The sequence below is a fragment of the Sabethes cyaneus genome, chromosome 1 (genome assembly GCF_943734655.1).
Source record: "Sabethes cyaneus chromosome 1, idSabCyanKW18_F2, whole genome shotgun sequence".
Taxonomy (NCBI): Eukaryota; Metazoa; Arthropoda; class Insecta; order Diptera; family Culicidae; genus Sabethes; species Sabethes cyaneus.
In genome coordinates, this window is record NC_071353.1 from 32,265,025 (window position 1) to 32,336,447 (window position 71,423).

At 39.7% G+C, this 71,423-nt stretch overlaps 5 protein-coding genes across 6 annotated transcripts; 3 read left to right on the top strand and 2 right to left on the bottom strand.

The window, feature by feature from the left end:
* Positions 1–4,999: 4,999 nt before the first annotated feature.
* Positions 5,000–8,884, bottom strand: LOC128744288 (oocyte zinc finger protein XlCOF6). The gene is made up of 8 exons (XM_053841154.1): positions 8,771–8,884; positions 7,586–7,849; positions 6,932–7,530; positions 6,734–6,866; positions 6,615–6,672; positions 6,292–6,555; positions 6,069–6,228; positions 5,000–6,010 (listed from the first exon to the last, which is right to left on the bottom strand). The coding sequence occupies exons 2-8, from the start codon at positions 7,832–7,834 to the stop codon at positions 5,242–5,244; spliced, it is 2,232 nt and encodes a 743-aa protein (XP_053697129.1). The 5' UTR covers positions 7,835–7,849; positions 8,771–8,884; the 3' UTR covers positions 5,000–5,241.
* A 7,770-nt stretch (positions 8,885–16,654) lies between these two features.
* LOC128745382 (uncharacterized) lies at positions 16,655–17,964 on the top strand. The gene is made up of 2 exons (XM_053842443.1): positions 16,655–16,899; positions 17,635–17,964. The coding sequence occupies exons 1-2, from the start codon at positions 16,768–16,770 to the stop codon at positions 17,839–17,841; spliced, it is 339 nt and encodes a 112-aa protein (XP_053698418.1). The 5' UTR covers positions 16,655–16,767; the 3' UTR covers positions 17,842–17,964.
* Positions 17,965–18,345: 381 nt separating this feature from the next.
* On the top strand, positions 18,346–20,772 carry LOC128732615 (TRAF3-interacting protein 1). The gene is made up of 5 exons (XM_053825899.1): positions 18,346–18,477; positions 18,619–18,736; positions 18,977–20,307; positions 20,363–20,565; positions 20,622–20,772. The coding sequence occupies exons 1-5, from the start codon at positions 18,346–18,348 to the stop codon at positions 20,770–20,772; spliced, it is 1,935 nt and encodes a 644-aa protein (XP_053681874.1).
* A 1,733-nt stretch (positions 20,773–22,505) lies between these two features.
* On the bottom strand, positions 22,506–38,638 carry LOC128745452 (lysM and putative peptidoglycan-binding domain-containing protein 1). 2 transcript variants are annotated; one of them, XM_053842530.1, is made up of 3 exons: positions 38,558–38,638; positions 26,460–26,687; positions 22,506–26,359 (listed from the first exon to the last, which is right to left on the bottom strand). In XM_053842530.1, exons 1-3 carry the CDS (start codon positions 38,603–38,605, stop codon positions 25,691–25,693), a joined length of 945 nt encoding a protein of 314 aa, XP_053698505.1. In that variant the 5' UTR covers positions 38,606–38,638; the 3' UTR covers positions 22,506–25,690. The 2 variants fall into 2 exon arrangements, with proteins under 2 accessions (XP_053698505.1, XP_053698513.1); XM_053842538.1 differs by lacking the exon at positions 38,558–38,638 and adding an exon at positions 26,940–27,083 and having other exon boundaries at positions 26,460–26,869.
* Positions 38,639–54,478: 15,840 nt separating this feature from the next.
* On the top strand, positions 54,479–55,251 carry LOC128745194 (transcription initiation factor IIA subunit 2). Its single transcript, XM_053842214.1, has 3 exons — positions 54,479–54,713; positions 54,782–55,016; positions 55,081–55,251. The coding sequence occupies exons 1-3, from the start codon at positions 54,642–54,644 to the stop codon at positions 55,119–55,121; spliced, it is 348 nt and encodes a 115-aa protein (XP_053698189.1). The 5' UTR covers positions 54,479–54,641; the 3' UTR covers positions 55,122–55,251.
* Positions 55,252–71,423: the final 16,172 nt, after the last annotated feature.

The window sequence follows — 71,423 nt, forward strand, 5'->3', positions numbered from 1 at the left end:
AGATAATAATAAATACTAGTTTAAAATTGTAAAAAATTGTAATAAGTAGCCAGTTTCATCCATGTTACCGAGAGTTATGAATGAAGCGAAATACTGACTTATTTTACCTCACCACCATCTTTCGGTTAGTAGTATTTATGTTTAAACGTACTATTCGTACTATACTATGAAATACACCATCTACAGGGATGAGACATTGTCGCGGTTATGCACGATTTAGCAACACTCCCTACAGCCGGCTGTCTGGAGTTTAAATTGCTATAAATACTTTTACCTAATATATAACTCTCTGCTTAGACTTAGTAATAGTGTGAGCACTCATTCAAATTTTTCATTGGAACAAATATATTCTCAAAACTATAATAAATGAAAAAATTAAATACGATCGAATGAATAATGAATAGACGAAAAACATACCTAAAATTCAACATTTTATAAAAAAACAAAAAAGCAACGATCGCATCACTTATCAAGGTGAATCCTGATCCAACAAACCCAACCTTACTAGCAAAACTCCTTCCTGTAATCTTTGTAGGGATGCAGAGGTTAACACGGTCCCTAGAACAGCAAAGATTACACTAACATTCCTTCCCCGTTCCCACCTGATTGCAAGGACGTGGCCGGCGCAGTTATTGATCATTACTATGTCGAATCACTGAATTTTGCACAAAGAGAATGATCGGTAAATCCCAACCACATTCATTTGATTCATTGTGCAATTTCACTGGTTCTGGTCAATCACTGAGTGCAACCATTGATATGTGCAATCAGTCTAAGCTAAGCTAAGCTAAGCTAACTGTATCGCACGGTTTGTCCGAAGGTACTTATCATTTATCTTTTTTTTCGTGTTGGGTATTTTTATCACTGCGACCATTTGTTTGATCTATTGTGATATATCCCCCGTTTTATTATAGCTATGTTGTCAAGATGACGTACCACTATCAGAAGTGATCGTCATTGTTTGACTAATAGCATTTGTCCAGCCCGGTCATGCGCTTCGGATGAAGTGCACTACTGCGCTGGGAGTTGCTCTCTAAATATCAGAGGGTTCTAACAGCCCTCTTTCAAAGAACCTTAATCTTTTATTGAGAATTGCCGGACATCGGCATAACAAGTGTTCTGAGTCTTCTTTTTCTATGCCACAGAAGCGGCATATATCATCTTGAAGTTTTCTTATTAGCTTCAGATGATATTGGCTCGGACAATGTCCTGTTATAAGACCAGTATAAATTCTAAGATCTTTCTTCGAAAGCTCCAGGATTTTGCGAGTCGTTGAAACGTGTTTGGAGAGATAAACCGTTTCGACTGCCTAGCAATGAAAGTGTTATTCCAATTTGATTCCACTTTCGTACATTCCCATGCTTTTAGCTCCATTCTTAAAGCAGAAGGAGATAAACCACAGAAGGGCTCAGGTCTTACAAATTGATGAGGTCATCCGAATCTTGCAAGCGCATCAGCTCTTTCGTTTTCATCGATTCCACAGTGACCTGGGACCCAATACAGGTTGACTTGGTTACGACAAGACAATTTTTGGAGTGATTGAATACATTCCCAGACAAGTTTTGATGTGCATGTTGCCGACTTTAGAGCGTTTAGAGCTGCTTGGCTGTCTGAAATGAAAGCACACAGTCGTACATTCTATAATTGCTTGTATTTCAGCTTGGAATACAGTTGGCCCTCTGTCCATAGAAATTGACACGTCTATTCCTGGACCAGTCACTCCTGCTCCAACTTGATTGACCATTTTTGAACCGTCTGTATAGAAAACTGTCGAGCCTGGACAAAGACCACGAGTCAGAAATTTGCGAATTCGAGATTAACAAACGGACCTTTTCAGGTCCAGTCGGTAGCGCGGCCTTAGAACGGCAATCTATCTATATCTAACACACTTCGAATAATCAAGGAAATCCGACTCGAAACATTCGGTATGGACAAGGGTGACAAAATAAGGACATGGAATGGAAACTTGGTACCTGCTGGAATTGCGGATCGCAAAATTGCGTGAGTGACGACAGGGTGCTGCTTGATCAGTTAGAACCTTGAAAGTTCGGCACCGTGGTACTGTAAGAGATCTGTCGCAAAAGCGAGAGGGCGTAGAGGATCCGCCCAATTTTAACAGAGCTGTGGGTAGAATGCAGGATCGCGTAATTAACTGGAAAGCGATGAACGAAAGGATGTGTATGTTGAGGATAAAAGGCCGTTCCTTCAACTACGCTCTCATAAACGTGCATTTTTCCACACGAAGGTAGAGCCGGCGACGAAAAGGAAACGTTCTATGCGCAATTGGAGGCGACGTACGACAGCTGCTCGCCACGAGACATCATGATCGTCATCGGAGATATGAACGCTCAGGTCGGCAGGGAAGCAATTTATAGAGCGCTGATCGGGCCCTATAGCCTGCACATCGACACGAACGATAACGGCCTGCGATGCAATAATATTGCAGCTTCCCGAGGCTTGGTGATCAGAAGCACTTTCTTTTCCCACAAGGATATTCACAAAGCCACCTTGGGATCACCTGACCAACGAATCTTGAACCAAATCGACCATGACACACTCCAGCGTTACGGAACACAATTAGCACCCATTTTTACTGTAAGAAATGCTTCCTGTTTCACCAGCTTTTTGGCAAATACCTTGTAAAATAGTTGATTAACGAAGACATAGCGCTACAAGGTGTTATGAACCGAGCGGATATCAACACGCGGGGCACGATATTCAACAAATCTAGTCAATTCGTCTGCTTTGCCGATGACATGGATATTATCGGCAGAACATCTGTGGCGGTGGCTGAACAGTACACCAGACTAAAGCGCGAAGCAGAAAAGATTGGGTTAAAGGTAAATACGTCTAAAACAAAGTACATGCTGGCCAGCGGAACCGAGGCCGAACGACACCGCTTGGGCAGTAGTATATTGATCGACGGCGATGAGTTTGAGGTAGTCGATGAATTTGTCTACCTTGGCTCACTGGTAACGGCGGACAATGATACCAGCCGTGAGATTCGGAGGCGTATTATCAGCGGAAGTCGTGCTTACTATGGGCTCCACAAGCAATTGCGGTCGAGCAGACTAAGTCCCCGTACAAAGTGCACCCTGTACAAGACGCTTATTAGACCGGTTGTTCTCTACGGGCATGAAACATGGACAATGCTCGAGGAGGACCTGCGAGTGCTCGGAGTTTTCGAACGACGAGTGCTAAGAACGATCTTCGGCGGCGTACAGGAGAACGGAGTATGGAGGCGGAGGATGAACCATGAACTCGCACAGCTCTATGGCGAACCCAGTATCCAGAAGGTGGCTAAAGCTGGACGGATGCGATGGGCAGGGCATGTTGCAAGAATGCCGGACAACTACCCTGCAAAGATGGTGTTCGCCTCAAATCCGGTAGGAACAAGACGACCAGGAGCGCAGCGAGCAAGATGGTTAGACCAGGTGGAGCGAGATCAGGTGGAGAGTACTCGGTGTCCGAGGAATTGGAGAGCGGTAGCCCTCAACCGAGTTACATGGAGAAATTTTGTTCAACAGGCTTTGTCTTAGGATGGCAAGCCACCTAAGTAAGTAAGTAACGAAGACATGATCTTCCGCTTGAATACCAGGGATTTGATGAAATTGCAACTGATTTATATAGTAGGGATGGTGTCCCGTAATGCTGGAATGTGTCATATTCTTATCAATTGCTGGTTTTTCTCGAACATCATCAACGCACGCTCCCTACGTGGTGCGAATATCGACTCGACCTGGTAGCAGTATATGTGCGCTCAAAACTATCGACGGTTTATATTTCGCGACAAAGCCGCCCTTCTCGGTTAAACATTCGGCAATTAACCAATCCGCGAGTTGTTGAGAACTATGTGCACGTACTGGATGAAGATCTACCTTCCTCTGTAGAGCTAGATGCTTTGACCCTTGAAGACGGATGGAGTAGGATACACTCGGTCGTAAATGAGGCTACAACCGCGGTGCTAGGTGAAGAGACCTCGAGCGCACGAAATGATTGGTTTGACGGGGAATGTCAACAAGCGATGGAGAGAAAAAAAACAGCTTGTAAAAGCTGCCTAAGCATTGCGACGAGGGAGAATTTGGCCAAGTATCGACGAGCACGGAATGAGTTGACCACGATCCTGAGAAGGAAAAGGCGCCAGAAGAAGAACAGAGATCGTGAAGAGCTAGAACAACTATACCGGGCTAATGACACGCACATGTTTTACGAGAAGGTGAACCAAACTCGTAAGTGCTACACATCGAAACCTGACATGTGTAGGGGCAAGGCAGCGCGAGGTGGTCGACAGGTGGAAGTGGTTCTTCGATGAGCATCTCAACGGCGATGTAACAGGGATGCAATGGAAGTTAACCTAGGAGTACCTACAAATGATGACAGCGTGCCGGTTCTCAATCTTTCGGGGATCGACTCCCGACAGAACTCCACAAAAATGACCAAGAACCGATAGCAACGGCACTTCACTGGATAATTTCAAGGATTTGTGGGGAGGGGAAGCTACCGCAGGAAAGGATTGAAGGTGCGATTTGTCCCCTCTACAAAAAAGGCGATCGGCTAGATTACTCTAACTACCGTGGCATTACGAATAGCATGAGAATTCGTAGGGCAGTAACGGGCGGGCTTTATGGGAGTCCATGTTAGTCCGGGTCAAATTTTTTACTCTCAGACAAATCCTCCAGAAATGTCGGGAGTCAACGTGCCCACGCATCATATTTTTGTGGATTTAAGGGAAGCATACGATACAGTCGAGCGCGAACAGCTATGGCAGATAATGCACGAAAACAGCTTTCCGATCAAACTGACGCGGCTGATCAAAGCTACCCTGGAGCGAGTTATGTGCTACGTCCGGCATGCTGTTATCGTTTGCACGTATATAGGTTAAACCTATGTTAAAAATAAACCGTGTAAAAAAGACTTGATTGCATTCTTTTTTGGAAAGGAAGTGCTATTAAAACTTAGTATTTCTTATATTATTTATTATTGATATCAACTAGTTAATAGTACAAATGTTTACTCCTCTTGTGAATTAAAATCACATCAATTTAACCTTTTAAGGTTTTATCAAACTTACTTCCACCAATGTCCAATATAGATAATCAATTTTCAGTAAAACTTCTGATTCGTATAACGTTACGTTTGATAACAAATTGTGTAGGCCACTCCTGGGAGGCGTTTTTCCATTAATTGCACTTGCGAAAACCGTAACAAGTTTACCATTGCTACGGATCTACTTCGTTTAGATTACTTATTTTTAAGAACATCCATAATTACTTCATCGACCGTATGATTGTTGAGCAAGGTTTTTATGTTATCATCGTCCATGGTTAACGAAAACAAAATTTTCGTATTCTCGCGCAGCCGTGTCGTGCAGTCCCCACTATCGGTATCGCTGGCCGGCTTGGAACCACATTGTATGATAACTTTAACGAGAACTTCGTCAACCGGTGCCGTTGGCCAGCCGAATTCCGCTAGCGTGTCCTCATCAATCAGCAGGCAGAGAAGCTCGGCGACTTTATCCTTCAGTACCGTATCACTGAGGAAGATTGGCATACAATTGTCTTGCTCTTCGATCTTGATTTTTTTGGACGGGATGGGATTTGACGCTCGAAGGCGTTTCTTCGGCGCATGGACTACTTTTTTCTGGGATGTAACTGGATCGGTTTCTTGTTTCTTCGAAGCTGCTGTTTCAGGTTGCTGTGGAGACTTCGATGCTGTAATGGTCGTGCATTTCACTTCAGTCTTGGTTTTTGGTTTTTGCTTAACCGAAATTGCTTCAAGTTTTTCATTTGGAGGATCCATTTCGACCACTTCCAGAATTTCCACTCGTGTACCATTGTCCTGCATCTCCGTCGCGGTTGATTGCGGCGTAATCTGCACGATTTGAATGTTGTCAACTGGAGTAATTTGGTAGACTTCTCCACCGATTTCCAGTACCTCTTCTCCCCTCTGCAGAGGAGGTGGCGGAGCCTTTTCGGTTGCAGTTTTTTCAATCTTTACAGGATTTTTACCTCTGCAATATTCAAAGCGTTCATAGACAATCTGATGCAGAATATAGAAAGAATACTTACGTATGCTTCGACCTGATGTGTCGGACCAAACAATCGTGCCGTAAAAATTGATGGCCGCATATATTACAATCAACTGGGTCTTCAATTTCATGGATTCTGTCATGAAGTTTCACAGCGTGTTTAGTCATGAATTTTTTCCCACACTTATCACAAGCGTGTTCTGCAGGATATAAGAGTCACGTTTATATCATTTAGCTAGATTTATTACCTCTGAGCGACTTACTTTTAACCTTATTGTGAGTAACCGAGTGTCGCTTGAGATCGTCGTAACGTAAAAATCCTTTGTTGCAAACGTCGCAAGTAATGCGTTCCTCACTATTGTGCACAAAACGAATGTGTTCTTCAAGCCTCGCTTTTCGACCGAAGGCTGCATCGCACTGAATGCACGCGAATCCATTTTCTCCGGTGTGGTTAAACATGTGCGCACGCAATTGCGTAGCCTGGATGAATCGTTTGTCACACATTGTACAATGATGTGGCCTTTCTCCTGTTATGAAAAAAAAAACAATTTTAAAAATCTAGTGGTATGGAATCGCATTTCCTTACCTGTATGCGTTTTGCGATGTCTGTTCAGGGTTTCCCGAGCAGAAAATGTACCCGAACACTGTAACATAGAAAAGCGAATAAAGGATGTGGCCTACTGAAAACTTAACACAACAGCTTGCCTGATCACAGCGATATGGACGCTCGCCGGTATGACATCTTCGATGCTTTCTCAACGCCCCAGTGGATGGAAATGATTTGTTGCATAGATCGCATGGAAACGGCTTTTCGCCGGTGTGTGTGCGAATGTGAATGCTGCAGTGCAGATTATAAACTTAGTTATTTGTACGAACAACCAGCTAGCAGTAAATAAAACTTACTTTAACAACGATGACCCATAGAATGATTTTGGACAGTACGGACATTGGTAGTCACGTCTACGTGAACTTTGACCCATATGGAAGCGCAGGTGTTCCCGCAAATTATCGAGGCGTGTAAACTCTTTGCCGCACACTTCACAGGGCAACGTTTGCTTCGGGATATCTCCACAGCTCGAATGATTCAAATGACGATCGAGATGGTATTTACGGGTGAAATCTTTGCCACACTTGAGGCACGAAAAAGGTTTTCCTTCGCTATGCGTTTCCATGTGACCCTCCAGAACGGCTGCCGACGAACATCGTGCATTACATTGGGCACAGGCAAAGGCGTCGCTTTCCGCATGCACGGAAGCAAGATGTTTTTCCATATACTCAAAAGCTTTGAACGATTTAGGGCAAAATTTGCACTGCATGTGGCCCACATGGGCCGTAGATTTGTCCTCACCGCAACAGTAGCATGGGTTCTCAGGAGTTGGATTGCAGTATTTGAAAAACTCCTCGCCGGGCTGGGCAACCATTGCAGCAGCTTTCTCCTTTTGTAGTACATCTTTAAATACCTCTTCTTTACAAAAGCAAACTAGTTTGTGCTTTGCTAAACTCTGCAAATATTTATCTAATTAATTATTGAGTTTAAACTTTTGAAATGATCATTACCTTGGCCGTTGGAAATTTCGTGTTGCATATTAAACAAGTTCGAGCCGCTTTCATTTCGATGATCAACCGTCCATCGTGGGTTTGGACCAAATCGGGCTCAACATTATCTCCAGTGGCGGCAAAATTGTCAGTATCCTGCGTGGTTTCATCCACCGGAACCAGCTCCAAGTCCTGCTCTGGATCCGCGTCGAGCGGTACGGTGAGCCGAAATTTCTCCCCCTTAGGTCGTCGTGATGGCCTTTCCGACATGGCAATTCAGTTGTTCTGTAAATATCAAAGCAGTTTGAAAGTTAATTAGCTTTGGAAACTACATTTTTAATCCTTGGCTATGTTTAATTCTTAATTTTTCAAGCAAAGGTTACCTACTAGGAATACCGACTGCATGCCTTCACGCACGTGGCTGAATTATTCACCGCCTGGTAGCAAAGCTTACTTCGATCTAAATTACAGTATGCAAGGGACACCTAGTTTCAGACAATTCAAAAAAATATTGAGCTAAATGAGCTATACCAGAATGTAACCGAATTCGAAGCAAAACGATTCCAAATGTCCGAACGGTCAGTCGTCAGTTAAACCCCACTGGGAGAAACAATACTGGTCAGTCGGAAATACTGGTCCAAATAGGAATGGACAGCTGTTAGCTTTAAACGGATGGAATTTAAAGCTGCTGCTTTTAAAAAAATACAATTTGAAACATCTGATCAAAATACTATTTAATGATCGTCTGCGGTATGACTTTCCAACGAGACCAATAGAACTGCAATACGGGTCAGGTATTTCAGAAAATTAGCTACACATGCACAGAAATGCTCCATCCGTCGAATTAATTCGAATACCTATACGCAACACGAGCCCAGAGGCATGGCTGGTGAATTAGAACGAAGCAAATGCTCTAAACGCCCGTTCAACTGGTGAAAACTACAAGCTTTACGCATTGGATTTCCTCCTGTTGTGCTGACCAAAAATATTCTTCACATAATAAATCCCCTATTTCTATACAGACGCCGCACAGGTTTTGCCTTGCATTCGTCTCATACACTTTATACGCCCGAACGATACGCACATATCGGAAAGAAAGTATGAAAAATGGCGATTTCAACTCATACGTGGTCTACTTGTTGCATCCTTACTTCGACCGATGAAAAGTTGCCGATTAGATTGCCTACATTTAATACTGATACTTACCCGGACGGCTGATACACTAATGAATAAAGTTGCGTTTTATTTGGTGGGTTTTAATCAAATTTAAATCAATTTTAACTAAATGAAAATAACAAGCAAGTTAAAATCATGCTCGAGAAAAAATAAATAAATGACGGCTGCCCCTAAATCGGCGATCCCTCACATCGCCTACCGCACGAGCACAAACGAAATGAGCAAACGACAGTATGGGAATCGCTTGGAATGGAGCAAGACCAGCCAAACATAGCCGTAGTTGTTTTGAGCGAGACGAGTAGCTATGCAACCGCATCACGATGTACACGTCAGCAGCGCTTGGTTGCCGCTCGCCAGGCGCGTTCCACGGAAACCATATAGAAAGTTGAACAATCGGGCTGCTTCCAAACAGGCGTAAAACTATTGAGTGAGTTCAAAAGTGTATGTGTGTGTGTTTAAATAATAGGCCAAAGAGGTAATTTATAAAGTTCTATGCACACAGTAAAATAAATTGTACAGTACCGCCCCGCTAATCCGACAAATTTATAGCCGGATTAGCGAATTTTGACTCGATAATATGACAGTCAAACTGACGTCAGTGTGAGTTTGAAATGTGGTTTTGTTTACATCCATACGTAAACAACTCCGGAAATTTTTGAAAATATTTGTCGTAAGTACGCAATAATTATGTTTCATACTCGGTAATGCTCAATTTAGTCAACAAAATAATTTGAAATTCTTAGTTACACACTTAAACGATTCGGTAAAATTTACCGAAATCTAAACAGCTGAACGTTCGGTAAAATTTTTTATTGCACCAAACATTACTAATGATCTGTAAACGTCGATTGGCACCATCGAAATTTTTACCGAACGTTCAGCTGTTTAGAATTCGGTAAAATTTTACCGAATTCGGTGCTTTTTGTTAAGTGTGTAGTGTCCAAATAAGCACAAACACATCAGTCGATTGAGAGTAGCAATGAAAATATTATAGCCATTGCAAAAGCGAACGTGTTGTCTATTGAGAGTAGTAATGAAAATATTATAGCCATGGCAAAAGTGAACGTAGTTAGGCTGTGAACCATTTCGCGAAATTTTTAACTTTTTAGTTAAAATTTGACAGTTTGATGGTTATTTCTCCTCGAGTGGTTAAAATCAGTTCAGATTGCGAACCATTTCATATTTGACGTATTGATAGTTTTTTTTGTTCAATGAGAGCCTATCCAGCTTTTTACGCGCTATAATAATGGCCGCTATAAATTGTGTTCGTAATATGCGATCAATCTTTTTGACAACTCTGCATACATCAAATCTGGCACTTTTCTCTTGCAACACTACCGTGCTCTTTCTTTCGTTTACGTCAAAGAAGGAGAGCAAAAATGTGCGAAATGTAAACAAAACTATTGCTCTCCTTTTTTTGCGTAAACGAAAGAAAGAGCAACACTACCGTACATGAGAAGAGTGCCCAGTTTTGATGGATGCAGAGTTGTCAAAAAGATTGTTCGAATATTACGAACACAATTTATAGCGTCCGCCATTATAGCGCGTAAAAAGCTGGATAAGGTGAGGATGAAAATATTGTTTATTCTGTTCGAGTTAAAATTGGATGATCATATGGAAATTTACTATTAGTTATGTGCAGAATATTTTGAGTGTATGCTGGTCCAGCAAAAAATAATTCACTCGTTTTATTTACATTTGCGACATTCGCCCTTTTGTTAACTCTATCTATAGAATTCTGCACAAAATAAAAAAAAAATAATTGTGGACTGAGGGCAAAACCCAGATATTTTTTTGATTCTATAATTGTTTGACCTTTTAGTTCAACAATATAAGGTTTGTTATTTTGAATAATAGCTAGTCTCTATCAAAGAAAAAATTGTAGAATCCAAAATAAGAATGTTTGGGGAGCAGTTCCACGTGAAATAGGTAAACACTGACGAACTGACATGACACTTAGAAGAAAATCCTTTAAAAACCATCGTCCTGCACATTTTGCTTGCTTGCGATTATTATCTAAAATTTTTCTTTCGTAGGTTTAGTTGTGCGCCTAACAGTTGCGCGCAGCTCTGTTCTGGTTGCTCGTAGTCAAAGTATCTCTTTTACACTCACACGAAATCTCGTAAGAAACTGTCAACGCAAGAGTGATGAGAAAAGCAACAATATTTCTCTCTCGCTCATCAGCTGAATGCTAGGGTAGCTTGCCTTGTGTTTGCCCGTTCAAACATGGACAACTTTTTACAAACGCAATCAGCATTTAAGTTTTATCATTTTCGGTTAACGTAAGACATTGTAACTGTGTTGTTTGTAAGTCTGTACGTAATAGAACAAAACAAAAGTTATCTAAGCAAAGAATAAGAGCATAAACATAGAAAACTTACACGTGCTTACACTGTCAATAATACATGATTTACCTTTGCGCACAACTATATAAAGCTAAAAAACGAAATCAAGAGCAACATTTCAAATAGGCCGAAGTCAAAACTGACAGTTTCGAGAAAATCGATGTTGAAACTTGAGCATCATTTTTTAACTCCTTATTTGATATAAACAGTGTTGCTTAGAATTGAATGTCACATTATGATGCAAAAACATAATAGTTTAATGTGTAATGCAACAACTAGCAGAAAAAAACATTGATTTACTTTGTAATTTGCAAAAATATGCGTTTGGCCGTTTTCGGAGATCATTCGGTAATACGACTTTTTCATAAGGCTGATTTGATTATCAATTGTTGATGGGGCCTTTGACATGAGGCTTTTATTTACTGTCAGTGGTGATATGATTTTGGTGTTGGGCCAGTTTTTAAACAGCATTTCGCGTTTGGCCTTTTTTTATCATGTTGTTTTGAAGCGCAATGGCTAGAAAAGGTTAAAAATTCGTAACTGGGACACCGATCAGGTTTACTATTTCTACTAGAAAAGTTGGGGTTTAATTTCATCGGCAAATCTGCCACCGTTCAACAGGTTTGTGAAGCGGGATGTGTTACCCGTGAGGTGCGGCAGTCGCTATTGGTAGTGTGAAGCAGCAGCAGTTCATTCATTTAGCATTTCTAACTCACCACAGCGTGCAAGTGCATCACGCCTTGGCAGTTCAGCGATAGTAAATGTCTCGGGCGCGCTACTAACGAACTCTGTCCGGTTCCTCCACAGGTGATATATATATACAGCGAAATAGTTTTTTTCGTGTAAACCGAAAAGTAACTTAAATTTTTGTTGCCGCGCAGGCTTAAGTACTAAACATGTCGTGTCTGTGAATGACCGTGTTATTTATGCAGGTAGCATCGTATTGTTTTTTTCGGTCGTCCGTCGAGTCTCTCGCGCAATTGTACGGCGGGGATCATCTTCGCAGCAGCAACTGCAGAACTGGCTGTTTCTAAAATATTTAATTTGCACTGTTAACAATTGATTACCAACGGAAATTCAAAAATTGTGTATTTATTACTTACTAAACGTACTTAACCGGAGATGGCCAGTGATTATTCGCCACTATGCGTAGAAATCCCACAACAAAAATAGGGCCGAATGCAAAACAAAACACAAACTGCGTATAGGCTTTTTCATACAAAAGGCCCAAGGCACAAAATGAAAACTTTGTTGCCAGTTTTCACATAAGGCTTTTTCAAATTTGCTTTTTAAGACTCATAAAGTTTTCAAATCGCTATGATGTTTGGTATTATTATAGACACTTAAAAAAGCTTTAAATATAACCAAAAAACCAGTTTTTTTATATTTTGCACTTGGGCCCTATTGAAATGTTGCTCTTGAAATATTTTCTCGGGAAGCACGGGTTGCGGAGTAGCTTGCATTTGCAGGGTTTTATGCTGTAGGGTTTTGTACATTTGAATGGTTTTATACTGAAAACTGAAAGCAACACTCGCGCGGCGCGGTGTGGCCGTGTTGCGAAACATGCTTTTTTGAAAAATGAGTGGTTTTTGATTGGAGGATGGAATTGGGTCCTAAAATTTGTGATAAAAAGATGATTTTATTAGAAGGAACGATAAAGCTTCCCATTATGACTACCAGAGTATAGTTTTTTCTTTTTTAAAAAGATGCAGAGCACTAAAAAATTAAAAAACAAAAATATTGTAATTTATTCTTCCTTGACATTAGAGATCTTCCTTGACATAACGAAAATAACACGTTTTGGCAACAATGATAACTTTTTCTCACTGGCAACTCTGGTTTGACATTAGAGCAGCTGATCGTTTTGACAGTTACAGCTTCGCAGTTGTCTCTTGTGCTTGTCTGCGTTTTGCTGGTCGTGAGGAAGTGGAACATCAAATTTGTACTAGTTATCGGATAAAAGTTTTGATTCGGGCAATGTATTCCAATCCATCGATTCACGGTGCTAGTCTTTGTCCAAATCTAGTTTGCGCTAAGAATGACTAAACGATGTCAAACTGATGGCCAACAGTATAATCTCGGTACAATCGACCCCGCAGAACAGTATGAAAAAAAAACGCCAACCGAAACTGGCACCGTATTATCAATCAGATTGGTATGTTCTGCTACTCCTATGTGAATCAGCAGTAGGGCGAACGGCAGACCAAAAATTTCTGTGCGTTTCTAACCAAACACGGTCGCATCTCGATGGCGGGTGTTGCATCCGAAAACTGATGCCATTCACGCTGCGACCAAGTGCAGTCACTACGCTTATTGCTGATTTTGACAAAGGCCTTAATTAAACTGAGATGACCAGAACCGGAAAATGAGCTGTAAACTCAGAAAATGTTTTAGGTCGCGATTGCCAAGCCATTTCCTGACTTTGCAACTTTTGACTTTTTGACACACTATCACATGAGCGTGAAGGTAAACAAAAAGTTTTCCGTGACATATGACATTTCAAGACATACTATGGTTTCTTTTTATAATTCGTGTTGTCTAGACACCGCTTGACACAACCATGCACAACTATAGTTTGTCTATATAAGGTTGCCCAAATGTTTATTTTTTGTTCAAAATTTCACAAAATTAAAAAAAAAGGTTTTTAACGGCAATAGCCTAAAAATATAAAATTGAATATCAAAATATGTGTTCCTAACCCTAAACTCATCGATTCAAGCTAAAAACGACATAGGGCTTTAGGACCCAATTATCGCGAGTGTCTTGTCTGTGAGGTAAATGACAAGTTTGGGATTTTTCAAGTAATATATGAATTTGTAATATAAATAACAATTCTTTATGTCATTTACAACAAAATTGGTCATAATAATTATTTTTCTAAATGCAGCCGTTTTCGAGATATTAGGAGAAAAAGTTAGATTCATTTTAATTTTTTATGTTAAACACGTCTTTTTCATATGTTACTCCAGTTGCTCCACTGTTTATATAAAATTTCTTATAACTACATTTAATTTCCTATCCACCTTTTCGCGCGCTTAATGGCGGCTAGTGGGCACAACTTTTGGAAAATATTTAAATGCTTTTGGCAACTTTGCTAACGTAAGCTTGACAGTTTTACAAGGGGGAAAATGTCAACTTGACGTGAGCAGAGTTGCCAAAAGCATGTTATTTTTTCCGAAAGTTGTGCCCACTAGCCGTGAAGCCCTATAACCCAGATAACACAAAATCGTAATAGAGAGTTCACAATCGAGGGGCAAGACACTTCATAATATTATCATAATATTAATATATTAGGCTCTATTAAAACCCTATAAATGTATAAATAAATGTAACTTTATAGGGCTTTCGGTTATATTATGGGTGGGAAAGGTCAATATATTAAGGTTGGAAAAATATTTCCATAGGGAAAAGTAATATATTTTCGACAGTGTCTTGCCCCTCGTTCACAATAAATCGTTTTCATGTCAATATCACATTGGAAATTGTATAATGATTAGAGTATGTCAAATCGAAGTGAACAATAAGTTGTTTTGCAGTCGTGCGTGTCTTCATATACAATTCATGACTGTGAATTATAAAGCAGCATGGACAATTGCAATATTTGATTATATCTTAATCATATATTCAGGAGTATTTAGTTGCGTGTTATAAAAACTGCGCAAAATAGAATTACAAATAGTTGTCAAAATTTTCGCACGTATATCGCCTCCACTTTGGTACATATATGTTCTTATATGGTGTGAAATATAACTTTTTCGTTCAGATATGATTTCGTATACCTCAGTTGCAATCGAGATATACAAACCAAATGGTTTACTGGGAAATGTGTATCTTTATAGGGCTTTAACAAGCCGCCATTAGGCACGCGAAAAGGTCGATAACTTATCCGAAAACACCTTATTGATTCAACTTTTCGCTTTAGAGTTGTGGGTATTTTGAAAACTGTATTCGACACACTGATTAGTTGGTAACTTTTTGCCGCGAGTTGAAAGTATGTTGTTTATATCGGTAGAGTTTTACCAAAATGGATTAGGAGATTACAGTGATATCTCTGGAACAAGAGAAATGCAAAAAACTTAGGGCACTTTTTTCGAAAAAAAAAAATCGCTTCTCATCGACAGACCAGTAAACGGCTCAGAATCAAACACTCAACCGTATCCCAAGTAACTAGACGTTCAAGAAGCATCAAACTACCAAACACAAACAGAATGATGACAGTGGTAGGAAACGTGGCACCACAGACCCGACGAATGCCAGCATGGTAGTTGCGCATTCAAGCACAACCCAATATTTCGATTCAGGATGTGGTCGAAACAGGCTAAATTTTCGGTTTATTTTGTGCAACAATGACACGTTGTGGGCTGCAGATGTACAAAGTTCGGATGGCACCGAACTGGAGTGACAAACAGAACGCGGTGGTCAAAACTCGCAGAAGGAAGCCGTTCACAAAATTGTTCTGCATTGTGACCCAAGTAACCAGCACTAACCAGTAACTAAGCATTAATCCAAAACCGTATATTGGAAATAATTCTGCATCCCTGGTGCCAAACTCAATCTTTATGCTTATAAAACGTATATTAACATTGTTGATGCATAGAAGTATAATGCATTATAATGCAATATAATGCATTTAGTCAGTTGCATTGAAACGAGCCGTAAGTGTTGATAAACGGTTTGTACTTGACTTCTTATTATTGCTATTCTACGGCCACTATTCGTGTCCTCTTCTACCTAACGGATGCCGTCTTTTTCTATCCTACTCTCAACCCCCGCTAATATGAAAAACAGCTCGTTCAGATTGGGCGAGTCAATTTTTAATCTGAATATTTGGTAACTCTATTCATTTTCAACGCATTCGCATACCACGCATTCATACCACCGAGGTACAGATTAAAAATGTTCAGATTAAAGAAGGTCATACCAACGAGGGTACACGGTATAAGCATTTTATTAACATTTACGGTACGTTACGGATTTGTCCTAAAGCTTATACGCAAATAGTGTTTTTAATAATGCTAATTTACGATAATGCTTAAACGCATTAGCAATGTTTATACAAAAGTTTTAACCGTGCGAATTGCTGATATACCGCTGTCTGATATTAGCGATGCCGAGCTACAGCCAATATGGGGTTATGCGTTAATGCGTGTGGTTACTTGGGCGGCTGCGAAGTCTGTCGATAGAGGAGGGTCAAGTTCTTAAGGACGTTTTATACCCATGGCTTTGCTTTGTTTTTTACCATTACCATAAAATCAGGTTAATTTTAAATTATTAGAAAGATCGGGCACTCAGCGAGTTATTAAACAAATACACTCAAGTCGCTTGGCCTGTGTGAAAGGTCCATTCCACATAAAAAGTTCATAACTTCTATAAATTCGCGTAAAAAGCGGCTTCAGTGTAAATAATATTTTCAATATTTTTGATTCCGGCCGCATATCAGAAATGACGCAAACTGTTGTCGAGCTCTAGAAACTCAGAAGTGCCATGAGCATCAAGAGCTACCAAGATTGATGATATCATTATTGTTTTTATTATTGCTATATGTCATAAATAAGTAAAATCAAAACATTGATAAAAATCGTGAGGAAAATCAGGAAAATACATTATTGTATTTTCACACAGTTTTAGTTGAATTTTTAGTTGTTTGTCCTGTTTACTGTAGTGAATGCGAACGGCCGTAATATGAGCGATTATGACTGGGATTCGCATAATCGCCGCCAGGTACTGGAAGGTCGACAAATTCTCGAGAGAACGTCGGCCAGCTTAGCTCGGTCCAATCAAATCGCAATCGAAACCGAACATACAGGACATGAGGTAATTTGATGAGTTGTGCTCTAGTTTCTTTTTATCTGTGGTTGGGCAAACCAATTGCGTTCTATAGGCCAAAATAAGGTACGATCTGCAGTTGTTTGGTTGTCCGTCATGAACGACTGATTTACCAGGACTTTTTAGGATTTTTGATAGACCAATGTAAGACTCTAGAACGTTCATATTACTCCATAAAACAGTCAACTCAGATTAGTCAAAAGTGTTAATTTTTTGCGTTCGAAAATTTCTAGTCTAAGTAAGTATGGATTTTTGAAAGTAAAAAACGTAATAATTTATTTGGCCTTCTGAATCTTCTGAATACGTATCGCATTTTTCCTTCGAATGAAAGAAAGTGGTATTAGCAAACTAAAATGATTGACTTACAAAATCAAATCGAATCTACGTTCTTTGGAGCTTGCTTAATATAAGTACCTAGGTTTACATGTCTTTTCCGGATTGTTTCTTTTTCAGTTGGGACAGATACTAAGTAATATCCAACCCAACTGACGGTGAATAGTTTGTTGGGCGACTACCAGTAAGAATAACTTATGTTATAATGAATTCGAGACGGTGAATAGTTTGTTCCCACAACCCGATGGTTTCGATTGAAAAAATCTAAATTTCTTATAGATTATAAGATAAATTAAAGCATTTGAATCATCATTTGTAATATAAAATAGATGAAACAGAATGCCACGTTTCTTCTAACTCAAAGTTTCAAATATTGTATGTCATTTTCAGGTCATCTCGGAGCTTGAGGTTCAGCGCGAATCTTTGCTGCGCAGTCAGCATCGATTGGAAAACGCCAACGATGGTCTATCCAAGTCGAGAGCAATACTCCGGACAATGCAACGGAACGTGTTATACAATAAAGTGATTTTAATTCTAATTATTGTACTGGAAGCCTTCATACTTGCCGGTTTGCTATTCCTGAAATTTTTCCGCTAACATCGAAAAATGCGAAATACGAGATCGGCATCATTCCTTCTCTAAATTTATGACCACCAAAGCTGTTTTATTCTATTTTTGGCAAAATGGAAACATTGAAACAAAACAAATATAAACATTTTAAAAAATAATAGCCTTTTTTATAATTACTTGAGAAATATCAATTTCGGTTTTTATTCTCATTAAAAATTGTTTCACGCGTAATCAACATAAGCAACGTGCTCGTTGGCTGCGTCAGTCCACAGATTCAGGCACGAGTGAAGGCGTTTCCATGGTAACTAGTTTCCTACAACAAGGATTGATTGTCCTGTCGAAGAGGCCTTCAGAAGTGAAAATCCAAATGATTTGCTTTTTGTGATGCAAAAACGTATTACATTTAAATTTAGGACATAGAGTATAAAACAAAAAGAAAGACGCAATTAAGTGGGTGTAATAAACTATAATCCCGGGGTTTTGCTCAAGAGCAGGAGTGCAGCTGGTACTGCACCCAATGTGATGAGCAAAATGTCTGACCCAGATCCGGCCATCATTAAAAAAACGCAGAATTCACTTGGCAAATACGTAAAAAAGCCGGCCCTGACGGAGAAACTACTTAAGAAACCCCCGTTTCGGTTTCTTCATGATGTCGTTAATGTGGTAAGTCGAAACATTAACCTTATCAGGTGTTTGAGTTCAAATCATTGGAATAAATTACTACCTACGATATTCTAAGATATACAATGTTCATTATATTAAGTTAAAAAATTAAAAAAAATAATTTTAAAATTATCCTTTCAGGTCATCAAAGAAACAGCGTTCCTACAGGGTTTGTATACCCCCGAGGAACTGAATTCAGAGAATTTTAAAGATCGGGATTCGAAAATAGCCTATCTTCAAAAGTTGATTGATGTAACCAGTAAGTTCTTATCACGATTCCCAAGGAACATTTTTGTTGTAAAATAGTTGATCAAGCACTGTACAACAGTTGAATAAGCTATTCTTAAACAAAAATGTTTGTTGGGTTGGCTATAATGCATTTTATTTGGGTGTTGTCGAACGGTTGACACGGTGACCATGTATGTTTGAAAACGTGAAATACAAGGGTGATGCGAATTCGTGAGAATGTTTAATTAATGATAGTTTTATTCCCTTTCAGAAGCAACAACGGGAAAGGAGCTGAAAGTACGGCCGTCCAAGGTTGTTGCGGGCCTTGAACCGGAGAAAACAAATGAGTTGCTCCAAGCAATAGGCTATGCATTAGACAAAAAGTTGAACAGCGTCAGTGTGGTACAAAGTTACCTGGAAACAAAAGAAAAAGGAGCAGTAGGAGAACAAGCAAAGCCCAGTGTGAACGGGAATAAAGAAGGCGGCGATAAAAAAGATGAAAAGAAAAGCAGAGATAAGGCAAAGGAAAAATCGAAAGAAAAAGAGAAAACAAAAGATAGTGACAAAGAGAAAACAAAAGAAAAACACAAACGAACCGAAGATTCTTCTGATGTTAAGAAAGAAGAATCAAAATCGAAAAAAGAAAGACCTGAAAAAGGAAGCAGAGTTAAAGAAAAAGATAAAACAAGTCATACTAAGAAAGATGATAAACAGAGAACGGAAAAGGATGATACGAAATTGTCTGGAGAGAAAAAGAAGTTGGAAAAGTCTAGATCCAAAGAGAAAGAGAAAACTTTAAAGCGGACTGAATCAATAAAAGAGGAAACAGCGCAATTGAATAAAATAGATCCACCGACAGTGGACACCGACAATAAGGATTCGCTGAAGGAAAACGAAAGCGGAGAAGCAAATGGAAAGGGTGCAACAAGTGCCGAAGATGAACTGGTAGCTGTGATTGATGAGGAAGCAGAACTTCGTCGTATTGAACGGAACTCCAGTCGGAGATCTTCGCTGAAAAAACAGGGTAGTTTAACGCCGAGCGAGAACAATATCCTGGGCGATCTCAACCAGTATAATGGACTAGAAATTCAAGACCCTAATCGCCCGAGTGGTGGTATTATGGGAGAAGCCATTACGCGACATGATTCGGATCCAGTTGAGCCCATAGCCAGTGAGAGGGTTTCTGCCAAACCGCCAATACATCGACAGCAATCCGTAGACAGCGTGATGCGACCAAGAACTAGCCTGAGGCCTCCGAGTGTACGACCACCTTCGGCAAGACCTGGTGCTCCTAGAAGAAAGGAGAAAAACGTTGAAATCGTTCTGAATCCGAATGAGACCACTAAGTTGGGCGAAATCAATGTAAAAATGGAGGTGTTTAATAATGAACTACTGGATGATGACGGAGAAAATTTGGTAGTAATTGAAGATTCCACAGTGATGGGTGATCCGTACGGTGGATTGGAGAAAAGTGTGGATGAGGAAGCTAAAGAGGACCAAGACCAAGGACATCTTGTGCAGCAAATTCTAGAAACGCAGAAAGAATTTTCGAATATTGCTGGTGGAGAAGCAAAAACTGAATCTGCGAAACAAATTGAAATGGTATGAGGAATATGATAACCTTTCAAATTATATCGGTTCAAATCAATTATTTCAGGAATGGTCCAACAGCCAGCGGCAATCATCGTCAAAGCAGATGGAGATACTTAGGGAGTCGATTCAGAAACTAACGAGATCGGTTAATCCTCTTGGGAAGTTGATGGATTTTCTTCAGGAAGACATCGATTCGATGGAGCGAGAGTTAACTAATTGGCAGCAGGTATATTCGCAATCGGCAATCGAGTTGAACAAGGAGCGAAGGTAACGTATAATACTGAGAAAATGCGGTAGTCGATTCTAACCTCTTTTTTCTATAGTGCTAACGAAAGTGCAATCGAACCATTGAAACACCAACTCGCCCAAATCGAAGGAAACATTCGAGAATATCAGGAATTGATAGACATCACTCGGTGTAACATCCTTCACAATGAACAGAAAATTGAGACGTTATACATGGCGGAGATTTGAGATAGACATTTGTTCAGTTTGACCGTGTTGATTTATTTGGAAATAAATTTTATGATATCGTATAAACACCATGCAACCGCTTGATGACTATAGTTTTCTTGTTGCAGAGTTGGATAATTGGGTCCGTTAATCTAAATTAACATGACATGGCTCACTCTTTGTTTTTTATACATCTTATTTCATTTATGTTAGTTGAATGGTTCCGACCGGGGCAATTTATTGGGTATTCGCACTCGTGAATCATCTGCCATAGATGATCTAAGCTTCAAGGCAGCGAATCTCGGTTGGACGGTACTGCTCAAGTCAGTGGGATCGTTGCCACTAGCTCTGTGATTGCCCTATCCTCTAATAACCGGATGCGAGGTCTGTCGATAAAGAAGGATCAAGTCTTGAAGGCGTTGATACCCCCAAGTCAGATGATCTCAATTGATCGTATTATGTACTTGCCTTACCGATGCGCATATCCTCTGTTGTACGGTGCTAACCAGGTAATTTGCGAAGGCACCGTAATCACCTTCTGCCTAGTCATGTCATTTTCCACGTTGAGCGTTACCAGGTGAAGCCCATCCGCTGTTCAAGCGGATATCCGATTTGCACGGCATGAACGATGGATAATGCTAGCCGCACAGGTGCTCGTTCGCTTTTCCATTTACATTTCCATTTCGCCGTCTTCCATTTGCACCCTATCGTGTCTAAAAACACCTAGGGTGCGTTTTTCCTCCGCGAGCATGGTCTTTGTTACATGGCCATAGAGTAACAACTTGGTGAAGCTTCGAATTCATTTCGAGCATATTTCGGAGTATAAAGAAAACCCGAGTTCCTCTCATAATGCGTATGCGCATTTCTTTCGTACGACGTGTTAAATAGAAGCCACGGCCTTGCCGTTTTCCTTTGGGAGATTCGCTAGTGTTGTTGATATTCACAAAATGAGCATCATCCGATACGTTGCGCTTTGATTGATTGCCTCAGGTAATTTAGAAATCCTTGTTCGTGCATAATATGTTATAACTGATCTCGAACGATTGTATCGTAAGCTGATTTGAAGTCAATGAAGATGGCTTGTGGCTATATTGTATTTGTGCAACACTTCCCGGTTCGCAAAAATCTGCTCCGTGGCGGCTTGGGCTTGATATTGCTCCACAAATTCTTTTGCTGCTATCGATTGGCGGCGATAGAGTATTTAACTTGTAGATGACACTCGTTTAACAGAGTGATCAGGTGGTAATTGCACCAATTCAGCTAGTTTCTCTTTTTGTAGTACACGATTCCTTCCATCCACTCCTCCGGTAAACTCTCTAACCTTTGCAAACACCCGGTGCAGTTTAGTAGGCGAATGCTGGATTATCCTGAGCATCAAGCCTGGTTCCCAGCTCGTTAGTATACGACAATCGTCGTTTTCAGGCTTTCCTAAGGTGAAGTACAGACGCTCGAAAGAGCTTTCCCTGCTAGGTATCCAATGTGGTTGGTTATCCGATCTGCTCTTTTTTACCTCAGCTCTGAAGGATTTGTCAACCTCTCAAAATCTGGCCTGCGTCTCTTGCTGTCGGTGACAAGCGAAACTAATGTGGTCCACTATATTGTAGACAGTGAGGAAAGGCAAAAAACTCTTTCCCGACATTCGTCCGGGAGTTTTTAAATTGCCCATTCGGATGTTTTTCTTTTGTTCTAATTAACAAATCATGCTAACCCACAGCTGTTATATTATACATAATAATGATTTATACCGTATTCATTCATATACGTTATATATAGTAGGCTCTCCATCCACTACAAATATATACACAAATTTACACTTACATTCATGAATATATTCAACAACTTTAGCTCTATTCATGTTTACCCAAAGTTTAGTTCGATTGCTCGATTGCTATTACAGTATTAGGTGACTATCTATAGTTTAATTTTCCTTTAAAATAATTACTACAAATTTTGGTTTCCTTTCAGATCATATCTCTCAGATGACTTTTCCCTGAACAATCCTCGAAATTTATTCCACACAGTTTTCGCAAACTAATAGATAACTATTTCGCTCTTGTTTGGTCTGGTGCACCCTTTTTTTGGTATTTACACTTAATGTATCATCAATGTGGTTTTTAAATCCATTATTTATTCTCGCTACTTTTACTGACGCGATTAAGCATAGTACGTTTTGCTTGTGTTATAACTATTGATTCGCTTGTGTGTTTAGTGATTATTCTCATTCCATCGCGATTAAATGTTTTGCGTTAACAAGCTATAATACTTAGACAACGGTTCTACAACAAATTGCACCATTCTTTAAGGTATAACGAAACCATAAATATGAGTGGGCACTGAATCTCATTTATTATAGTTCGTGTGGCTCAGATCAGATAGATGATAGAAAATTACAATACAAGTGACGGTCGAAGCAACGTGGGAACTCTCTGATTGCACGGAATCTAACATCAGAACCAAGAGCTATCACAAATTGGGCTGGTTAAAGTGTTGCTTTTGCTTGGTTTAGGTGATTCTAGTAACTACAAATTACGTTATGGGCGGTAGTGAGCAACTTCTGAAGGAAAACAATTAGCACACTAATCAATTGCATATTTCGTGATGAATAATTGTGATGATTATCATTGCAAACTGCGTTATTATTTTTCATTGTTTTCATTTAGTTTTGACGAACTCAATCAAAGAAAAAGAAAAGAAAAACAAAACGATTTTTAGGGAACTGCGAATTATTGAGAGTGTGAAAGCCTACGTGAATTATTTACAGAACAATATAAGATGATAATTTATCACTTGATTTCTGGGTGCTCCAATACAACAAGTTAGGTAATTCCTAATGTAGCACATCAAAGGCATCGGTTTTAATTTTTTTTCGTTATTTGATATATGTTTAATTTATAAGGATAAAACTTCCAATAAAAGTGCTAGGTTTTATAACAAGCAGTGAGCGCGGATCGTGTTTCATGTTAATTGAATAATTGCAAAGTAGAACTGAAAAATATATAGCACATTTTCGTTTAGGTCAGTTAATTATTTAGTGCTGATTGAATGCAATTCGGCTTTGTGGTTCTTTCAGAACTGATATTCTTTTATACATTTTCAAAGACACTTTGTATTACGTTTACTTTCATAACCGATTTGCAAATAAACATTTGACCAACACGCGTTTTTATTTCGCTTCGGAAAATAATCGCGTTTTTCCAATTGCTAACATGGAACATCCTTCTGCTGAGTGTGGTTGTCGTCCAAAGTTTCGATCTATGATCTCTTATATAGTGTATCCTTTTACGCTTTAATCGTGTTTTAAGGGCCAGCTGTTCTGATGTTCTCTAAAAGAGAATCATCCAGTATCAATGCGTCAATCTCTCTTTACGACGGTGCAGAGCCAAGCCAAGTGTTGCTATGTGAATCACTGTTCACGGTAACACAATGCCGAATGCAGAGTATGATTTTGGCTCAGTTTTTAATCGTATCGCAATTAATTGACGACGAGTAGCCTAGGACCGAGTACAATGGAGACAAATTCTTGATACGGCAAGAGACCGGGGTGCTCTCGGCTGCTAAAGTAAGTGAGGATTACTGTTGTTCGCTGTAAATGAAACAGCGCCTGTAGCTTTCTCACGTCGAAAACACGTAAAAAGTGATGAAGGACAAGTCAAAGAAACAACACATCGAATTTTAAAGGAACTATTCCGGGACCTTGGTCTATCATGATGAGACAAAGATTGCAAACTCGTATTGAAAATTAGGCAATTTATGACAAAATTTGGTTTGAATATTGAATATTGAAATTTATTCAGCAACAGAATTGTTGGGGACGTTTCAAAACCTCCATTTTTATTACCCTTATTTTCTTACATGCCTATAACAAAAGTAAAGATGTAATAACCGAAAAATTGGACGTAAAATTTCATTTTTTATAATTCGTAACAAATTAGCTGAGTTAAATTCAGTAGGGTAAATATAACTTTATGAGTAGCAACCCGACAGGTTCAAACTACTCACAAACTGCGATCACATGCAAATGAAACGTTGGTATAATTATTGTTCGCTGGTTTTGGTGAAAATGTCAATAGAACTAATAGTCGATAAATTTAATACAGTTGCTTACTAAGGGCGAGGCGAGAATTGCGAAACGATACAAGCAGACACTTTCACCTAATCTGTACATCTGAGTGTGTGTTGACCTTGTTTAGCCTGGTGTCGAAATCCAGCCAGCAGGACGCGAGAATGTTAGTTTGCTTTGAAAGACGAAACATCTGGTGGTTTTTGTTACTGAACCAGTATGCTGCCGCGTGAAACAAAAACCTTGCTGTTCATAATTAGCGGAAACGATGACTGTTAAAGCTTATACTTTAAATATCACACTATATTCATTAAGAAACATACTTTTTCGCTTTCTGGAGGCTATTGCTCTAAAAGAATCTCATTAGTCAGCTTTAAGTATTTTAATGTACGGATGATCTAAACTGTATTGTTTTCTTCATTCAACCAATCCTTATTATACCGTGATCAACTACTTACCGCGCCGCAATTCACTGTGCAGTCCCTGCTCTGTGTGTGACAATTGATCGCAAACAAACGGCAATTAATTCTTTGTCCTGCAAATCATTTTTCGCACTGGACTGGTGATTGCTGGTTCCTCTACTTCTATGATCTCGTTCTGCTGCCGATGATATCGGTGATGGCGCAGCCGACACTGTTCACGGTTTTGACTGGTTCTCATCAACAGTGATAAAAAACTGTTTATTCTGGATTTGAAGCCTGATCCAAACGTTGTTGCCAGTTGCCGGTACGATGGATGGACTTGATAGTGGAAACAATCGTCACTGGATCCTGCAGTAAGCAAATACTGCTCATGACGACGATATTCAACTAGCATTTTCAATTCAGGCTGATTGGGTTTCATCGACGATTGTGAGGCATGCGGGAGATGTTGTTGCTGCTACAACTCGAACAGTTCGTCTTGTTGTTTTTCCAGCTTTTGCAGTGAACTTTGTACCCGTTTTCCTTGGGTCATAACAATTAACTGGCTCGTGTCAGAAGCCGTGCTTCCTGATGAATTTTGTCGAATGTGATGGTGATGGGACGACGAACTAGCACCTGTTCCTCCCGTTGCGCCAGTGATATTATGGTAATGATACTGCTGATATGATGAAATTGACGACGACGACGAAGCCGTCGAGTATGCCCGTGGTTTTGAGTAGTACCCACTGCTATTGACGCTGGCACCGGAACTGAATATATTATCGTCGCTCTGACTGGACATGAATTCACTGTTTTTCTGAGATTCCGCTATGTACTTCCGGGAAGAAGCGATTGAGGAATCAATTTTGCCAAGAAACTCTTCCATATTCTTTCGACTTTCCTCTTCTGGTGAAATAGCGCTAGCTTCACTGATGCCTTGATCTGTCACCGGCGTCGAGGAGGCAGATGAACTGGACGGACAGCCAGCAACCGAAGCCGACCGAATTGAGAGTGCACTAGGTCGTATAATCGCCGATGGATCTTTCGGATAGTAGGGTGAATCTTTCCCCACAGGTATCATGAGAAAAGGTCGCAGAAAGATTGTGTCGGTTGGTAGAAGACGATTGATACGGCGGATTTGTTCCATCTAGAAACAACGTAATTAAGAAATAATTTAAAATAATCATTAGGTAATCAAAATTGATAGTAAAAAATCCGCCTACACATTATCAAACAATAATACTCACACTGCATTCATATTTAAGCGCGATTCCCTGCAGGGTATCGGTCTTCTCGATGTCATGCCGGATTAACGCATCGGTGCACAGGGCAGGCGATCGGTTACCGCTCCCGCTGTTGGCCGTGCCAGAAATACTGCCGTACTTCTTTAGCGCTCCCCGGGCCGATTCCCGTATTGATTGCTTCTCGCTAAAAATCGTTTCGTCCTCCATACCTTCCGAAACTAGTTTTACGAACTGTCGAGAGGAAGGTGCACCATTGGATGTCGAACGAGATCGAGAAGAAGAATCATTAGCTAATTGCTTGAGCTCCGTTGTTGGTTCGTTCGGAGGTGACAAAAGTGTTAAGTATTGATCGGTAATATGCCCTTATCAAACGTTAGAGTTTTCAAGAAAACTCTGCGACTAACACTGAAGAGCTAAAACGAAGCAATTTTTCTTCTGTTTTTAAGTGTGGGTGGTTCACGATTAAACAATTCCGTAGGTTACAACTTTCGTTCACGATACTTGAAAAAGCTCCAATGACAAACTACTGTAATCTACAGCACAGATAATATTGCTTCATCAAAGAGATAAAGGAGACACTTTTTATACAGTTTAGGAAAAAATCACTTTCTTTGCAACGTTTTACTATACTTTTCCTGCCTGAACTGACAACTTTTCTGATATGCTATTTTCGTGCTTGACGTTTACACAGAACACAGCGACGTAGCGAAATCGACAAAAACAACATAAAACATTATGCGAACTGTCAGGGTCCGTTCACAAGTATCGTACACTTGAACCAATGTGGTTTAAAAAGGTGTGGAAGAAGAAGACATTTGTTGGTTTAGTAGCAAAAATTCAGGAAACGACGTCATACTACAACAAACCGCGCCGAACAATGGGGTTTGTTACGTCACGCTTGATCGTAATTGGTCAATTTACGATTTCACCCACACCATGATGCAATTTCTTCATTTGACTAACACTACTTTACCAACATTGCCACACCTGTATATACCACATTGCCCTTGAATCCCTTGAATCGATGAAACACGAAATAATTTGGTACTAGGCATTTTGGGGTAAAACGGTAGTCCGAATAAAATACAAATCCTTTGGAAACAACGTGTGGGTTATATTCATTAATGCATAACGTGCATAACCATAACTGACAACTGAGTATTGAAACAAAGTTTGGGAGAAAAAAAATACGGAAAAAGAGTCGGAGAGAGAGTACTCGAATTGCTCGACAAATCAGCGGGATTTGAAATATGTTGCAAGAGCCGTCATTCCTCATTCTGTGTAGGTACTAATTTTGGAGTATATGGAAGTGGAGTTTTGATTTCACGGCAGGAAATTGACCTTAAGGACACGCTCGGACACGACACAACGTGCTTTCAATAGTTTTTATTATTGTGAGGAAATAAGGTAAATAATTATTATGAGGAATTAAATTAACAACGCAGACAAACAGACGCGACTGGTTTTTTTTTAAACATGGAACACGAGCGCATGCCCGCATAGCGATGCTCGAGTGTTGCAGCTTGGAGCTCCAGTTTGCAAAATATTGCTTCGAAATGTGCATAACAGAATGTGAAGCAAAATACGTCTGACGAAGTATTAGAAAGGATTTTGTTCTAAGAGTCATGTCATCATGTTTAATCTATATCTAGGGTAACCAACGTATTTTGGACCCCATCAGCACCTGTAAATAATTCGGACACCTACAGCAAAATCAAATGGAAGCGTCCAAATTATGTACAGCTGCTGATGGGGTCCAAAATGGTTATCCTATATCTATCTATCACCCCTATTCAGTATTTCGAATGAACCTTTATTTCGTTCGACTTGTGTCGAACGAGATGTTTTGCCCATTTGATTTTGCTGGCGGAAATTGCGTTCGAAAAAACTTTCGTTCGAAATATAAATAGAATAGCGGTGTATGTCTATCTATCTATACCTATAAAATGGATTTCTGTCTATCTGTCTGTCCGTATGTTCCTTATAGAATCGAAAACTACTGAAGCGATCGGCGTGAAAATTTGCATGTAGGGGTTTTTGGGGCCAGGGAAGGTTCCTATGATGGTTAGAGACCCCTCCCCCTACTAAGAAGGGGGGCTCCCAAGCAAATGAAACAAAAATTTCTGCATAATTCGAGAACTAATCAAGCAAATGGAACAAAATTTTACATGTGGGTGTTTTTGGAGACAAGAATTTTTTCTATGGTGAATTGAGACCCCTCCCCACTTTAGGAGGGGGGCTCCTATACAAATGAAATACAAATTTCCTCTTAACTCGAAAACTAATTAATGAAATGGAACCATATTTGGCATGTGGGTGTTTTTGGAGGCATGCATTTTCTCTATGATGAATTGAGACCCCTGACCTTTTTAGGAGGGGGGCTCCCATACAAATGAAATACAAATTTCCTCATAACTCGAGAACTAATCAAGCAAATTTAGCATGTGGAAGTTTTTGTAGGCATTTTTTTTCTATGGTGAATTGAGACCCCTCCCTTCTTTAGGAGAATAATGACCCCTCCCCTTTTAAGAGGGGGGGCTTCCATACAAATGAAATACAAATTTCCTCATAACTCCAGAACTAATTAATCAAATGGAACCATATTTGGCATCTAGGTGTTTTTGGAGGCATGAATTGTTCCTATGATGAATTAGTACCCCTTACCTTTTTAGGAGGGGAGCTCCCATACAAATGAAATACAAATTTCTTCATAACTCGAGAACTAATCAAGAAAATGAAACCAAATTTGACATGTGGGTGTTTTTGGAGACAAGAATTTTTTCTATGGTGAATTGAGACCCCTCTCCACTTTAGGATGGGGGCTCCCATACAAATGAAATACAAATTTCCTTATAACTCCAGAACTAATCAAGTAAATGTAACAAAATTTGACCTGTGGGTGTTTTTGGTGACAAGAATTTTTTCTATGGTGAATTGAAACCTCTCCCCACTTTAGGAGGGGGGGCTCCTATACAAATGAAATACAAATTTCTTCATAACTCGAGAACTAATTAAACAAATGCAACCATATTTGGCATGTGTGTTTTTGGAGGCATAATTTTTTCTATGATGAATTTCAACCCCTTACCTTTTTAGGAGGGGGGGCTCCCATACAAATGAAATACAAATTTTCTCATAACTCGAGAACTAATCAAGCAAATGTAACAAAATTTTATTTGTGGGTGTTTTTGGAGACAAGAATTTTTCTATGGTGAATTGAAACCTCTCCCCACTTTAGGAGGGGGGCTCCCATACAAATGAAATACAAATTTCCTCATAACTCGAGAACAAATTAAACAAATGGAACCATATTTGGCATGTGGGTGTTTTTGGAGGCATGAATATTTTCTATGATGAATTAGGACCCCTCTTCCTTTTTAGGGGGGGGGGGGACTTCCATACAAATGAAATACAAATTTCCTCATAACTCGAGAAGTAATCAAGCAAATGGAACCAAATTTTGCATATGGGGCGTTTTGGAGGAAGGAATTTTTTTAGTGATGATTTGAGACCCCTCACCCCTGTGGTAGGGGGATAAGGACTCTCATACAAATAAACAACAAGACTAAAACAACTAACAAGACCACCAAAAACTATCAATAGTAACATTAGATAATTCAGCGCGAGACGGCCACAGGCCGCGAGTGTTGCCGGCGACCTGCCGTCGGAAGCGCCGGCCACTGCGGGGGGCAGCCCCCCGTAGAGATCACCTCTATCTAGGTTTATTTATTTTCCTAGATCTACTGACCTCTATTACTTTCCTTCAGTGGGATCACCCCTGCGAAATGGTACTTTCTACGAAAAGATTTTCCGTGGAACGGTACATCCCGCGTAAGGTTTTTCGCGAAATGGTATTCTACGAAAATCTATATTACGCGTTATGGTCAACTGAGAATTGGTGTTCCGCAAAATGGAATTCGGCGAAATGTTTTGTAATAATGGCGAATATTTAAATGCTATCCGCTTTATTTTATCAGGCTAAGCAATAGGGGGAGTTGTTTTCTACTTTACTGTGAGGAAAATTTGTATTTTAAAACACCCATGAACTCCCCAGAAACTTGCAAAACTCGAGATTGTGACAAAGGTCTTCCGAGATTCACGATTTATGTACAACACAGTTTAATTCGTGGCAATACGAAGTTTGTCGGGTCAGCTAGTATGCTATATATGTACAGAAAAGTAAGCGTGAGTATGTTTGTATGTTCCGCCATAACGCCCGAACGCTTTGACTGTTCTCCACCAAACTTGACACATATGTTCCTTGACATAAGAAAATCAGCACTGTGGTGGATGACAAAAAAGCGAAAAGGGTACGTAACAGGGGGTGAGGCCATTACTTCCAAACGCCTGGACTTCATCAAAATGGACACACATGTTCCCAAGGTAATCTGCAATGGGGGAATAACAAAAAGGGGATCCCTAACAGGGGGGGTGTGGTAGAACGTGGTATAGGCGTTTAATTTACTTACGCGTGTAAAAAAGATGGCGGATTAGCCGCAAGAGAACAATTTAGTTCAAAAAAGGAAAAGTTACCACAATTATAGCGCACAATTAACTCCCAAAATGTAAGTAAATACTTATATCGGATGCGTGCTATTATTCCATCATTATTAGTGCATTTGTGAACGACCAAAATGGTTAGTTTTCTTATGGATGATCAAATCATTTTGTGCGACAGGCGGAGAGGTTAATGTTTCTCTAATGCCAGGCGTATTCTACCACAGGGTAGGTAATAACTCATCGAAAATGATAAACAAGCTACTTGACGCAAGTGCAGGCAAGTTGGTGGTGGTGGTCCCTAACAAGGAGGGGAGGTCCCAATAAGTTATCCGACCTTTTGAAAACTAAATCCAGAACGGTTAAGAAGCACGAGTATTGAATTAAACGAATTAATTGCACTATATACACATGTATTACTTTGTTTCATCGCGTCGAGATTTATCACACCATAACCTCCATAGTAACAGCTGGATGCAGAATACCTTATCTTCCGTATTTATTATGACGTACGGCATTGTAGGAGTGTCAAGTTCAAACAAATCGTATGATTAGCAGGAATAGAGATTTATCAAACAGAGGAATGCAACCGTTGTTCCCACCACATTGTCATTTTGTTGCTATATTTTACCGGAGAAAACTTTATTCATCGCATAAAGAATTATGAATTAATATTAAAGGATTCAGAGCAAAGTAAATTCGAGATATCACTCTAGAAACTCCTCAAAACAACGGAGGTTGACTTTCAAATCTCTTGCAATAAAATAATTCAAGGCCAAAACCGAAGCTTTGGGTTATAAATGTCTTTAGGACTTGACCCATCTGTATCGACAGATTTCGCAGCCGGTTATTGAAGTACAGGACAATTTTGAGGTTAGTACAATGATTCTACTGACTGTAGCAGTACAGGCCAGCCGAAATTCGAACATACGACGACTAGCTTGTTCGTCCAGCATCGTACCTGAAGGCTCAATTCAAGGGATATTTGCTGGATATTGTCATAAAAATGCAGTCAAATTAGTAAAAACTTATGTCAATCGGTAAAAGGAATATGTAAGTTTTGATACTGTACATTAAATAAAAATGTAAATTAAATAAAAATATTTTAATTTATTTTTCATTCTGGGTTACAACTACCGTAATACCATTACCAGGCGGGCCAAATCCCCGAATCAGATCTCTCTATGAAAGCCGTGGGCCGCAAACTTCTGACCATAAGTGGTCATGAAAAAAAACCTGAAATAGACGACCACAACCACGACCACAACAATGATTTCACAAGACTCGCCATGGCAAGCATTCAGCCCGGAAAGCATTAAGCATTACTGCGTTCGAAGAATAAAGACTAAATTACATATTGGATGCCGCTTCAGGTATTAAAAAATCCTCGCAACTCAGACCAGAATCAGATCCGAAATTCCAAGTTTCTCCAAGTTCTATTTCGTGGTTAAGTCTATTATTAAAACTTTCAAAAGAGAAAGTAACAAACTGTGTTAGATCAGTAGCAATTGAGGGAAAAATTCATGTTGATCATAGGATAAGTATTGTAATATGATACACAAAAATTGCGTCGTGGACTATAATCTCCAGCACTTTCGAACAGGTACAAACGTATGTGATACCACGATAATTTTTCCACGTTTCTCTTAAATGGGTGTTGATCGACCATGTGCAAAATTTTGCACAACGATCTTGACTTAAACCCTCAATTTATCTGAAACTGTCTCAGCATCGAATTTTTGGTGAGCGCCGCAGCTCGTGACCGTCTGAATGGAAAGGAAGCTGACCGCCAGGTCAGTGCCAAGAGAGCCGGCTGTTGGTCTGTGATTCGGAATTATTTTTGTATTACAAGTATTGGGTTTGGCCGATATATGGTTTCAACAAGACGGCGCCCTGTGCTGATAGAGGGTTTGGTAGACGCTATGATACGGATCACTGGGAAAATACCAGCGGAAATGCACGAAAAATTTCGTTTTTAAAAATGATTAAGTCAGATAAGGAATAAAATATGAAAAACATTTTTTTTGCACAGTTTTCTATATCCCATAGACTCTAATCTAAACTGTTTTGGACAATATTATAATCGAAAATGTAATATTTATGCAGGGCACTTCTTTCAAATAAATTTAACTGGAAGCTGTACTTGATATCGTGAGAGATTGCCTCATAAATGCAGATTTACATTTACGACTAATCCGCTGGAAACCGCAAATAAGTACAGTTGCTATTCAGGTTCTACACAAGCGACTGATGGGGCGGGCGAATATCGTTGAGTCACAGTAAATCCGCAAAAGAGCGAGCATTTGGATATTTCCACAAATTGTACGTCATTGTTACCGGTATTTTAGTACACAGAGGCGCAGCGCGCGCACACACACAGTACAAATCAAAGCACCGATTCACTCACGTGACTGTTGCTCAAAATGAGAGAAAGAAAACATATGATAAAGTGGAAAATGACCAAACAAATAAAGTCTGATGAAAGCCCGGTGGCCATCAGCCGCATGGTGCTTCCAAGTGAAACATATATTTCAGTCACTGACATCGTGTGCGGCGCTTTCACTGCCCATGGATGCATAGTTGACGTAAAAACCAAAATGACCAAAATGTACTTTTTCGGTCCTACGCACTCTTAACTATGTTGTTCATATGCCCAACACTCAAACAACATATGTTTGTTCGAAAATATTCGAGAAATTTAGGAAAATTGAGCTACTCTGCTATTGGTTTCACGTAATGCTAATGGTTGACGTAATTCCCTGCATAATCAATCAGCATAGCAACCTATTTGTTTTTGTAGCTTTACGCCAAGTTATGTGAATAATCGTTCAAAAAAACAGTCTGTTTATTCGCATAAACTGGCGTTCGCATTTTTTTAAACACAATAAATGATAAATGAATCATAAAACCCCATCAGTCCTGTTTTGAATAATAAACTCTACTAAATTGACAGATTGTTCGATTGAAAAAGTTTTTAGCAAAGATTATATGGCTTTAAACGTTTTTCACGATAAAAATGCGTTTTCTCAACAATCATGGTGCTGGTCGTTACGTCGACTATGCATCCATGGGCAGTTCAGTGAGGCATCCCTTATTATAGAAATCTAAACAAATTCGCCATAGTAGCGAAATAATAAATATTGCAAATTTGGTTGAATATCTGCCACAGTTATGGATCAACATTGATTTAAAACTTCTGTTGCAACAGAATAAATCCTTAACTTTTGTCTGCATTACACTAGAATGATACATACGAGGGAAGTAAATGATTTTTTCGCCCATCTCTAGAATATTCACAATCTGATAGTTGATTTTTACGAGCGCGATTTACGTCAATCCGAAGAAAATGACTCAAAAACACATAATTTAGCATAGTATCCTTTTTTTGATCCCAGGAAAAGCCTACCCTCCTACCGTCAACAATACTCAACAATACAATCCCTGTAAACAAAACATCGCTAATGTTAGAACAGTAAGGTTAACTAGGACCGTGCAACATTCTATTCCTTCATAGCAACAGGTCTGATTTTGCAAAAGTATTTAGCTAAGTTGTGAAAAAAATCATACTCCCTCGAACCGTTTTCGCACATTTAGCACTCGGATCATATGAATCATTCCAGTTCGGAAACCTAAAATCTTATCACTACCCAGTAAACAATTTGGTTTGTATATTTCGGTTGCAACTGAGCGATACGAAATCATATCCGCACGAAAAAGTTTTATTTCACACCACATAAGAATATATAAGTACCAAAGTGGAGGCAATATACGTGCAAAAATTTTGATAATTCTATCTTGCATTCTATACAACAATTTTTGAAACACGCAACTTAATAATGTTCAATATACGATTAAGATATAACTAAATGTTACAGTCATCTATACTGCTTTACAATTCACAGCAATAAGTTGTATATGACGACACGCACGACCGCAAAACAACTTATTGTACACTTCGTCTTGACATACTCTAATCATTATGCAATTCCAATGTAAAATTGACATGCATACGACTTAATGTGCACTTTCTATTACGATCTTGTGTTATCTGGGTAGCAGTGTCATTCATACCAGTCAGACTGTGAGTGAACTAACTATAAGCATAGATTATCAGTTCAAAGTTAAAAATAATTCGTAAAAAAAGTATACATGGCACTGAATAGTGTAATTTCATTACAGTTGGATTTCGAATTTGGCATGGTTCGATTTTGGTATGCCTCGATTTTGGCAACAAATGTACCGTGACCGTACCTAATTCTACGCAGCTCCTAATTCTGCGCATTTTTCTTTATATAAGTATTTTTTAGCATTGTGCATAACTATGATCATTGCGTAATTTTTTTTATAAATGTCTGTTGAATATTAGGGGCCATTCAGATACTACGTGGATACAAAAATGCCAATTTTCAACACCCCCCTCCCCCTCCGTGGACAAGCGTGGACATCGACTCAACCCCCACCCCCCTCCATTGTTTGTCCACGTGGACATTTTTTTTTCTTATGTGAAATTCTACATGCTCAATTCTATTTTCATTTGCGTTATTCTGTAATTTCAAAAAATTAAGAAAAAAGCTTACGTAAAAGCAAGCTAAACTAGGCATGTTATCTAAATCTGGTTCTTCTATCGATGCTAATCTTGTCCACTGCAAATAAATGATGGACTACAGGAAAGTCTGCTCCAGCTTGACCTTCGCTTGAAGATTCGTCTGCTTCAACCCCTGTCCAACCAGAGTACCTTAGCTTGGTCGCTGACTTTAACACATCACAAGACCTCTCCGTTGTGGTTCAAGAAATTTTAAGAAGTTATTTTTCAAATACGCTGTCAATGGATTTTCTTTTTCGTGGCGAGGTGCATTTGATTGTAAGGCAAAGTACAATACACGTCGTGACCTAATTTTCATTAATTCAAAAGGCACAAATTGAAATTCTATTTATTGCAAAAAATGTCGCTTGTCCACGTGGACATTTTCTATACCCCCTCCCTCCCCCCCTCCGTGGACAAGCGTGGACATTCACGTACCCCCCACCCCCCTCTAAGCTGTCCACGTGGTATATGGATGGCCCCTTACGCCATTATTCACAAACGGGCCATAATATTTGAGAGTGAAATAATTTAACGTGAAACATGAAGTATTTTTTATGGCAGAAAACATCGTATTTAGCAGCAACGCTAAGATTATCCTTCTATAAATTTAACAAATTTATGATCGAAATTCTTTGCAATGATCAAATTAGCCAGCATAATTAGAAAGAATAATTAGTTTTAGTCATGTTTTAGACAAAAAGAGTGATTGCATGCATTGCTTTCCTTAGAAAAATGCGATGCAATAATGCGCAGATTTAGGCACAGATTTTTTATTCATGTGCCAAATTCTGCGCAGTAATGTATCCTACAAAGAAATTACCAAAAAATTCGCAACCGCACCCAAATGGCTGAGGTATAGAGGTATGAAAATTCAAGTAGAATCTTTAACTTGCTTTGATTGGAATACTGTGCTGTGTCTCGGGGTCCGAACCTACGAGCGCCAGTTCATGAAACCATGTCTTCTATTTTTTTTTAATGTCCAACCTCATGGGGCTGTCAGAGAGTGGGGAAGTGGTTTCTATATGAAAACACAATTTTTAGTATTAATCTAAAGTGTAATGTTAAGTATGCAGAAAACTCGAATCAATTCGCCCTTAACATTATCGGGAATAAAATATTTAAAATGAGGCAATCAAAATGATAACAATATTCCTTTGCTACCCTGACAGCATAAGAAGGCCGGATCATGGATTGATTTATGGTAATAGCTAATGCCGGATTTTTTGGTGTGATTTCAGCGTATAAAGACATAAACAGTATGGCAGGAGTATTTATTGTCACTTTTTGGGTGCGCAGAATTAGGAGCAAACATGCACAGAATTAGGAACATGGACAAGAAAGTGCGCAGAATTAGGCACCGTGGATAAGTTTACAAAACGAAAAATATACTCAATTGTTAGTCGACTTCTAATTCCTATATTTTTTACCAGATATTATAGATCGTAGCACTACACGTTGCTGCTATCTACGTTGTTAATTTAAATCTAGAATAATTAGAATAGCGTAAGAATCATAAAAATGTCTTAACTGCGCAGAATATGGTACGTTCACGGTATTCGTTTTTGGCAATACAAGATATTTCACTTCCAAAAATATGCTTAAATATCAATCAGTTTCTGCATACATGCTTCAAGTGTCGAAAAAATGATACCCACGGTATGTTCATGAAAAAAAGTTATGCGGGTTCGAACAATATTTTAATTGCCGTAGGACTACGTCTTACTGCAGGGTGTCGATAACGTATTTATACCGGGCGGATAGCTCTTGGCGGACTTTTTAAACATAAAATGGTTGCAATCGTTGGTTATTGAAATTTTGTCAATTTATAAAGCATTTACATTAAATTTTCTCATACTAAAATGGTCTCGGTTTTGGCACGGTTTCGATTTTGGCAACATAGGCGACCAAATTCGAAATCGTACTGTAGTATGTCTCATATTTAAATGTCAATTATTAATTCATTAGGTTAGATAGGCAGTTTTTGTCATCAAACCTTGAAAGAATTAAAACTGTTATCTATTGTTTATGATTAACATAAAGTATTGAGTTTTTAGTCTGTTTGATCACATATTTATATCAAAGCGTAAGTTAGCCTTTTACCATATTTTTGGTAATCGAGCTATTTTATATTGCCAAAATCGGCGAAAGTCAATTTCATATTGAAGATGACGCACGTTTGTCTGCAGTTGCACTGTTAATGATGAAACTGAGCTTTGTATACTTAGCAAATGCATTGAAAATGATAACAATAAGATATGATATGACATTTGGAAATTTTTCAAACGCGCCCACTTAAATCCAATAATTTCAGTTATTAGTGTCCATGCGTAGAAGAGTTTCCGATTGATTGGTTCGAAAAAATTGAAAATCGGACCGGAAATTGACGATTTTTTAGAGCTTAAAACCTAACTACTCTGTGGCGTTCTTTTTTTTTATTTTTGTGGAATGACTGCCTACTTTCCTGTATGACGTAGTCCTATGTCAAAACAGGACCAATAAAGGTACTGGTATACTACTCTCATGTTAAATCATTTTTCAATCCATTCTTCACTTTTGCTCTTTCAGAAACTTGTTTGAAACGAGTCCCCGAGCATGTAAATTACCTATATCACAACAAAACCATACAACTCTATAAGCCCTACAGTATTTATTAACGCTTGTCTACTGAGCTGGTGGCTAGTTCAAACGTTTTCAAAATTAGATGCACCCCTCAAACAGGTTTGCCCATTTTTCGACACTTGTAACTCGCGGGCCTTTGGGTGAATGCTATCTCCATCGGAGCTGTTTGCAAGCTACCCGGAGACGGCGAGTAGTGGAGGAAAAATTGCTTCGTTGCTCTAACCAATATTGCGCACTGAACTCAACCGACCAAACAACGCTACCGACAGAAGCAGCGATTTCGTGAGCACAATGGATTGGACCAGGTTCAATGTGTATTGGGGGTTTCAGTTAGGAAATTGGTGCTAATTGTGAACTCAGCCGATCGAAAATGAACTTACTGTCGTTTCGATTTACGTACCTTAATGTAGGATTTCCAGCTTTTATATTTTAGCACAATTTCATTCATTTTGCCCAGGCTTATATCGTATTCCGCTAGAGATCCACTTCCGATTAAATCACTTGACCAATCCACGGGTCACAAAAAATTACACAAAGGAGCAATGAAACGAGAAATGTTTGTATTTTTGCTCAGCAGATCTAGCGAGTGTCACACATATTGTTCCGTTACAAATGAAGGCGACTGGTAGCTGTTAGCTGATAAGAATGCGCCACAGCGGGTTCCCATTTAAGCCGATGGACATTTACAAAGGCACTGAGCGATTGACCGCCTGCCTCTGTAATCACTCGAATCACGTACTTAACTATCATCTGCTCTATACACATTCGCTCTAGAAACAGCTGGCTGAGCCGAGAGTGCACCACGCTTTGATGTACGCTCACTTTTCTTTCGACGTTCCACTCTCTCTCTCCAAGCATGGGCTTGTTTTATTGTTACTTTATTTTTTATTGGACGCGCATTATTTCGTAGCGCCATAGGTATATCCTATGATTTAGTCGTAACCTTAATAGCCAGTTGTAGTTTTGGTATCAGATAAACTGCCCATAAGCGCTTAATTTTAATATTTGTTGCTTAACCCTCAATTGATCAACCGGGTACACCTGTACCATTTTCATATTTCATACTCCGATTTCGCTATGTTCTTTTCGAAATAATATCTGAACTCCTGTTCCTCGTTATTTAGACGAATTTGAATAAATTCAATCATTTGTTTAGAAACATGTTGAACATTTTTTTTTGGGTTTTGGACCGTCAAAGTCTAATACCCCGATTTTGATCAACCGGGTACAGGTGTACCCATCACTAATTCCATGACAAAAAGTGCTCAAATTGTACATATTTGTTCGTTTTGAAGTAGGACTACTTCTTTGATTTCTATATTGGGGTGCACTTTAGAAAAACGGAAAGGGAACATGTAACGAAAAGTGGTTATGGTTTGCACGCTTATAACTCAGTCATCCCTCAATAGATTCTAGAGATATTTATATCAATCGATTGGAAATTTTTCAAAAAATCTATTACAACACAGTTTATTACATGTTTCCCTAACAGACGTGTAATAATTAAAAAAATTTTAGACGAACATTCATTAATTCAATATTTTCATTTTTTTTGCCTCCCCACGTCAATGCTTCCCAAGCACAGATGACAGAAATATATACGAGATGAGCTATGGGTTAAGCTCCCTTATGATTGTATTTAATTTATGCCCTATAATAGAATCCGCTCGAAAATTGTTGGGCTTCGGCTGTTGCTGTTTGCTGCTTCTCCGGAATAAGACATCGAAGACATCCAAATTCATCGAGCGAGACGCCAACAAACCGAAGAAGCCACCGACTCGTCCGCCAGCGAATGATATGGTTTTCGCTGCTACCAATACCCTGTATAATCAACAGATCCTCGCTGTAACTTGCACGCCGTCTTCAAGTAAATCGCCGCCAGCCACAATTGTGACGTTTCAAAGTTGGCCACATTCGTGAAAAAGGTTTTGAAATTAGGTAGCTGTCGAAAAGGTCGAATAGCTGGTCCAAACAAAGAGAGCAGGCGCTTCCGATTCGTTTAAGGTTGATAAAACGGACGATAACAAATTAACTTTGCTAACTGCTGCAAAGGCGGCTCCGATTAAAGCTATACTACTAAAGTAAATATGCGGCTGCCCCCGAACAAATATCTACTAAGCCAATGAAAACCGCAGCAAAGGCACCGAAAGCCCCAAAGCCAAAAGTAGTTGTTCCAGCGGAGAAGGTGGCCCGAAAAAAAGCTGCTGCCCAGATGTAAATTTCCTTGATTTGCATTTCAGTTGTTGTTGTTTTATTCGTCAAGCATTTGTAGACTACATACAATAATATTATTACAATGATTACTTATATACTATACATTATTCCTATAGCTAAGTCGTAGTTTAATTTGGATTCTGGACATAGTGATGTCAATTCTTTCGCAATTTTGATTATAAAGACGCATCATGTTATTGACTGGTCCATTTTTCGCATAATTGGTTTTATATGATTTTTCCATAAATATTTTTCTAGTTCTAAGGTTACGACTCGGCGCATAAAAGTTTAATTGAGCAAGCAAATCTGCGGACTGGATGCGTTGAGAAATAATGTCATTGATAAAGTAAAGCATTGCTTGTTCGCGACGTTCTTTAAGTGTTTGTATATGGATAAGCATGCAGCGCGCTTCATAAGATGGTAATGGAAATACTGTCCAGTTAAGTTTTCGAAGCGCGTATAGTAGAAATTGTTTCTGAACAGATTCAATGCGTCCTTCGTGTAACGCAGTCTGTGGGTGCCATACAATATTGCAATATTCCAGAATAGGTCTTACATATGTAATGTACAAAAGTTTTATTGTGTATGGGTCTTTGAAATTATGACTGAAGCGTTTGATAAAGCCCAGCATTCTATTTGCTTTGTTGATAATGGTATTGTAATGTTCTGTAAATGTTAGTTTTGAGTCTAAGATTACTCCTAGATCCCTTACAATTTTACATTTTGGTACAATATTGTTTCCTAAGTATATGTCAATAGAGGGAGTTTGAATTTTCCTGCTAAATGCTATTGAGTTACATTTTTTTACATTGAGGTTTAGTAAAGATTTGTTGCACCAAGTGTTGAATACATTGACTTCATTCTGAAATACTGCGACGTCATGGGCATTTTTTATTTCCATATATATTTTCATGTCGTCTGCATATACAAGTACTTTTGAGTGGTTAAGTATGTAGGAAATGTCATTTACGTGCAAAATGAAAAGAAGTGGCCCTAAGTGGGAACCTTGGGGAACCCCAGAGGTGACTTGAATAGGGTCCGAGAGGGCATTTTGAAAGCGAACAATTTGTTTACGTTCCGTTAAATATGATTGAAGCCATTTCAAGAGCTTCGGTTCTATTCCAATTTTGCCTAATTTGAAGATTAATAATGGTATGTCTATTCTGTCAAATGCCTTACTAAAGTCCGTGTAAATAGCTTCTACGTGGTTGCCACTGTCCATTGCATTAAGAGTAAAAGCTACAAATTCCAGAAGATTTGAGGCAGTAGAGCGGCCTTTAAAAAAGCCGTGTTGCTGACTTGTAATTTTGTGTTTTACTTGTTGAAAAATTTTTTCATTTATAATTGATTCAAATAGTTTAGGAATGCAAGAGATAATGGCAATTCCACGGTAGTTTCGGATGTCTGATTTTGTTCCTGATTTGAAGATAGGGACTAAATACGAAGATTTCCATATTTTCGGGAATTTTCCATTTTTCAGAGACATGTTAAATAGGCGTTGTAATGGTGTAGCAAGTTCTTCGGCCAGGTTTTTGAGAAATATGGGTGCTATTCCGTCAGGCCCCGGCCCTTTTGACGCATTCAAGCCTTTGAGTGCTTTAAATACGTCAATTTCTGATAGTTGAGAGACAGATATGTCGTTAGAAAATTCGGGGATAAATGAGAAATATTCTTGGTCGCGGTCTTCTTCAGTAAATGTTGTATATACTTCTTGAAAGAAATTTGCGAAAAGGTTGCAGATTTCATTAGTATTATTTCCAATAAGCCCGCCAAGTTTCATTTGGGATGGGAAATTACTACTTTTCAATTTAGTATTTACATAGTTAAAGAAATTTTTTGGGCATGATTTGACTTCATTTTCGACTTTACTATTATATTCTTCATACGCGATTTTAGTGGCCGAGTTGAGTTCTTCGCTAATATTGAGATAATTATTCAAGTTAATGGTATTGTTTTCATTTTTGAATTTTTTGTGTGCTTTTTGTTTTCTATTTTTAAGATTTTTTAGATGTGGGTTGAACCACACAGGCCATTTACTATGTTTACTTCGTCTTCTTCTTTTCATTGGTACAGTTTCGTGTAAAAGGCACTTCAAGAAAAGGATGAATTTTTCTGTTTCATAGTCGACATTTCCTTCAGTACAAAACACATGTTGCCATTCTGTTGTACATAGTCTACGCTTAATTTCTATAAAATTTGCTTTGTTATATTCCGGCACTTCTTCATATTCCAAGTCAGTAGGGTAAGAGCTATTGTGTGTGAAAATTGAGTATTCGATTGCTGTGTGAAATGCTTCATTCTTCCATAAGGGAGACAGTGAAGCATTTACAGCAAAGTCGTCTGTGCAGTTTGTAAAAAGTAAGTCCAAATAAACATTTTGACTATTTTTGACTGAATTTATTTGATGCAAGCCAAATTGTGAAATTTTGTCAAAAATGTAATGCAATGTTTCATTTTCGCCTACTACTGGAAGCAAAATGGATTCATTGTCAATGTCTACAATGAAGTCCACATTGCGCTGATTGAAGTCGCCATAAATATGTAGTTTTACTTCGGGTTCCATATTTGAAATAATGTCTTCTACTGCTTCGAAAAATAGTTCATAAGACTGTTTATTAGCATGTTCGGGAGGAAAGTACACGGCTGAAAAAATGTGTACTTCGCCGTATATGGTTGTTTTGGCCCATATATTTTCAAATTCGATGTGCTTTCTAGTAATTATTTCTTCCGAAGTAAAGTCAGAGTTTATAGCTATGAGGACACCTCCTCCAGATTTTTTCTGACTTAAAGACAAATTACGGTCGTGCCGGAATACGTTAAATAGATTTCCAAAAATTTCTTCGCTTTTGACGCTTTCGTCCCAGCTACTTTCGGTTCCAAGAATGACTTTGAAAGAAGATGATATTACATTTTGATGAATTTCCTTCATTTTGGCTGGACTTTTCATGCGGTTGAAATTCTGGCAATACACAAGAATTTCAGCCGCATTCTGTTTTAGTGCAGAAGAAGTTTTTGGAAAATTATTACTACTTACATTTACGTTTACTAGCTCCAAAGAGCGCGTCGATAAAATTTCTTCTTCATTAGACTGGGCGTCGTCGTTTGGTGATTCAAATTCTTCCGTGTTGTGCGTCAATGGTAGAGAAAATTCGCGTTGTAAGATTTACGTGACGGTACAACGCTTGTCGAAAATTTATTGTTACTTTCGCGCAATTGCTGAAGGCGGTGAGTTCGTTCGCTTACTAAAAATTGTCTGTACGACTGCAAGTCAGCTTCTGCTTCCGGCGGTAAAAGTCCATATTCCTGGTAGACTTCTAGAAAGATGCGCTTTAGATGTTCGGGAGACGTCGGGAGTCCTTCGGATGCCAAAAGCATTCGAATGCTGGTTGATGTTAGTCCTTCTATACAGACTGACGGCTGCTGGTCTTTCATATATGCCAAGTACAGGCGGACGATTTTCATTATTTTTGGGTCGCGCAGTCTAGCTTTCAGAAAGCGTCCGTCGCCGTTTGTTGACTGCTGAGTGAGCCGGACTATAGGTGGACGCATTGGGTCGCATTCAAATAGACTGTCTTGAGGAGGTGCTGGAGCTGGGTGTGAGGTATTGTTATTGCTGGCGTTGTTATTTCCGTTTTCGTTCAGGGTGGTGTTAGTCTGGTTTTCGGTTCTATATGGATTAATTGTTTCGCCTTTTTGGAAATTTATGAATTTGGATGTTATGTCCGTTGTTGGTGGTCCAGAAAATTGAAGTTTTGCAGCTGCCAGCAGGTCCTTGTCCAGAGGTAATGCATAATTTTTTGGAAGCATTGGCTGATTGCTTTCGACAGTTCTATGGATATTGTTGTTGGTGTTGTCATAGTCGTTGCTACTGTAGATATTATTACTGACATTGCGGTGTTCGCTATTGTGCTGAGTGTTATTGTGATGATTGTGACGTGTGTTATTATTGATGTTGTCCGAATTTTTACGCTGTCGTCTACGTTGTATTACTAGTATCTGGTAGAAAACAATCAGTTCTTTTAAGAACTACTGAATAAGTATACGAAGCAGTTAAATTGATTTTTCTCATATTTTTCCTCATTTTAAAATGAACATGACAAATTGGAAGTTTAAACTGTATTACATGGCAAAATCCTCTGAAAAGCAAACTGCGCCACTTCGTAATTCGAGACTAAGCGTTTAGTGAGAAAACCGAATTGCATCTTCATTTACATTTTTGGCCCTAAAGAGGGCTAATTGTTGGATTATTACAGAAACCTGACCAGATACATTTACTATGAGTATTTGTACTTTGGTGACTGTTTCGGTACGTTCCGAGACGGCGCGCGCATGGCAAACTCACCCAGCAGCCAGCCACACTCACTATAACTTGATATTATGCTTTACTGAGCCGTAGTGTAGTCAACAAACGAAAGAAAATAGCGTAACTCTCCTAGCGGCGTGGCTTCTTCTTTTTCCTATCGCTTTTTGCGGCATTTCCACTGGTTGTCGGTGCCATGACATGACATGAAGACGATGCTTGATCTACAGAAACTGGAAGCTTCAAACAAAGTACGGTTTCATAGTCACGCCTTATTTTCTTCTCTGCCATTCCTTTTTCTACGTAGATCAGCCTTTGTTACAAATTGCTGCCGTTTGCTCTGATATATAACCAACGGTAATCTGAGGAACCGCATCATTTTCGCATGGACATCGGTACCGAGAGTAACGATTTTCTCTCCCTCACTGGACGCACGTAATACGCAGCAGCAGCCGATCCCCGATCTGCATTTGCTAAAAATTTTTGCCTTCCCAAGCCGATGCTTCCCTAGCACGGATGACAGAAATATATAGGATATGAGCTATGGATTAAATTCCCTTAGATTGTATTTAATTTAGGCCCTATAGAATCCGATCGAAATTGTTGAGCTTTAGCTGTTGCTGCTTCCCCGGATAAGGCAACGAAGACATCTAACTTCACTAAGCGAGACGCCAATAAACCGAAGAGTCAACAAATTCTCGTTGGAAGCCGTCTAAAAGTATATCGCCGCCAGCTACAATTGTGACGTTTCAAGGTTGGACACATTCCTGAAAAAGGCTTTGAAAAGCTAGTTTTCAACAAGAGAAAGCTAATCCAAACAAAGAGAACTGGCGCTTCCGGTTCGTTCGCCTACCAAACTGGATAGCGAGAAGCAAGATGCCGAAAATGGCTGCAGCAATGGCGGCTCCGGTTGAAGCTGCCAGAAAGACTACTGCTGGAGAAAAAAGGCTGCTGCCTCCGAACAAAAATCTTACTAAGTCTTATAGAAGACCATAGAAAACTCCAAAACCAAAAAAAAGTCGTTCCAACAGAGAATGCGGCCCGAAAAAAGCTGCTGTCAAGCAGTAAATTTCTTCGATTTGTATTATTAATATCTGGTAGAAAACAATCAGTTCTTTTAAGAACTACTGAATAAGTATATGAAGCAGTTGAATTGATTTTTCTCATGAATCATATTCCTCATTTAAAAATGCACATAAAAAGTTGGCAGTTTATTTATCCAAGCATGAACACGTACAGATGTTTAAACTGCATTACGACAAATATTGCGAACCCATGTTAAAAGCATCAGGTTATTGTAACAAATGAACAAACAGATGCAAGCATTCACGGTTTCATTTTGTTCATAATGTTTTAATAAGTTACCTTATTTTTTGCAACTTCCACAACAGATCCGTTATGGAGTCGAAAAGACCATTATAGTTCAGCCAAATTATCAAATATAAAAGTTCCACACCAATTTCCAACAGTTTCAATAAAAGCGCTCGTTAATGAGCAGAAAAAAAATTACTGAATAATTGTTCTGTACTATAACATACTTTTAAATGAATTTTTAAATGAACTTTAGTGAATACAACTGATCATATACCAACCTACATATGCAAAATAATGCCATTTCGTGATTCTTTCTGGAAAGCATGAAACGGAAAAGCCACATTACCTGGCAAAATCCTTTGAAAAGAAAACTGCGCCACTTCGTAATTCGAGGCGAAGCGTTTAGGGAGAAAATCGAATTGCATCTTCATTTATATATTTGGCCCTAAAAAGGGCTGATTGTTGTATAGTTACAGAAGCCTGACATCACATATATTTACTATAAGCCGGTATACTTTGGTACCATCCGAGAAGGCGCGCTTGGCAAACTCACCCGGCAGCCAGCCACGCTCACTATAACTTGTTGCAACTATGCTTGACTGTTGACTGAGCGGGTACAGTCAAAAGAGCAAAACCACAACCACACACAACTGTGAGTGGCGTCTGCCGTGCCAATCTGCCAATGTGCCATCCCGGTCGATCCACGTTTGCTTTCTTACTTGAAAATGATGCATGCGCGGTGAGGTAGCTCCACCCTTTTTTCCTAGTCTGCTATTCCATTACCTACGTAGCACGGCCTTATTGTTGATTCTTGTTGCACAGATATATAACAAGAGGTAAGTCGGTGAACGGTACTATTTAGACGTTGTTCGAGTTACTGTAAACATCGAGTCGAAACACAAATTCCAATCATGTCTGGACGCGGTAAAGGTGGAAAAGTGACGTGAAAGGCAAAGTCTCGTTCATCTCGTACTGGGCTCCAATTCCCAGTAGGCCGTATCCACCGTCTACTTAGGAAGGGCAACTATGCTGAGCGTGTTAGTGCTGGAGCCACCCGTCTATCTGGCTGCCGTAATGGAGTATTTGGCAGCTGAAGTTTTGGAATTGACAGGAAATGCGGCCCGTGACAACAAGAAGACCAGAATCATCCTCCGTCATCTGTAATTGGCCATCCGTAATTACGAAGAATTGAACACACTCCTTTCCGGTGCACCATTGCTCAAGGAGGTGTTCTTCCGAACATTCAGGCTTTTCTCTTGCCTAAGAAGACCGAAAAGAAGGCATAGATGTAATTGGCCATCCGTAATTACGAAGAATTGAACAAACTCCTTTCCGGTGCACCATTGCTCAAGGAGGTGTTCTTCCGAACATTCAGGATTTTCTCTTGCCTAAGAAGGCCGAAAAGAAGGCATAGATTTCCATTTCCATAGGCATTCCAGCTATCGGGTTGATTGTCAAAAAACCGTTCTTTTCAGGACGACAGATATCTGTTTATGAAGATTTACAAGATTTCGCTCACTGATTCTCGATTTAACTTTTCAGGTAAGAGCATACTGATTAATATCAATGAATCAATTCTCACGCTAAACAAGCTTATTTTGACGTGATTACATTAAAGAACTTATTTCGATTGTAAACTGCAATTAATTCCAGTTATTCACATAGCAAATAACTTTTTAACATATTAGTTTCAATTTTCAAAAACATGAATTTGACTTCCGTATAAATAACTGAATAACCATCTTTAGAATTATCAAATAGACATCGGACGCTTCAATGGGTAGACGTTCCGGTCCTGTTTACAACATTTAAGTTTTTTAAGACAAAGCTGCCAGACTGGTGCAGTATGTTGCTTACGAATAGTTAAATTGAAACTTTCATTCTTTACTTTGCTTGTTTATTATTTAACTGCGAAAATAGTAAAACTTCTACGACCTTGCCATTTCTAGCACACCACAGACGAGACCTGCCTAGCGGAACCAGGGATGCCAGATTTTTGCAAAAAATAATCTGAATCTACCCGAAACTGTTCGAAATAATTCCCCAAATCTGCACCAACATGTATCACATGTAAGAACACAATTCTTTAATGCGCAACTTGAGCATCTATATATGAAATTCATACAAAAATAATCGGCTTTAGCATTGGGAGACAAATTGCACTACATTTGCAGTCCTACTTCAAGCCTGCGCCCGTGCCACTAGGCATGGACCCTTGTACTTTTTTGAAAATTTTTGACCTTGACCTATAAAAACTATTTGGCGCTCAGGGATCCCGGTTGATCAGATTACGTTACGATCAACCAAAAAAGATCAATGCATCAATAAATGTAGCTAGTTTTGGAGGGACAACTACTTGCTTCTGGCGCTAGTGTACATTAAACCGTCTTAATATACTAGCGCCAAAAGTAAGTCGTTGTCACTTCTAAACCAATGATCCATTGAGGGTTAATGGGTTTCGTCTTCGGATTTCCGAAGAAGCTTATATTTAATGATATTGCAGAACTGATACTGAGACATTTGCTGATAGCGCAGAGAACAGACATCCACACGGGGAGGCTCAACCCGTGTAAATTTTTGTAACAATCCATTATAAATTCTATTATTAATTATCAAAATGCGGGTGAATATGCAAAAATGCTTGTGTGAACCCTGTCAATTGGTATATAATAATTGGTGACTCGGCCCTTCGGGTCGCGGATCAATGTCATGTTTTTCGACCAATTGTTATAGTATAACCACAGACAAACAGACATAACACTCGTTTTCCATTCTTCGTACCGATTAAACCGTCATTTCAAATTTGGGCTTAGTTGGGAATGTCTCCGTTTTGGTCAAAGTGGCGCTTTTTGACGAAAGAAGGGGAATTCCCCATGAAAAATACTTGCTACTTCGAGGAATACCCATGTTCCTTTTTGATATTTGGGAATGTCGATCATAGATGGTGCTAGTGTTCATGCTAAATGTGAGGTACGATAATTTTTGGTTGATTTTTATTCCAAGAGTTATGTCTGTTTGTCTGTGGTATAACCAAGGTAAAAACATTTTCGGGAGAATAAACAAACGTTTTCGGGTTGTCAGTGTATTGCTAATAGCGGGATTGAAACTGTGGAAAACCCAGAGCAAACCCGACGTCTAAAAATCCAACCTAGAGAGAAATTAAGTTCAACCTGAGTAAAAAACAAACGTTTTGACAGCCATTCGATTGGACCTAGGTTGAACATAGGCAAAAACAAAAACGCTATAAAAGAATTAACCTCTCATTTTATTTATTTATTTATTAGGAATATTTATCTGACACTAAATTAAATCTACTACGACACTAAATCTTACACTAAATTAAATCTTCGTAATCTCTGCGCAGACAAGCGCGACGGTTCACCAAAGTCAAATAGTTCCTCCGCATTCGAAAGAGTCCTTACACATTCAGTAATTGGTTCGTTATACCCAAACACAATCCGATGAAATTGGGTCAGCAGTAATCCCGTCGAGCGCAGTGATCGTTGCGAAGCGCGAAAATTAATCATTGATAGTAAGTTTGGGGCGTAAATTTTGCCATTGACATTGCTAATTTCCCACTCTTTCGTACGCGATGAATTATAACCGTCGCCTGGTAGACCAGAAGTCTAAGGTCTAGGTGTCCCTCTCTCCCTGTCTGTTTACAACCACGGGTCCAACCAGAGGGGAGTTTCTAGTTTTTCTCGGGACTTGGTTGTATTACTACTGTTTTACCTGACTCACTGCGAATATGCGTATTATTGAAATAAAACGTAACCATACGCTTTATTCGTTTATAACGCATATGCAGTTAATATCGATAACAAACGATTTTTTGTAAGTTGTGCTTTTGTTATTGCATTTAATTTGTAAAAAGTTGCATAAATAACAATTCAGTTTCACAATACAATTATTGCGTACTACTGGCACATGAAATATAACGTTTAAGTACGTTATTTTTAGTGATCAAAATTAACGATATTTTCGATACAAGGGCGATATTTTTCGAAACCTTTCGAACCAACACGATCCCGCGAATACAACGCATTTCGCAGTGAGTCAGGTAACACAGTAGCTGGCACCACAAGGAGGTAGGGATAAGAGTTGCTATAACTGAAAGTGGTCAGGTTGAACTGTGATAGTCATTTACCAGCCAGCAGAAAACATTTGGGCTTGGCGCACAGTTCAAATGACTCCGTCAACATATTGTTAATTTCTGGCCCAACATGCCCCAAGGAAAAAATTTGTTGTATAGTAGCTTATCAAGCGCTTGTTCCTTTGGTTTTAGCTATATAAAAGTAGAATAAGCTACTGTTAAACAAAAATGTTGATTGGGGCATCACATAAGGGTTGCTACTGTGTTACCTGACTCACTGCGAATATGCGTTGTGTTCGCGGGATCGTGTTGGTTCGAAGGGATTCGAAAAATATCGCCCTTGTATCGAAAATATCGTTAATATTGATCACTAAAAATAACGTACTTAAACGTTATATTTCAAGTCCTAGTAGTACGCAATAATTGTATTGTGAAACTGAATTGTTCTTTAAGCATCTTTTTACAAGTTAAATGCAATAACAAAAGCACAACTTATAAAAATCGTTTGTTTAGCTGCATGTGCGTTATAAACGAATAAAACGTATGGTTACGTTTAATTTCAACAACACGTATATTCGCAGAGCATCAGGTAAAACAGTAGTGTGTGACTGTATTGGTGGTTTGTGTGTGTCGGGAAACGATTTCGCAATGGAAAAAAAATTCGCGATGAATACCAATCGCGTATACGCGAGGAAGTGTGCGTGTGGTAAACGTCAACAATCTCTATATACGCAAAGATGCCATTCTTCATTGTCATTTGCTAAAGTTTTTTTAATCCAAAAATTGACAAAGAAATCGTCTTAAAATGTTAATTCGGGTAACGAATCTGAATATTGGCTGTACCTAATGATGGCAGTTTAAATAAATTTAAGGTTCAAACACGAATCGCCGATTTCTCGAATTTCAAATGCGATTTTTATGCTCAAAACAACAGATATGTTCACGAAAATTTGTCCACTGACAAACTGACATGACACATAGAAGAAAATCTTTTAAAAACCATCGTCCTACACATTTTGCTTGCACACTACTGTGTTACTTGACTCACTGCGCATAGCGTTGTATTCGCGGTATCGTGTTGGTTCGAAAGGTTTCGAAAAATATCGCCCTTGTATCGAAAATATCGTTGATTTTGATCACTAAAAATAACGTACTTAAACGTTATATTGCAAGTGCTAGTAGTACGCAATAATTGTATTGTGAAACTAAATTTTTAATTATGCAACTTTTTACAAGTTAAATGCAATAACAAAAGCACAACTTATAAAAAATCGTTTGTTATCGATATTAGCTGCATATGCGTTATAAACGAATAAAACGCATGGTGACGTTTTATTTCAATAACACGCATATTCGCAGTGAGTCAGGTAAAACAGTAGCATCCTCTGTTATATGCATGTTGCGAAGTAGCTTGCATTTGCAGGGTTTTAATGCTGCAGGGTTTTTACATTTGTATGGTTTTATACTGAAAACTCGAAGCAACACCCGTGCGCCGCGGTTTGGCCATGTTGCAAAACATGTTTTTTTTCGAAAAAATGAGTGGTTTTTTGAACGATGGAATGAACGCGAGTGTCTCGTTTGTTTATCTGTGGTTTATCATTGTGTTCTAGCAGACGCGAAGAACACAATAAACAATTTTCGTAAACATATCTTTTGTTTTGAGCATAAAAACTGCTTTTGAAATTCCAGAAATCAGCGATTCCTATTTGAACCTTAAGCAGTTTAATGCAATTTATTGAATATTTTTACGGTTTTTTAATTATTATACATCGTATAATATTTTTCGGTAGAATAAATGACGACAATATAAATATCAAGGGTCGGACACTCAGCACATTGTGCCGCGCGCACTCCGGAGATATCAAGCGGCACACCTCCGGTTCAATTTTACATATGAAATGGAAGCAATGCCAGTTGTCAAAATCATCTCTCACGGTTGCCAGTTCTACCAGATTATAACCAATTTAACAAATCTTGCAGTTCGGCACTTTCGGTACAGCATCGGCACAGTTCGGCTCGTTTCAAGTCGCCTAACCTAAAAACGGCTGTGCTGAGTGACCGACCCCTGGATAAATATACAATTGGGTATTTAAATTTTTCCAAAATAGTGTTTTTTTGGCCTCATTTGATAGCCCGTCGTTTCCTGAATCCAACAGTTCTTTTTTTATTTCAATTAAGTCAATATTTCATGAAAAAACGAATAAAAATAAAAAATAGTACGACTTGCTGTTTGACAGATATCAACCAAGCTGATTGATTGACATGATGTCAGAAATTCTCTCCCTCGCTTCTATCATTCTAATAGAGCTCTTCATTTTGACCGAGCTTTTGACAGCTCCCATATGAAACTTGTATCTTCCGATGACCATGGTGTATCTTTTCACTGTGTTGTCTAAAGCAAGCTAAGAAGAAACGAGGTTTACTTATAAGCTATCGTAGGTAGCTACGTTTAACAAGTTGTCGTTGTGACTCCTACCTGAATATTGCCTGACTGCCGTTAAGGCCTTTAAGCAATATTCAGTTTCAACATGTTAACCCATATTCTAAGTCCATGTAAACAAACCACTGATTGACGTCAAAGAAGTGAGGCTATGCTCGCCCGTGCAAAACCTGATGGTATTAGTAGCGAAAATCAGAAAACGACGTCAAACTACGAAAACAAACCGCGTCGAACAATGGGGTTTATTTTTGGAGTTTGACGTCACGCTTCATCGTGATTGGTCGATTTATGATTCCACACACACCATGATGAAATTTCATAATTGCACTAACATCACTTAACCTACATTGTCACACCTTTATATATTACATTGGGTAAACCCAAGGGTAAACCAAACAAAAATAACTAAAATCGATGAACATAAACAGTGTTGCCTACCACGCGATTTTTTTGTGGTGCCTGCTGTCAGCCTATCAACCTGACAGAACCAGAGGGGTGGTGTGACTGTCAAACTACCCACATTGTTCATGTCCCACTCACATTGGTTTTGGTACTTTTGGTTCTAGTACCTACTTAAATGTTGATTCACCTTAAAACGACTCAAATTAGTTAGAAAGCAGTGAAACACAACGTTTCAGTTATAATTTAATTATTAGCTGTTTATTTCGACATGGTCGAATGGTGGCTGGTTCCAAATTGTCGCCATCCATGCATGTCAATTCGCTATGACGGCACCGCACGACCTCTTTTCCCACTTACAGAACTGCCCGTAGCTGAATGCGTGAAAATTATTTCCTACATATTTCTGTCTTTTGCACTCTTTAACAAATCGCTATTCTGCTTCACGCATACTCGAAACTAATGTAGGTGTCTCCACTGCGGCGCCGTCATCGCCGTCATAGCCAAGCGCATGGTGTGTTGCTATCTCTTTCTCATGTAGGAGTGAAGAGAGCAACTTTCAAATGGTCCTCGGTGAAGGGGAATTCCCAGCAAATTTTTTGGTTCCTGTCAAAATTATCATTTTGGTACCTATATGCGTGGGACATCGAAAATGTATGAATTTGACAGCCACTTCACCCCGTAGCAGAGATGCCATATTTTCTAAAAAAAATGTCTGCAACTGCTCGAAAACCGAAAAAATCGAGCAGTTTTCCGGCTACTCGAATTTTCTGGTTTAAAAATAATCTGCGAAAATCTGCACCCTTTTTTAGGAAGTCTGTGAAAGTTCAAAGAGCTTCGAACAAAAATCTGCACCAAAACAATAAAAGTCAGAAAAACTGCAAATATCTGCAAATTTATAATGATCTGCAAGACCGTTCCAAAAATCTGCAATTTGCAGACAAATCTGCAAATCTGGTATCCCTGCCCCGTAGGTCAAAGCGAATTGCAATTTTGACAATTTTACACCCCTGGATAGAACGCACCACAAAAAAATGACATAATAGGGAACACTGTTTATGTTCATCGATTTTAGTTATTTTTGTTTACCTATGTTTTTTGCAGGGGGGATCTATTGCTGTCAGATTCCATACATGTGTGCGTTACCGCAGATGGTGTTTGGTCCATGACGTTTGTACTGTCATGGACCAAACGGCGTGTGATTGATTTCGAGCCAAGGGACTCGCAACTCTATTTTTGTCTGCTGCAGTTGACAGAAACTCAAACCCAAACACGCAGCGCAATTGTCGTTTGTATTGTTTTGATCCCGATGATGGATTTATCTGCTTTTTAGCGTAAATAAAACAAACTAATAAACTTTTCGGAAGCTACATATACAGGTAAGAGCAGCAAATCGGTAAGAAAAAAAGTAGTAAGAGCGGCATTGAAAATTATGGTCACCTGCCTGCCCCTTCACATGTGAGTTTCACAATTCCTTACCGATAGATCCCCCCTGGTTTTTTGCTCCGGGTTTGTTTATAGTTACTATATATATAGTAACTATAGGTTTGTTCCGTCAGTTTGGTTAGCAAGTTGTCATTTGGCAAGTCGAATTGAAAACATCATTAGGATTAGGCCATTGAAGCAGCAGTATAATCAGCAAACAATACGAAATATTTGAACAATTGTTAAGATTTACGAGCTGTTCTGTCAAGTTTTGTATTGACTGCAAGTGACAACGAAACATGTCTTATCAATTGTATCGGAACACCACTCTTGGGAATACTCTGCAGGAGACGCTGGATGAGTTGATACAGGTACAGTACAGGTTTTAATAATGTAAGCATATGTTTTGCTTCAACCTTCCAGTATTTTTCTATTTCAGTACGGGCAAATAACTCCTGCACTGGCAGTTCGGGTGTTGGTTCAGTTCGACAAATCAATCAACGCTGCTCTATCCAATCGGGTGAAATCTCGGGTTACGTTCAAGGCGGCGAAACTAAACACCTATCGATTCTGCGACAACGTTTGGACACTAATGCTAAACGATGTCGAATTTCGCGAAGTGCACGAATTTGCAAAGGTGGACAAGGTGAAGATTGTGGCGTGCGATGGAAAGAGTAAGTTTTATTACATAATATAAACTAAATAGTTCCTGATTGATAATATTTTTTCTCTATTTAGATGCTAACGTAAATGACGATATCGGACGAACTGATCGATAGGATATGTCCTGTCATCCAAGTGAGGCGTTGGTTTCGACAAAAGCACAATATTTGATTACATGATTTGCTACTGTAATATGTTTATTAATCTATATGGTAGAATAAAATTAATCATCTTCACTGGTTAAAAGCTGTACATGCTTTGCTTTTCACGTATAAATCTTATAGGAGAGTTTGTTCTAACTCTTTTATTCATACGGCTTAATTGCTAATTCTACAAATCAAATACCACATACACCACTTTTTCTAATTCTGTTTGACTGAGGTGCAGTAATTATAAGCAAAATCGAAGCAAAAAAAGCGTACCAAGCCAGACCCGGGGATTCGAACTTACATCCTCTGTAGCCGTCGATGAACGCATCTGAGATGATTTGAAAGATAATAGACGCCGAGTTTTTAGGGTTTTTAGCCGATGTAGTTTTACGAGTTTGAGCGGCTAAAATAAATTTAAGCGCTGAAGAGCAGTTTCTTAATCATTAATTCAAACGCTATGTGTTAACTAATTTTTTGTAAGGCATCTGCTGCAAGTTGTATTCTAGAAACATTTATTCATAACATTTAAAGCATTTAATGAACCATTTGTACTAAAGTAATGTATTTCGCTTTGTTACATCTGTTGATTGTAAAATATTTATTGCATTAGATTTATCCCAATGAACATTTTTGTTGTATAGCAGCTTATAGCATGTATAGCAAAAGCACCTGTTCCATTGGTTTTAGGTATACAATAGTTGAAAAAGCTACTCTTAAACAATATTATTTGTTGGGATTAGTTGCCATTAAGCGGCTTTTATTTCACACCTGCTCTTAGTGGTGCTGCTGATACTTTTATACGACGGTTATTCAACTCTTATTTCACACTGCTCTTTAGTAAATTATTAGCAACTGAGGCTGCGCGGTGTTCGTTCCACTCTTACTGCACACTACATTTAGTCAAAGCTGTTGATACATCCGCACAACGTTTATTCAACTCTTATTACAAACTTGGTCTTAGCAGTTCTTTTGACACTCTGATTCATGAAGTTCTGTGATTCATGCGTCTGCGCCATACTCCATTTTCCATTTTGCCACCAAGTGTAGATCACAGAATTTTACGCTCAAAAACCCCAAGTTCTCGCCGATCAGCTTCCTTCACACAACGATTCGGTAAAATTTACCGAAATCTAAACAGCTGAACGTTCGGTAAAATTTTTTATTGCACCAAACATTACTAATGTTCTGTAAACGTCGATTGGCACCATCGAAATTTTTACCGAACGTTCAGCTGTTTAGATTTCGGTAAAATTTTACCGAATTCGGTGCTTTTTATTAAGTGTGTTTAGCGTCCATGATTCGTGTCCGTAAAGGGCCACCGAGAGGATTAGTGTTCTATAGTGCACCAGTTTTGTGCGAATTTGCAAACTACGGGACTACAGCTGGCTACGTAATCCGTAGAAAGCCCGATTCGCAGCTGCAACTCGTCGTTTCACTTCGCGGCTTACGTCGTTGTCACATGTCACGAGTGTACCAAGATATATAAATTCCTCCACTAATTCATATCGTTCCCCATCTAAATCCACCTCGGCACCAACACCACTTGGGCTCCCACGTTCCCTACCAGTAACGATTTACTTCGTTTTGGGGGTGTTAATGGTAAGATCCCAATCTCGTTGCTTCCCTTTTAAAAGGCCTGAAGGCCTCTTCCACTGCTCTACGGTTGATTCTGTTGATATCGACGTCATCCGCAAAACCAAGAAGCATGTGAGATTTCGTGATGATAATTCCATTCCTTTCCACGTTTGCCCTTGGTAATACACCTTCCAAGGCAATTTTGAATAGCAGGTTAGAGAGTGCATCCCCTTGCTTCAGTCCATCCAACGTTACGAAAACAGCTATTTTAACGCATGATTTGGATCCGTCCATCGTCGCACGAATCAGCGTAACTAGTTTCGTCGGAAAACCATGTACTAGCATTATCTGCCACAGCTCATTTCGTTTAACTGAATCGTACGCCGCTTTAAAGTCCACAAACAGATGGTGTGTCTGCAAGTTATAGTCCCGGAACTTGTCTAGCAACTGACACAGGGTAAACATCTGATTCGTCGTGGAGCGACCCTCACGAAAACCAGCTTGGTACAGCTTGTAGGCATAATTGAGCAATGTAATTCCTCGAAAGTTTTTACACTCCAGTCGATGTCCCTTTTTGAAAATTGGGCAAATGAGGCCATCCAACCACTCCTCCGGCATTTGTTCTTCCTCCCAGATCCTGACAATGACCCAGGGGGTTTGCTTCGCACAGCCGCTCGCTCCCCGCTTTTAGAAGTTTAGCCGGGATACCGTCCTTCCCAGACAGCCTCACCGTTTTTCAACTCATTGATTGCCTTTTTAACCTCCTCCTGTGTTGGTGGCTCCACAGCTTGACCATCGCTTACAATTCCTATCCTGTTCCTGCAGATCTCTGCAGAGGAGAGGTAACTCTCCATTCAACAATGTCTGGAAGTGCTCCTTCCACCTGGCTGCTACCGCCGTTTTGTCGGTAAGCAGATTGCCAGCACTATCATTGCACATCACAGGCATGGCAAAATTCCTGCATCTCATCGTTTTATAGAAACTCCGTGTGTCGCTGCTAGCGTATCGCTCCTCTGCGCCGGCGCCGGCGAACACGTGCTCCTCGTACTCGCGTTTCTTTAGACGATGGATTCTTTTTTCCGCACCTCTAGTCTCTCTGTACCTCTCTCTGTTTTGACGCGTTGCCGCAGCGAGTATGCAACTCCTGTCCTGGTTTTTTCATCTGTCACTTTCTGGCACCTCTCTCGCAGCTGTTACGATGGAACCATGGATGTTCCTCCACAGCTCATTTATATCTTCTCCTTCTACCTGCGGTTCTGCGATTCGTTGGTCAAGCTTCCTGGCGTACTCCACTGCTACGCCGTCTGCCGTTAACTGCTGGATGTTGAGAAGCAGGGTCCTCTTAGTGCTTTCGCCGTGTTCGACAGCCTTGCGCGAATATTACTCACTACGAAATAGTGGTCAGAGTCGATATTTGGTCCCCGAAAAGACCGTACATCGATAACATCCGAAAAGTGTCGACCGTCAATCAAGACATGATCGATCTGAGAGCTAGAGTCTCCATTTGGATGCCTCCAGGTGTGCTTCCGAATATTCAAACGTGGAAAGTAGATGCTACAGATGGCCATTCCTCTGGTCGCGGCAAAATTTGTGAGCCTCAGACCGTTATCATTGGTCGACAGATGAAGGCTATGTCTTCCAATAACTGGACGGAAGAATTCCTCCCTCCCGATCTGCGCGTTTGCATCTCCGATGATGGTTTTCACGTCGTGTTTTGGGCACTCTCCATAGGTCCTTTCAAGCCTGTCGTAAAACTCGTCCTTAGCATCATCGGATTTATCATTTATCGGTGTGTATACGTGGATTGGGCAGTAGTTGAAAAATTTGCCCTTAATCCTCAACACGTATATACGGTCATCTACGGACCTCCACCGGATAACTCGTTGCTTTTGTTTTCCCAACACTACGAAACCGACTTCATGTTCTGCTTTCTTATCGCCACTGTAGTAGATGTGGTACTTGAAAGAAGTGCCTGCTATCCTGGGTCTATTGCACGGAACTCCCTTTCTCCAGAATTTGGCCACCGAACTTCCTGAATAGCAGCGATCTCCACTCCGAGTTGATGCAGCTCTCGAGCAAGCAAACCAGCCCGTGCCGGTTCATGGAAAGTTCGGATATTGCAGGTACCAAGTTTCCAATCATTATCTCTTAATCGTTTCCTTGTCCCTTGGTTCCGTCCAGAATTTCTTTCTTCGCTATTCGTGGTAATTGAGTTTTCGGTATACTACCTCACCGGGGTCGCGATACCTACACCCTGCTGATCGGTCTGCCATCTTAGGTATAGCATGCGGGATACAGCATTTCATATTCAGCCGCCAGTTTCGAGACAGACGCTGTGTGAGCCACCCCTCACCTGGAGAACTGGCGCTCTAGTTCGCACCTCCTAGGTTAGCTGCTTTGCTGCATTTGACATAAATCTGCGTGGAGGCGCTAGGTGGAAGCTTGAGAGAGCCAGAGCTATGTTTGACGCTCCTTCCAGATAACTCTCTCCATTTCATACCCGGTTCTATGGTTTGCTTCAGTTAAATAAAAATTTGTTCCATTGTACAACAAAATTGTTATTACTTGGGAATAGCGACAATACAGTGAAAGTGTATTCGAACGATGTCCTAAACAGTTTAGGAATCAGGAAAGGGTATCAAATATGTAGCGTTAAAATTGATTATCGAGATCTACGTTATTCAGGTATACGAGACACTGTAATATATGCTTTAATTGAAAAGCTTAGTGTTTCATTAACCACAGGGTTTCCTTCGGTGAGAAAAGAAAACGGAAGGGGGACAGTCGCACCGCGATGCAAATCGTCTGTATGACCCAGTTCTTGCTGCATAAAACATGAGTCTGATAGAATCAGTCGCCGTCGGCAAAACGACTTACAAATTTTCAATCGTGGATGACTCCAGCCCGGCACTAAGGTGAAAATATGTTGTACGCACCTTTGTTAGTCTGTTTTCGAGTGAAAAATCAACATTTAATAGCATAAGGACCCCGTTTTGACTGATTTTTATAGATATTTATTCACTGACTTTAAAAAGCATAAAATTTGCATGTAAACTAAATTTTGATGAGAAATTCAATATTTTGCCTTAATACAGCACAGATCATTTTACCTCCGCTAATTTTAGTTTAATAAATGTCAATTCTATCGTAGTAGCTCTTCAGCAAGAGCAAAAGGACGCTCCTATTATCAGATTCATTTGAACCACCTGTTAGTCTGATTTTCGGGTATGTAACCTGATTCGTTCATGTATCGAGGTTTTCCCCAAACATGTCGGCATTTTCAATGCACACATACTTTTTCCAATCAACTATTCATATTTTACGGGTTATCCTTTATCATAGACCGATGCGGGGTTGGCTGTATTTGCGCGCAGCGAATGCTGGCTAAAGTGAGGAAATTTGCATACATGTATTACGAACGAACGTTGGGCGCCGCTTTCACAGCGCACTATGTCCTGCTGTGCGTCCGATATGCCGTGGTTGGCTCGGTTTTGCACTGGCAAATATGCGACGAAGTCAGTTTTGAAACTTTTCCTATTCCGAGTGGCATACGTGTGGCGTAAGCGTGGCACCTGTTTCGCCGAGGAAAAATGCGAAGATTGCCGACGAAAGCGCACCCAGCACCCACATTTGCATTTTAAATTTTACAATGTTACCTATTGCGTTAAACTTTGTCGTTTTTCGGTTATTCGGTAGGTGGGTCACCACCATGCCTAAGTTTGGCCGATATGTTCAATGCGCGGTGGTTGATAATGGATATGAATGGGATATCGGCATTAAGCAAATAGGATATTTTTTAATTAACCATCTGTTGCTATTTCTAATGGGAAATTTTATTTAAGATGTCGCAGCAAAATTGTACATTCCGCACGTCAGTTTCGATCAGTGGAACAAGTGCTTGATAAGCCATTATACAATAAAAATGCTACTAGGGAACTACTTCAATGATGATTTCTGTTCTTTTGAGGACTGGTAGGATCTTTAGGAAAGATTTTACCCCAGCGTTGATTATAATGCTAGTACCTATTACAGGATATGTGCTTTTGCAGGGAAAGCAAAGCGAACTAAATGAATTTGACATGAATCCTATATTAATTGGCATGTTGCAACTTGCAACTCGCAGGTTGTAACCATTCACTCTAATTTCCGAATCTGATTCGGATTCCATCAGTCTTCTGTGCTTTAGTCATGCGATATGTGTTCTATAATTTGTGCTGATAATGACTATCCATTTTGAAAGTGGAAAATTTATGCACGGGAAACTTTTTCCTCATTAATATTTTCCAGCATGGTGATGATTTGCGTGAGACTGGCAGATCGTTGAGACCAGGGGGCTGATATGACGTCACATTTTCGTTGCTCACATGAAAAAGGCGGCAAACGCAAAGCGATCTCACAAAACGAATTTAACTAACCATTTTCACAGTTACATGTATTTCGCATCAATTGCCTGCCTAACATTAGCTATGTGATGCTAAAACCTTGGCTAAAATCAAACTAAAACTAAGAAAATTTAACAATTTACACATCCGACTCGGTTGTCAGCTTGAGCCCATCTATGAAGCTGTCAGCTTGGGCCCGCTCTATGTTGGCTACGTTTTTTTGTACAGGTTGGTATTGGAAGTGTCATTCCCGTGGTTGAGACCCGTCGGTTTATCATAGGTACGGTCGTCGATGCCGTCGTAATGTAACTAAGACGGCTGAATTCATTTGCCAGTGTGTTCAGCTTGACGTTACCCTAGGCATCCGAATTGCCGAGGAGAAGGAAATCGAAAATTTGTCAAGTTAAATGAAAACAAAAAGTTTGATATATGTCGTTATTCTTCATCTTCACTGCGGATATATTCTGCAGTAACTTCTTCCAACTTTGGGAATGAGAACGTAATTTGATGAGTAAATTTCGAGCTTTCAGAATTCTCACCAATGAGCGATGTAGCTTGAATAGACACTGCTGTAGCTATGTGAACCTATTAGTAAATTGAAACAACTAAAACTAAATTTCTGCTGGAGGAGCGGTGACATATTTGTAATTTCCACACATTCAAATCACTTATCATTCAAATCATATGCATTTCCCATGGATGGATAACTGTTAACGCTAGCACTGAATTCTGTTTGATCTTTAATTCAGTGCGTCAGCGTTGTTTTTCGCTCAATATATATCGCAAATTGCATTATTTGGTCTGTTGCCACCGTTGCCAGTAGCCAGTATTCGTGGCCAGATGCAACACAAGTTATTGTATGCAAGTTTAGTTTAGTGAAATACTTGAATAAAATCGAATCATCAGGTTTCTAAGCTTCTAACATATACCACTCTACCACAACAAGTACTCTATAATTCGCTTAAAGTTGGACAACCCAACAAACATTTTTTCTGAATAGTAGTTTAATCAACCATTGTACAGCTAATTACCGGGTACCGGGTAACAAGCGCTTGATAAGCTGTTATTCAACAAAAATGTTTGTTGGGAAGTGTTAACGTAAGTTAACTTAGCGTACTTAGCTGGGTGGGAGTAGCACCAACTCGTGTAGCAGTACGGACCAAGTTTGCAATAAATAAAATGAATAAATAAATCTGGGTCTCTGTAGAGGCATTTTAGAACGAACCTGAAGCTACTGAGAACCATAGCAGTGGGTCCAAATCCCGTAAAAGGAGAATGGTTTTAATAGCCGTAATCTATGACTATTACATAAAGACTTCAATGGATAAACCCCTAATTCAAGGTGCGACGCGACTGGTGCCGAGGAATGAATGGTGGAGGGGGTTCTATAAATACTCGACCGCAACAGAGTCTGTGGAGTACCAGGGCGCGTGACCGTATGGCAACCCAAGAATGCCAAGATTAACGCGAGTAGCTCGTATTAAATGAATAAAACGACAAGAAAATAGTTGCCATTGGTCACAGGTAGGGTCTGTAACAAATCCCACAAATGACACGACGAGAAGCAACCGCAGAACTTCTACCCACCGCCAGAGGACCCATGCGTGACAACGGACGGCCGAAGAATACACCGCTTTTCGACGGAAACGAACGACGGAAAATGCGGAGGAATTAATGGGAGCGCAGTTGGAGAGCGCGAAATGTTATCCGCCATCCTGAACGATCCAATAATCCGGCTAACGTGAAAGCGAAAGGTCGCAAAGATTAAAGACTGTAAACCAACATAAAAGGAAGCAGTAGAGTCACAAAGATTGGCTAAATAAAGAGTAGAGTTAAAACTGAAAGGTGAAAGAGTGGAGAAGATGTTCGTGCCGGATATACTGGTCTTCAGGACCTCATTGTATATCATTGTATGCCTCGTTATATACTGAGGATCAACCCGATCCCGTGGCCCGGTCGCTACAATACCGGCCGTAGGTGTGAGCACGTTGGCATCAGGGACGGCGATCGACGCCCATATGTACCCTCCCAATATCCAGAAGGGAAAGCGGCGACGGTGTCCTGAAGATGCGAAGCGGAAGTAGGCGACTGCAGACGGAAAGGGGGCCCGAAGTAAAAATAGAAAAGGTAGAGAGGTAGGAGATAGATAGTAAGAAATTGGGAAAAATAAGATGTCGACAGAAAGAGAATAAAAAGGGAGTTTGCTTGAGACTGATTCCAAGTGTTTTCTTGTTCGGTAGCCAAGAGCGTATACTGACCTTGAGGCAGTGAAGAGGGGAGTCTCCGCATTGCTGTGTGTGTCCTCTACCCGCTATTTACACTTGATAAGGAAGGGAATCTAATCACAAGTACAAGGTGCTCGACAGCTGGAAGTGGATCTTCGATGAACACCTCAATGGAGAAGTTGAAGAAGGAGGCAGAGCGGAAGTAGACCAAGCAGTGCCTATGGAAGATAGTAATGTCCCAGCACCTGATCTCCAAGAAGGCAAACGAGAAATCGGGTTGCTGAAGACCAACAAAACCGCTGGTAAGGACCGCTCACCGGCAGAGCTTAATAAACATGGCCGAGACACGCTGTCAATGGCTTCAAACTGGGCTATCTCTAAGATTTGGGAAGAGGAGAAGCTACCGAAGGAATGGATGGAAGGAGTGGTTTGTCCAATCTACAAAAAGGGGGATCGGCTCGACTGCTGTAACTATCGCGGCATAACGCTGGTAAACGCCGCCTGCAAGGCATCACATCTTCATTGAGCTCAAAGCAGCATACGATGCAGTCGATCTAGACCAACTATGGCATGTAATGCACAAACACGGTTTTCCGGATTAACTGACGCGACTGATCAGAGCTACATTGAATCGAGTCCGAGTGATGTGTTTCGTACGCAGCTCGTGGACACTCTCGAGTCCCGTGAGGGTTGAGGCACAGACGCGGTGAGGGTTGAGGCACAGTGTGCATCATAAAGGTTGAAATAGTAATGAATGACCAGTCCACAGATTATTGTATTAAATATGATTACGCGTAACTTGACATATTTCAATAATCTTACTTTAACTCCATTGTGCCATAAAAGTGCCATTGGTTACAAATGACATTAAAGGCGAAGCACGTTCATCGCAAATATGACGCGCCATTCGAATGTCCATCTCCTTTGACATGAATGGCAACAGGCACGTAAGTTAGCGGCGTCGATTTACTGTCTTCTGCTCTGAGAAGGTTTTACTATTTTACTTTCACAGCTTACCGCTTGTTACATAGCAGAAAATATGGCATATATGCAAAAATTTCTGTTTTATATGTATGAGAGTAATTCTCGCTGAAACGGGGCCACTAGTGACACGAGGTCTTCAAATATTGGAACTTTTGCGCTTTATGGATCATTGTAGGTAGCTTTCTTGGAGGTATAGTGAGTCTCGGCACTATAAGATGGCAGCCCCATCGCGAGACTCGGTAGTGTTGCCCCAGTACGGCTACACACCTAAATTAAACATAAACTAACAACATTCAAGCATATTCGGAGCGGGATACTCGGCATCGACCTAGGCGACGGAACTAGGACGACGAATGGAGACTCGGTACTTGGAACTGCAGATCGCTAAATTTCGCAGGTTGCGAGAGGGTGTTGATTGAACAGCTGGAACCCCGCAAACTCGGCATCGTAGCTCTGCAGGAAATCTGTCGCAAAGGAGAGAAGGTATGGAAGATCCGTGGCGGAAAGGCCCAGTATTACTAGAGCGGTGGCGCTACCAACGAACTGGGAACGGGCTTTGTAGTGCTGGGCGGAATGCAGGATCGCGTGATAGATTGGAAGGCGATCAACGAGAGAATGTGTGTATTGAGTTTTATGAGAAGGTGAACCAAACTCGCGCAACTACGGACCAAATTTTTACTATCCGACAGATCTTGCTGATATGTCGGGAGTACAACGTGCCCACGCATCGCATCTTTATTGATTTCAAAGCAGCATACGATACAGTCGATCGACACAAGCTATGGCAGATAATGCACGTGTGTGTGTGATAATGTGTTTCGTACGCATCTCTGGGACACTCTCGAGTCCTTTCGAGACGCGACGAGGGTTGAGACAAGGCGACGGTCTATCCTGCATGCTGTTCAACATCGCTCTTGAGGGGTGATCCGACGAGCGGGCATCGAAATGAGAGGCACGATTTTTACCAAGAGTAGCCAACTTCTAGGCTTTGCAGATGACTTCGATATCATTGCCAGGAACTTTGCGACGGCGGAGGCAATCTACGCCAGACTGAAAGCGGAGTCTAGGAGAATTGGGCTAAAAATAAATGCGTCGAAGACCAAATACATGAAAGGAAGAGGCTCAAAGGAAACAAATGCGCGCCTCCCACGGACGGTAACCGTTGACGGCGACGAACTAGAAGTGGTAGAGGAGTTCGTGTATTTGGGATCGCTGGTGACCGCGACCGCGACCGCAACACTAGTGAGGAGATCCAGCGGCGCATCCAAGCGGGAAATCGGGCCTACTTTACCCTTCGTAAAACGCTACGATCAGGAAGCATACGCCGCCGCACGAAGCTAACAATGTACAAAACCATTATTAGACCGGTAGTTCTTTATGGACTTGAAGCCGTGACGCTGCTTACGGAGGACATACGCGCCCTTGCTGTGTTTGAGTGGAAAGTGCTGCGGATTTGGCGGAGTACAAACTGAAAGCGGAAAGTGGCGGAGGCGTATGAATCACGAGCTACAGGCACTGCTTGGGGAGACTCCCATCGTACATCTAGCGAAAGTTAGCAGGCTATGGTGGGCCGGACACGTCGTAAGGATGCTGAACGACAGTGCGACGAAAATAGTCCTCTTCAACAACCCCACCGGCACCAGGAACAGGGGGGCCCAACGTGCACGATGGCTCGATCAGGTCGAAAGCGATTTGCGAATTCTGAGACGACTAGGAAATTGGCGACATGTGGCCCAAGACCGAGTTGAATGGAGACGAGTGCTTGAAACAGCACGAGCCACCCCGGCTCAATGCTGCTGAAGAAGAAGAAGGTAGCTTTTGCTCATGCTTACCGCTAAATGGACACTAAAACCCCACGTGGCATATTTAGAGTAAACTTCAAGGCCAGAGCTGCCACAAATACAGATATTTGTGCATGCATAAATTTGGGACCCATAAATTATTTCAGTTGCTGTGATTTCTGGCTCTACTAATGTTCCTGAATTTTAAAGTACTTCATAAACTATTTATGTTATTTAAAAGATTAGATCGAGAAAATAAAATACTCCGGAGAAAACGGTAGGGTCCTAAATTTATGCATGCACAAATATCTGTATTTAAGGCAGCTCTGTTTAAGGCTGATACAGATTACACGTCATAATTTCTTGCCGTTCCATTGTTGGTGACGGTTAATAACGGTTAATCTGAACTGGGCTTTTTAGGTGGACCAATCAGATTGCAAGGCAGTTTGATAGTCAGTCATAGGCGTTCGTCGAGTGTGTTTGACAGAACATGTCTGTGCTGGACCCATTTGTGAATTTTTTTAGCTTTTCCAATGATCCATTGGTTGAAAATGGTTAAAAACTAAGAATTACCGCCATTCGGTGTGAGATTGTGCCACGGGGTGAGATTGTGCCAAAAACCAAAAATGTTTATTTGTGAAAATTTATTATATCTATAGAAAGTGGTGAACTAAATTCCAAATAATGATGAACATAGCATATTTATTCATAACTTAGAATGGAACACAGATAATATTAGCAAACTATTTAGCCTAAACAGGGTTTCAAAGTTCGCGATCAAAAATACTCGGAAATAACGCTTATAAAAAATGTCCCGCATAAACCAACTCAAACAAGAAATCGCATCAACTGGCTATCTTGGAGCTATATAAACTAGTCATTTACAATGTATTGAAAGGTTATTATGCGCTGGATAAGTTTGGATTATGAAAATAATATTTTTCGACACTTTGTACTTTTCGAGCTTCACGGGGGTGAGATTGTACCAAGCCATAATGATCGATCCAATTTGTAGATTTCACATACACAACAAAAATACGTCAGTATACACCAGTACACTCACATTCTTTAGTATTGAGCACAATATTTTGACAGATTAGATTGCATCATCCATTTTGGAGCAAACTGCATCATAGGACTGCTAAATAATTTAAACTAATTTTTACTTTTTCTCTGGAAATTTAAAATACTTTGAATAAACACTTTAATATAAGACGAATATATTATACCGTGTATAAACTGCCAGTTTTAAGCAGGGGGAGGGGGGTTTCATTGTAACTAAACCATCTCTACGGTAGTTGTTAATTGAACAATTTAGTATATATTGACGGGTTTGAAATCAACTTAGTTCCTAAATTGTGTGTATACTGAGCTAAAGAGCAAAAATATGTGCTTTTTTGGCACAATCTTGCCCCGGATGACGGTACACTTTTAATTCCTGGAAATAGGGGGCCCGTCGTTCGCCAAGGGGCCTAACAGTTTCAAAAAAGTTGAATTTTGAGCAAACCTTGAGATCTATAGAAAGAAGAAGAACAGGGCTTTCAAATGGAATAAAAAATGTTTTGGCGGCCATCTTGAATTTGGTCGCCATATTGGATTTTATCAAAAAATCGTCGTTTTCACCTTGAGTCCCCAACCGATTTTCATTTTAAGACCACCATTGGAAAGCGGAGAGAAAATGCTATAGGAAACATTTATAAAATTAGGTGTGCAAAGGCATTAACCGAATAAAACAACCAGTTATTTTTAGCAAGGTTCACAATTTTCATATAATTATTGTAATATTTCCAAAATTTGCTATGAAACAAACTACAAACGACACGGTTTTGTAAAGATGAGACATAGGGCTAATAAACGAAGTGAAAAAAAATTGACGGCCATCTTGGATTTGGTTGCCATGTAGGATTTTATAAAAAAAATCGATTTCCCGTTTTCGACATTATCCCCCCAACCAATTTTAATTTCAAAACTACCATCGGAAAGCTGAGTAAAAATGCTGTAAGGAACATTCATAAAATTACATGTGTAGTGGCATTAAATAAACGAAACAATTAATTATCTGTATCAAGGTTTACCACTCTCATATAATGGAATATCTTGCTACAGAAAATTAATTGTTTTATTTAGTTAATGCCATTGCATACTTAACTTGATAAATGTTTCTTAGAGCATTTTTTCTCAGCTTTCCAATGGTGGTCCTAAAAACGATTGGAGGGACCTTGGGGAACGTAGGGTCCACTATTTCGAGGTATCAAAAGTGTAAATCCTATTTTTCAGCCATTTTCAACCAGTTAAGCGCAAAAGCTCCAATATTTGAAGACCTCGTGTCAGTAGTGGCCCCGTTTCAGCGAGAATTAGTCATGAGAGTCCTTATCCTCGTACTACAAGGGTGAGCTGGCGTCTCAAACCATCATAAAATAAATTCATGCCTCCAAAAACCCTAACATGCCAAATTTGGTTCCATTTGCTTGATTAGTTGTCAAGTTATAAGGAAATTTGTATTTCATTTGTATGGGACCCCCCCCTCTTAGAAGGGGAAGGGGTCTCAATTCATCATAGAAAAAAATTCTGTCTTCTAAAACCGCCACATGACAAATTTGGTTCCATTTGATTGACTAGTTCTCGTGTTTTGAGGAAATTTGTGTTTCATTTGTATAGGAGCCCCCCTCTTACGCCCTCCTTAAAATGGCTCTCTTACCCCTCCATAAAATTGCTGGTCATTTTATTTATCCAACGACATATAAACCGTTCAGTTTCGTTCAGTAGTTTGGTAGTTATTCGCATTTGAAATCTTTCATTCAAACGTTACACTTCTATTTTCGTTTTCCCAAAGTGCTACCCAGTCCCAGTATAGTAAACAAAGACGTAATCCTACGTCAAAAGTGATATGCGTCTTCTAAAACGACTGGGAAACGGCGACGGTGGGAGAACGGTCTCAGTTTTGTTCTGACTGACGGCACTGTGCGTCGTTCACAAAGGACGTTCGCTGTTTTTCGGCGTTCAAGAACCCCATTCCCTATCGTCCTTTTTCGTCCTCGTCAGATTAACCTTTGTGAATGATGCCCAAGTAGAAGTTGTTTCACATTCTCTTTTAACCTCCTTCATTGATAGTGAATTAACACCAGAAACAATGTGTTGGTATGCTTGTTCAATGAGATCGCTGAACCAAAACGCTCTCGTCGTGTTAAACGTTTTATTCATCCTATAAATAAAATGAAGTTGAAGCGCAGGTCATAGGAATATGTAGTAGTAAGTTGTTCAGTGAAATTCCTGAACCAGCTAATGAGAAATAATTTCACACCGTGTTTGTAACTATGAAATAACGACCACTCTACTAAGGTAGTATACTGCCAAAAACCAAAAATCTACCTAGAAAAAAGAATAAAATAAAACATTGTCGAACAAAGATGCAGTTCTGCCATAATCGAACGTAGACAGGTCAATTGAGAACAGACTAAGCTCGCTGCCTTCCGATTGTTACGTCGGCCTAAAACTAAGCAAAAGTTTTTCAAGAAGGTTCGACAATATTTTCGCATCCGTTTCTTTGCGGAATCAATGCACTGCACTGCTGTACTCGCTCGTTTTTTTCTTTACCGGAACTAGCAATCAAGTCTTACTCGGCGACGGGCAGCATACGGTTCTTATTGTTGAACTTTTCGGCTGTCTGCTCTACTCCCCAGTCCAACTTAACCGGTTGGCCACGTTACTCGCTTGTACGGAGTTTCCAATTTAAAATTTCCAAACTGCAATTGGTCAAAATCAATAAATCAAGTTCAATTACACTCTCTTGCACTCTACTGACTGCACCAGCACTTTTATTTCCTGTAAGGCGATTGTTGACTTACAAGTTCTAGTCAATAAATATAAAGCAATTTCCATCGACACCAGCGGGTGCGAAAGTAGAAAGTTTCGGTGGCGTTACTAGGGTTTTAAAATGTTGTCTGTTGAGAAGCAATCGACAGTAGCTCTGTCACGAGTTTTGGGGAGCTTCCACCAGAGGACAATCGCGGGCTTCGCTCGCTAACTGTTTACGATTTCTACTTGTTTGCAATTCATCCATTGATCAGTGATGCAGATCACGTCGCGTCAAAGGAATACGTACTCGTCGCTTTCGTCTCGTCATGTATTTTATCGATGCATCGCTTATTCCGAGTTCTTATTTGCTGATTGCGGGGTAAATATCAGCTAGCAGCAGCATTGATATATGCTGTTTCTGACAGACGGTATCTTCTGTTCTCCTGATTTTGTGCATCCATGGGAACACAGCACTGAACCTTGTGAAAAACTTTTGATGTTCGGTGTTTATCTCTCTCGTTTAGCTTATCTGGTTTTTATTTTTTCACATACTGTGTTGATTGGTTGTATTTACCGAAAAAAAAATCATTTGTTTTTCTTGATAAAAGACTACTGACCTTAGAAGAGAAAGAAGGACACTTCTCATATTTTGTAAACAATGGTTTTTAGGGAAAAATGAATTGTCGTTGGGGGTCCAAAAACTGCTTCCGAAATTATGCCTTCCCACGAAAAGTTAATGACTGTTCATTTCACCTTAATTAGGTGGTAAAGTAGAAATGTGAAATATTTCCATATAATCACCCCTATTCTGTATGTTTTGCCCATTTGATTTTGCTGGCGGAAATTTCGTTCGAAAGAACTTTCGTTCGAAACATAGAATGGCGGTGTATACTTTCGAGATTCTGTTTTTAGACTTTTAGGCAATACTTTTAATTTTTGTGTATCCTTTTCTATATCTATTGATGATTTTTTTTTCGTCGTAAAATTAAAAGAGGACATGGAAAAGTCACTATGCATGAACATTTATTTGAGTTTTTTCATCATAGCACGTAAAAATGCTAAAGTGTTTTCTCAGAAGAATTATATAGAATGTCTCGATTTAAGAAAACACCACGTGTCTCCTTTTCTTTTGGATTCAATGATGGTACTTTTTATTAGCGACCAAGAGCAATAATAGCGACTCCTAAGCTGTTAGACGTAGTAATGAATGATGGCACTAAAAAAACTATAGAGTTCATAAATTTTCATTTCTCCAAATTTGGTTCCAAATTAGGAGAAAAAAGTTTGATTTTGCAATGGGAAAACAAATTGGCATCAGGCAGTCTAGGTGGAGGCGGAACATCCTACGGTGTGTGCTGGAATGCAGATTTTGTCAGTAACTATGCGGTTTGTATCAAAAAGTTTTGCGTTGAGGCACTCAACATGATGGCAGCAGCTGTCTTTCCCATGAATACAAATGCTTATACTTGGAAAGTTCAGTGCATTCGGTTACACACTATTACCGAAGTTAGTTCGAATCATGCACGT

What these genes read in the sequence shown, in the direction of transcription:
- LOC128744288 (XM_053841154.1), bottom strand. Translation starts at nt 7,834, where the DNA reads ATGTCGGAAAGGCCATCACGACGACCTAAGGGGGAGAAATTTCGGCTC. An exon ending in GTCCATATCGCTGTGATCAG is followed by an intron (nt 6,673 to 6,733) that starts GCAAGCTGTTGT and finishes TCTATGTTACAG; the next exon opens with TGTTCGGGTACATTTTCTGC. An exon ending in TACTCACAATAAGGTTAAAA is followed by an intron (nt 6,229 to 6,291) that starts GTAAGTCGCTCA and finishes TATATCCTGCAG; the next exon opens with AACACGCTTGTGATAAGTGT.
- LOC128745382 (XM_053842443.1), top strand. Translation starts at nt 16,768, where the DNA reads ATGAGCGATTATGACTGGGATTCGCATAATCGCCGCCAGGTACTGGAA. An exon ending in CCGAACATACAGGACATGAG is followed by an intron (nt 16,900 to 17,634) that starts GTAATTTGATGA and finishes TGTCATTTTCAG; the next exon opens with GTCATCTCGGAGCTTGAGGT.
- LOC128732615 (XM_053825899.1), top strand. Translation starts at nt 18,346, where the DNA reads ATGTCTGACCCAGATCCGGCCATCATTAAAAAAACGCAGAATTCACTT. An exon ending in TTCATGATGTCGTTAATGTG is followed by an intron (nt 18,478 to 18,618) that starts GTAAGTCGAAAC and finishes TTATCCTTTCAG; the next exon opens with GTCATCAAAGAAACAGCGTT. An exon ending in GAGTTGAACAAGGAGCGAAG is followed by an intron (nt 20,566 to 20,621) that starts GTAACGTATAAT and finishes TTTTTTCTATAG; the next exon opens with TGCTAACGAAAGTGCAATCG.
- LOC128745452 (XM_053842530.1), bottom strand. Translation starts at nt 38,605, where the DNA reads ATGAATGAAATTGTGCTAAAATATAAAAGCTGGAAATCCTACATTAAG. An exon ending in GCTGGAAATCCTACATTAAG is followed by an intron (nt 26,688 to 38,557) that starts GTACGTAAATCG and finishes TCCTCTCGACAG; the next exon opens with TTCGTAAAACTAGTTTCGGA. An exon ending in CGCTTAAATATGAATGCAGT is followed by an intron (nt 26,360 to 26,459) that starts GTGAGTATTATT and finishes CGTTGTTTCTAG; the next exon opens with ATGGAACAAATCCGCCGTAT.
- LOC128745194 (XM_053842214.1), top strand. Translation starts at nt 54,642, where the DNA reads ATGTCTTATCAATTGTATCGGAACACCACTCTTGGGAATACTCTGCAG. An exon ending in CGCTGGATGAGTTGATACAG is followed by an intron (nt 54,714 to 54,781) that starts GTACAGTACAGG and finishes TTTCTATTTCAG; the next exon opens with TACGGGCAAATAACTCCTGC. An exon ending in TGTGGCGTGCGATGGAAAGA is followed by an intron (nt 55,017 to 55,080) that starts GTAAGTTTTATT and finishes TTCTCTATTTAG; the next exon opens with ATGCTAACGTAAATGACGAT.